General features: G+C 39.6%; 5 protein-coding genes and 2 long non-coding RNA genes across 9 annotated transcripts in view; 2 read left to right on the forward strand and 5 right to left on the reverse strand.

Annotated features, from left to right (window-relative positions):
* LOC102295819 overlaps positions 1–4,435 on the forward strand; it is a 5,069-nt gene extending 634 nt beyond the window's left edge. The window contains exons 2-3 of the long non-coding RNA XR_315403.2: positions 622–752; positions 2,103–4,435. This is a non-coding gene — a long non-coding RNA (uncharacterized LOC102295819). The remainder of the gene's footprint in view (positions 1–621; positions 753–2,102) is intronic.
* On the reverse strand, positions 4,325–11,373 carry LOC102296018 (heterogeneous nuclear ribonucleoprotein A/B-like). Its single transcript, NM_001286329.1, is given in 9 exon segments — positions 4,325–5,162; positions 5,991–6,081; positions 7,497–7,643; positions 7,853–7,958; positions 8,327–8,458; positions 8,972–9,130; positions 9,334–9,502; positions 9,642–9,832; positions 11,321–11,373. Coding segments are annotated over 7 exon segments (951 nt in total). The 5' UTR covers positions 9,809–9,832; positions 11,321–11,373; the 3' UTR covers positions 4,325–5,162; positions 5,991–6,010.
* A 6,130-nt stretch (positions 11,374–17,503) lies between these two features.
* On the reverse strand, positions 17,504–21,717 carry btg4 (B-cell translocation gene 4). Its single transcript, XM_005915981.3, has 4 exons — positions 21,254–21,717; positions 19,566–19,703; positions 18,302–18,575; positions 17,504–17,989 (listed from the first exon to the last, which is right to left on the reverse strand). Exons 1-4 carry the CDS (start codon positions 21,424–21,426, stop codon positions 17,786–17,788), a joined length of 789 nt encoding a protein of 262 aa, XP_005916043.1. The 5' UTR covers positions 21,427–21,717; the 3' UTR covers positions 17,504–17,785.
* Positions 21,718–23,982: 2,265 nt separating this feature from the next.
* Positions 23,983–43,845, reverse strand: slc25a14 (solute carrier family 25 member 14). 3 transcript variants are annotated; one of them, XM_014330703.2, is made up of 9 exons: positions 43,775–43,845; positions 42,970–43,074; positions 41,495–41,633; positions 38,410–38,504; positions 32,358–32,443; positions 32,033–32,128; positions 31,650–31,774; positions 31,351–31,564; positions 23,983–28,404 (listed from the first exon to the last, which is right to left on the reverse strand). In XM_014330703.2, exons 2-9 carry the CDS (start codon positions 43,031–43,033, stop codon positions 28,363–28,365), a joined length of 861 nt encoding a protein of 286 aa, XP_014186189.1. In that variant the 5' UTR covers positions 43,034–43,074; positions 43,775–43,845; the 3' UTR covers positions 23,983–28,362. The 3 variants fall into 3 exon arrangements, with proteins under 3 accessions (XP_014186189.1, XP_005916044.2, XP_042074218.1); XM_005915982.3 differs by having other exon boundaries at positions 43,669–43,831; XM_042218284.1 differs by lacking the exon at positions 43,775–43,845 and having other exon boundaries at positions 42,970–43,279.
* Positions 43,846–44,174: 329 nt separating this feature from the next.
* Positions 44,175–50,087, reverse strand: LOC102297244. Its single transcript, XR_315404.3, has 3 exons — positions 49,912–50,087; positions 49,423–49,539; positions 44,175–45,910 (listed from the first exon to the last, which is right to left on the reverse strand). It is a non-coding gene; the product is annotated as an uncharacterized LOC102297244 (long non-coding RNA).
* Positions 50,088–56,436: 6,349 nt separating this feature from the next.
* Positions 56,437–59,835, forward strand: LOC102296941 (glucose-dependent insulinotropic receptor). The gene is made up of 2 exons (XM_005915983.2): positions 56,437–57,041; positions 58,937–59,835. The coding sequence occupies exons 1-2, from the start codon at positions 56,537–56,539 to the stop codon at positions 59,620–59,622; spliced, it is 1,191 nt and encodes a 396-aa protein (XP_005916045.2). The 5' UTR covers positions 56,437–56,536; the 3' UTR covers positions 59,623–59,835.
* Positions 59,836–63,317: 3,482 nt separating this feature from the next.
* LOC102297441 (dual specificity protein kinase CLK4-like) overlaps positions 63,318–65,832 on the reverse strand; it is a 9,808-nt gene continuing 7,293 nt past the window's right edge. Inside the window, exons 11-13 of the mRNA XM_014330675.2 lie at positions 65,711–65,790; positions 64,628–64,703; positions 63,318–64,547 (exon numbers count right to left, since the gene is read on the reverse strand). Of these exons, the coding sequence (XP_014186161.1) occupies positions 64,410–64,547; positions 64,628–64,703; positions 65,711–65,790 (294 nt within the window). The 3' untranslated portion in view covers positions 63,318–64,409. The remainder of the gene's footprint in view (positions 64,548–64,627; positions 64,704–65,710; positions 65,791–65,832) is intronic.

Raw genomic sequence — 65,832 nt, forward strand, 5'->3', positions numbered from 1 at the left:
CTGAAAAATTCCAATGTCTTTATCCAATGTTTGATATCAACTCAACTTTGATTGAGTTGCATACATGTATTGAATAATAAACAAATATACCGAGGCTTACAGGATTGCAAACACAGACCAATGTTGCAGGTTAGTTGGTCTGAAGGGAACATTTGAGTCCAAAACTTTTAAAGTGTTTTTTCTTTGCGACCACTGTGAATGAATTTTAAGGATTATATTGACTAAAAAGCGTAAAGCAGAAGAAAAATAACCCCTGAATTAACTGCAAAGTAAAAACTGCAAAGTACAGAGAACCTCTGCTTTCAGTGACAGTGCAGATCCAGCCAGTGTCCATAGGTCGCTTAGCAGAGAGTCCGGAGGTGACACTGTCAGTGTGGAGTTAGCTATTATTGCCAATATTGACAGAACTGTGGTGATGCTCCCAAAGTGACAGCATGTGCTTGTTGATCATTATACCATATATCATTTAATATTATATTTGATTATGACATTAAATATCTACTGAAGGTACAGGAATTTGTATCAGTCGTGCTTAAAAAGTGGTTCTTTGCTGGCATCAAGCCTTAAATCTTGTTTTCAGTTAATCTTTAAGTTCTAATCTTTTGGTTTTTTTCTTCCAAGACTTTTTCCACCAGAGGTCCTGGGGGTCCATCTTTTAGCTTGCACACCCTGTACCCTCCTCCGCCTGGGCGGTGTGGCTGCTGTCAGCATCTCCAGGGCAGATCCATCCAGCTTCAGTAGCCTCCAGTAAGGTGAGCTTCACAACTTCAAGTAAAGTTCCCCACATTCTAGGAAAGGCTGCTTCAATGTGCCATTGTTATTGTCATGGTCTCACTTGCAGCTGCTCTTACAGACGTCTGCCTCCACCTCTTGGAGAATTAATGAAAACAAACTGCTTCAGCAGCAGCTGCATTAAAGCTATAAGATGCAACCTAGATAAGAGCCAGACAAGTTCAGATAAAAACATGTTTAACTGGGTCGAGTTGGCAGACAGAGATGCTCTGAGCCGTGCTAGTTTGGTACAAGAACCGTTTTTTAAAATTTGCTTGCTCAGCAGACACTAATATGAAATCGTGTTCACAGCAGATAAACCTGCTGAACTCCAAAAGTAAAGACCAGGGACCAAATATCAGTGCAATCAGTGCAAACAGCAAGGAAGGAAGAAGCCCTGGACACAATCCAGGTTACAGACCAGCCACTGTCAATGTAACACTGGCTTTTCTTTATCAGCAATACAAAACAGTCTCTCCAAGGTGGCCGAGTTCAGCAGCAAACCAGAGCTTTTACCCCACATAATATCTGCTCAACAGGGGGAAAGGGATCCATATGGCTTTTAAGTTCAAGCACCACAATGCATTTTAATGTTTCTAACTACAAATGTTCTTTTTGATTGAAGAGAAATTTCAGCTAAGATTCATCTGAATGCTGCACAAGTAGAAAAGTTGTGCTACCACCAGCACCCTTTTTTTTTTTTTACCTCCAGATTAATACCTACATCCCTTTTGTGATGTTAAAGTGAGACGGAGTAAAAAGTATCTGCAGTTTCCTTCAGCACCAACAAAGATTCTTTCAGCCAATCACTTTGAAAATATTTGTCTAATCACAGCTTTAGTTTAGTTTTTATTAGTTTAGTTTTCCAAGTTCACAAAATTGCTTCAGTTTGTTTTTAATGTTTTTCAAGTCTAGTTTTTATTTTTATTTAAGTTTACTGAAATGTTTTTTCACATCTAGTTTTAGTTTACTTTTAGTTAATTACAAAAACCTTACTGGACACTTAATGGCAGTGTTATAAAATAGCTTGTGAATTGTGGAGTGTCAGATTTCTGACACTATTGCTAATATTTGGACATATCTATATTGGACGTAAATAGAGGTGATAAATATGACTTTTGTTGTTTAATGTGGGGTTGTTGTTTTTTTGTCTTTTTCAGTCTCCCATGTGTTCACTCCATAATTATCATGCAGTGTGAACATAATTCAAAGAAAGTTACGAATAAACTGAAAGAATGCTGAGGTCACACTTGGCTGAGAGTCAGTGTTTATGTCTTTGTGGAAGAGGCTACTCATAATGTTTTGGTGCATCTATACCTTCTGTATTACAGCAATAGAGGTGGCGACTTGTAACAACAGAAGGATGGTAGGCCGCAGTAAGCCAGCACCTTCTGACCGGGACACTAAGTCGGCCATGCCCGGGCCGCCGCTGTCATACTGCTCCGAGATGCTGCACAGCCAGGCTGACTCCTTCCTCATGGCAGCCCGACTCGTCCGCAGAGGATGGCCCAATGAAGGGACCAAAACAAACAGGCAGCTTTCACAATCTGATGGTTCAGCACGTCAACCCATTTTCACCAGTTCAGAGGGGCATAAGACTCTAGTCAGGGTTAGGATTTGCCGTAAGGACCCCATGAGAAGTTGGACTCTTGATATGAGCAGTGGGGAGACATCCCTGGATGGAAAGACAGGCTTTGAAAAAGATGATAAAGCCAAAGAGACATTGGAAGGTGCAGCCTCACCAAACAGACCAGAAGAAAGACAGACAGGTGTAGTCTATGTTTGGAAGTCTAGTTGTCGCATCACATGCAGACAGACCAGAAGATTTAAGGCCCCGGTGCTACCAGCCATTGCTGAAGTTGAAGTTTAAAAGAAGACCTGTAATTGAATCTACAGGTGTATGAAGTACAGGGTTAATGGTGATTGTAAACTTGAATTAAAAAGTGCTAAAGTACCTGTGAGTTTATTTTCGCTTCACATAAGTAATTTCATTTGCCATCAGTTCAGGAGTTTTACAGATGAAAACCTTTGTTTTTGTTCTTCATTCAACTGAAATTATCCACAATCAAGATGCTCTTAAAACACCAGAGTAAGTCTAAAATGGACTTTCCACTGTTGACATTGTCTGTAAAAGTTACACGACTATACATCTCGCAAAATCCGAACACTGAAGACAAAATCGACCAGAAAAGGATTTTTCTTTAAAATAAACTATAATAATATACAAGTACATCAGCTCCCTGACTGGCAACTCCCGATATACCAGCAGACTAGTGAAACAGAAGGTTAGCTAATAATCTCTGGTGATTTAAGCTACATTAGCTAATGTTTTGAACGCCATTTAGAGAACAAAGATAATTCCAGAAAATAAACTAAGATACGGTGTTATTAACACTATTAATTAGTGTTAATAACACTAATTAATTAAGGGTGCTCTGATGAAAGGGTCTAAACTCGCCTGTGACTGAGAAACACGCTATGGTGTGAGCTGAGTTTAACAGCAGCGCCATCTAGTGGCTTTTAGTGGAAACAGCAACTTCATTAACAATACTTCCCAAAAGGATAGGATTTGATTTTAGTAAACTGTGCTTATTTTACGGTTTCATTTTAGGTATTTAAGCAAAGATGAGAAAAATAAAGTCGATAGCACTAGGTGTTGCCCAGCTGTCTCCAATAAAAATGTGGTTATTATTCTATCTACAATTATTACCTGCAAGACGCTCATTATGGCTCATTTTTTTCAGGTATAACAAAGAATGAACACGGGAAAAACAAACAGACAAAAGATACCAGCTTTGGGGGAAAGGAGTTATCAACTGAAGTGCAAAAAGCACCACCCTGCCTTTGCCATCGTTGTTTAGTTGCAGCTCAAGGAAGACGTCATTTTACCGTAGTGTACTTGCACTCTAGTCTCTTCATTCAGGCTTCAAAGAGAACGTCAGGTATTACTTTTCTTACCTGGAGTCCACAAAACGTGGCAGTTTTTCCTTCAACTTCAGCCACATCTGAGCGATCATTGGGACAGGCCTGATTTTTTTTTTTTTTTTTTGTTAAACGCATTTATTTTGTTTGCGCACAGCCACATTTCAGTTCAAAGCCCCAACACCAAACTACAGAGACAACTGCAGAAACGCAAGGTCACCACTCCCCAGGCAAGACGATAATTCAGATTATAATTACTCCCAGATTGACGAGTGTGCATCCTTCATCATCATCACAGAATGCCACCTAATGCACCAAGCATCAATAGTGATGAATTTTTAAAAAAAACAAAACACATGAAGCATCTACGTGCACATAATGGTGCGGACAGAGGTCCAGGTGACATCCAGGGAACACAGACGCTTGGATTCGGGATTCCCTGGAATTGGCATGCTGAGGTCAAACTGGGATCACTCACAAATGACTGAAAAATAAAAACCGCAGGGGCTCAATTGTAGTTCAGTAGGAAACTTCCTTTTCCTTTTTGGACAGTTTCTATTGAAACAGTTTTATCTAATGACTTGGACCATTAACAGTAACATTAAGAATTAAAAATACAAAGATCATTACAAACCAGAATGTTTATTACTAATAAATGCCAGAGACACTGGCTGAGACGACGACACTGGCCCTCAAGTCCGTCAAGAAAAGAAGAAGAAAAAAAAAAAAAAGAAAAAAAAGACATTTAACTTCAGAAACGGTCATTTCTAAAACCAACGGCGTATGAAGAACACGATCTAAAGTGACAAAACATTTCCCCTCCCAGCACATCCCACACACCCCGCAGGCTTCCAGATGTTGGGTTCAAACAGCCTGGAACAGTCTTTTAACCTGTGTTTTACAACTGATGAAATCTGGCAAGTTAAAAATCCTTCTCAGGTACACTGGAATCCATGTAAGGAGGGACAAAGAGGAAAGAAAGAGGGGGGAGGGGGGAAAAAAGAATTCCATAATCAACATTATCCTTGACATTTGAACTTTAATCCTAAACCCACTCAATGTTTCATATTCCTCCCCAAAACCTGGAAGCATCAGAACAAAATTTACTGAAAACTGTATTTATTTGTCAAAAAAGCTCCTTTACAGCGCCAAGATTTTCAACCTGTAAAGCCATCAAACATGTAAAATACAACCCTTACAATACAATAGAATCAAAACAGGTACCAAAAAGTACAGTAAAAATTACACTTCCGGTGGAAATGTGGAAGGGGACGAGGAAACAAAACAAAAACACGAGGGAAAAATAAAAACTAAAACTGATAGGGTTTAAAAAACAAAAACAAAAAAAGAAAAGAAAAAAAGTTACATTTCTGGTGTTTTCTGTACAAATGGTCTTCTGTCATAAAAGAGGTCGAGTCTGGCCCAGTGTGTGTCCGTCCAGCCGTCGGTCTCACTGGATCACTGGAGTCCTGAGGGGTGACACACATTAATGACACAGCTGGAACAAACCATTCAAAGTCTAATCTTTTCAAAGGGAAATTAAACTTTTAAAAAGACAGCTTTCTATGAGTATTTTAACTTGAAAACTTCAATCTGTTCTCCACTTACAGCAGCTATTAGTAGCTCAGTGCCAAGTGAAACATCTAAGTGCTCTCTCTATTTCACTTTCAACAGCAGAGATGCTCCTGGCAACCAATTTACTCAAGTACAAATAGTTAGACTCTGACCCAAACAGATGCAGGAACTAACACGAGTCTGAGGCTACAGGAGGACGTCCACATGTTCGCCAGTTTACTGTGATCAAATACTCAGCTGAGACTGCGCCAACTGTAAATGTGTCCTCCAGGTGTTCAAATGGAGTTGCATTAAAAAGAAACCAAAAATAAAAACAAAAGAGCAACTAGTCATCAGTTATGTCTGCAGGCATCTGTGTCCAGCAGTAAAACAATCCTGAACAATGATATTTATGCTAACTGCAGTCAGTCAGCAGCAGGTGGCTGCCTAACATCTAACATTTTGGGGACCTGTGTTCTATTATTAAAACACAATATTTAATCCAACTGCCTGGCATTTCTGGTGACGATTGGAAAGGAATGTTTTCCCATTTGGTGAAAGCCAGGACTGACCCCACAGCTATGTTTGGGACAGTGACAGGTCAAATCAAAGGGGAACTCATGCGAACTTGAAATTACAACAGCAAGGTGTGAGTGGGGGTCTAATCAGTCTATCCACTGTTTAAACTGGAATACGTAGCACTAAGACACAGTCGCACATGTTGCGTTGTAGCAATGTCATACCTTGCACTGCCAAGTGACCATCAGTATGGCTTGTAGTTGGCCTGGTGTCCCCCCCGCCTTGGGGTTTTTCCATAGCTGGCATTGCCCTGGTCTGTGAAGGAGACGCAGTATTAAAGCAAGAGCTCAACATCTGACAGATGATGTTTGAGTGTTAAGTAAAGAGCAGGACAGGAACCCAGTTCTCCGGCTCCCCAAACTACACTCTAGAGGCTTGAGAAGAAAACACGGCACTCAATGACGTCTTAAACACTAAAGATGGGTGGCAGGAACGAGGCAAACTCCAAGAGTCAAACCAGGAAACACGAGCCAGATGTGTTTTGGCAAATTTTAGGTTGTTAACTCTTTAGAGCCGGTCAGAGCGGGCACGCTCTGTTTTGCATAACTATTTTTAAATCCCGGTAGCTCTGCAACCACGTAAGCTAGCGCAATAATTTTTTTTGCATATGAAACCAGAGGAGATGTACTTACATCTTATGCCATCAGCTTGTCCTAGGTCACAGTTTCCTCCCACATATAGCTTTGCAAAAACTGCATAAAAAGCACTTGCAGCAACAAAAACATAATATTCCAGAAACACGCTTTGCCGATCCGATCAGCTGTTCATAACACTTCCTATGTTGGAATAGACGTCAGCACGAACTTTTGCATGTCCGCCACTACCTGCCCGAAACCGGAAGTGACGTCATTTTCGCAGAAATGTGGGGGGGGGTTTACCATCAGGGCCACAGGGCCTATACTGTTTTTAAAAGTTATCTTTGACTTTATGACTTTCTGTGTCGTTTCTGGGATGCTTAGGACTCATATTGCACCGATGGAAATAGTTTATTTTGCTGCACATGCTGCTTTTTTGCAAATTTGCAGTATAATATTCATTTTCGTTTTTCCTGCAGTGTATAAAAATTGGGGTATTTCAAAAATAAAACTATGAAGACACTCAAAATAAATTTCCTGTGGTAGGAAACTATTTTGTGCAACTTTTTTGTATTTACAGTTTTGAGGGATAAGCCTCTTAAATTTCTCTAACTAGAAATATGTTAAAAAAGCAAAAACGATTTTCAATTTTTTTGTAGTTTATTGCACTTTTTTGCAATTTATGTAATTACTATGCACTTAATGAATACATATTATTAAAATCTTGAAATGCTCCCAAAAATGGCACCACACCATGTAAAAATATAATATAAGCTCTGGCAGACTTGGTTCTATGGTAGGTCTTAAAGGGTTAATGCAGCACCAACTTTATGCATCTACAGAAATATAACTGAGGGAAAAATGAACATCTTAAACGTTATGTTAGCAAGTTTATCAGAGCAAGTGGAACAGCTCAAAGGTCTAGAAGTACTGGCATGGCTACATCAAGCAGTTTACTCTTGTACTGTGGCTGTAGTGGGGGCGGGGTAAGGGGAAACAATCACACAATCAGTACTGACGCGTACACCTCAGGTTTGGGCTTCGATGTGTTAACTGTTACTCCAAGTTACAACTCATCTGCATGTTTGCACTTACTGTAATCGTATCCAGGACCATATCCGTAGTAACCAGAAGAGTAGTCATAGTTGCTGTAGTTGCCATATCCACCATAGCCATAGCCTTGGTTGCCATATCCTTGGTTCCAGTAGTTTCCATAGCCCTGGTTCCAGCCCTGGCTCTGACCTGAAACACAAAGTGCACATGAGTTTGGTCTAAACTTCAATATCATCCAACTCGAGAAGTACACGAGAAGTTCCAAATTACATATTAATACCCATTACCACTAAAACGTGCTGTCAACAGTGACCTAGCCTCTTAGCATTTACCCGATCATACAGATTCAAAACAAACAAGAAAATCCAGAAAGGAAGAGGGTGATCATCGTCATTTACCTCCACGGCCCCTGCCTCCTCGGCCTCCTCCATAGCCACCTCCACGCACTGTTCCGTACTGCTGCTGCTGGTACACCTCCTTTGGCTGAGCAATTTTCAGCTCACACTAAAAGAGATATACATACTGAAAAATCCACTCTCTCCTTTATGTGGTCTTTAAAACAAAACTAACGTTAAAACCGCCTTGCAATATTTACAAAAACATTTGCAATTAAAGAGTGACCCACTTCCCATGTGTATACAGAGAAAACTCAAAGTTGTAAATTTCAAAAACATCTCAAGCATTAACTCAGGGTTTAACTACCGACTTGGTCAAACATCAGTTTGCAACAAGTTAATCTGTAGTGGCTTAATCTTTGTCACTCTTCACCAAAACAGATCACAGGTGAGGCTGCACTGTCCACCAGGTAGCTGATTAGAAGAATTTAAGCTGATTTCCAGCTGTACATCAGCACTTCTGGAATAACTGCTTACCCGGCCACCCTGGATGTTGTGGTATTTCTTCTCCAGACACTTCTTTACGCTGGTTTCCTCTTTGTATGTGATGAAGATGAATCCCCTCCTTTTCTTTGATTTGGGGTCAATTGGGAGCTCAATGGTTTCGATCTGAAAAAAAAAAAGATGATCGGAGAAAAGATTTTGATCAGAAACAACAAATACGGTGCATGTAGTATGGCAATCTCAGGAGTAAATTATCTCTGCTTTAAAAATGTCGGCCACATCATTTAGTCAAACTTCAAACACACAAACAAGTGCCAGAATATCTGTTATTATTTATCCTTAACAGGATGACTTCCTCAAATTAATCTACAACTTTGTTGTTTACTGGCCAGTGGTGATGTACATGTGGTTAATTTATGGCTTAGACCAGTTTAGCTGGTAAGAACAGGATTAAAACTGTAAATAATGTGTTGAATTGCATGAGTATACAAAGTTGGGCAAGTCAGTGGCTCTCAAACATATCCACAGAGTTTGTACAGGAGAATAAAAATAATACTGCCATCTACCCAAGTTTAACTCTGGAAACACTTAACCAAGAAGACTCAACATACAAGAGAGATGTAGTGGTTGCTGCATTCTAACCGCAGATATTTAAAATACATTTTATTTGAAACCAACCTCTCCAAAGGCGCCGAAGTATTCCCTGATGGTTTCCTCAGTTGCTTCTGGGTTCAAACCCCCAACAAAGATCTTCTTGACGGGATCCTTCTTCATAGCCATCGCCCTCTTAGGGTCGATATTGCGTCCATCCAGTCTGTGTTCCTTCTGCTCGAGTACCTGTGGATACAGATATATTACCATTAACAGACAATAACAGCACAGAGATTAGAGTCATCATCACAGAGATGACTAATAATGCAGACAAGGCAGTGTGGCTGATTAGCATATGATTCATTTATATTACTAAGAGCCGTTCTCCCATAAAAGCTTCTGGAGCCCGTTCGGGATGAAATTATGCTCAGTTACGAGGGGGGGGTCACCTTATCCACGCTGGCAGAGTCTTTGAAGAGAACGAAACCAAAGCCTCGGGATCGGCCAGTGTTTGAGTCCATCTTGATGGTGCAGTCTGACACCTCACCGAACTTACTGAAGTAATCCTTCAGGTCCTTTTTACTCGTATCCCAGCTGAGGCCACCCACGAACATTTTCCTGTAAAATTAAATGGAGAAATGTTAGCAATGTCTACATTTACAAGGTTTCACAGTTTATTTTCCCAAGGCTCATCATGCCATCACGAGATCCTCGCACACATCACATGTGGCCAACCACAGTCCAACCAGACACTCACCCAGCATCCTCCTCTCCTTTGCTAGCGTCGATCTTTCCGCCATCTGTGTTGTTGTCCTGCTCCTCGTCCCCGGCCATCTGCTCCAGCTCAGCTCCATTCTGCTCCTCCTCTCCCTCGTTGCCGTTCTGCTCTGATGTCTCCATGAGCAGGTTGTCAGCGTCTGCCATTCTGACGGTGGGATCTTCAAATGACTGAGATGGGACAAGACAAAGTTTGAGAGATTGGAGAAGTAGGTAGCAGACTACATTAAACCAACATTTATCAATTCACGCACAACACTAACTGGAAGCGGTATTGTTTTCTTTACGTTTTTGATGCTTTATAAATACTCTTCAACAAGGACAAGAAACCTTTTGTTCATATCACTACCTGATCCCATCTTTGCTCTCACTTGCTAATTTGTTCAAATAAGACTGATTAAAATTCAGCCACACTTATGCTGACTTTAAGTCGCTCTCACATTGGTTTTAAACTCACTCATACTTAAATGTACATTACATACTCTGCAACAGGCTGAACTTCTAAAATGCTGTTGATTTATTTACCAAAAGGATCCTCTATGATCTATTAACTGCAAAGTTTAACCAAAACAAAAAACGAGGCAGCACTTCCCATCTGAAAATACTGACGTTTAAACTACAGAATGGCTTTTATTAGCGTATAATAAATGTATGGTTTTAGTCCTATATTATTAGTTGATCTTCTGTGATCAACTAATCGTGTGTAGTATTTTAAACATTTGTTACTTTACATCTTAATTTCTAGTCATTTTTAGGATCCTACATTTTAAAATGTATAGTTTTAAAGGTCCTTTGTTAAAATAGTTAAACATAACCAATAGCATCATAACAAAACAACAGAATAGGCACATGGCTTTAAAGACACCCGGGATAAAAACTAATTAACTCTAAACAGATACACACAAAGAGTGTACTCATTTAAATTCAAGTAGCAATAGAAACTATTTTTCCCCAGAGTTTGGAAATTACTGTATAAGGAGAGCCGATACACGGCCTAAAGATATTTCTATTCGTCCCTATTTTCAGAGAATATTGAGCATAAATCGGAATGCTAATAAAGAGCCGCATACATAATGCTAACTGAATGCTAATTTTAAGTTAAAGCGTTAGTCCGATCATTGCAATGGCGCCATATATCGGCAGGTTATTTATTATTTACACACCACCGACCATCATCAGTAATAAGACAGTTACACGCAGTTGTGCGTGCACCAGTGACCCCACAGCCGCGGTTGAAAGGAAAGAAAGAGCGTGAGTCTTCCATGTTGTCCAAACGTTTAAGCGGACCGCGCTTTGCTCCGTTACCGCTCGGGGCAGACAGCAGGCCGGGCTATCAGATGGGCAACCAACCAAACACAAAAACCGTTTAGATTATATAAAGTGCACTTAAAAACTGCCATTATGCACAACGGATGAGAATCATCAGGAGAACAAGAGACTCATAGCGTGCAAAAGCCGCGCTAACGCACATTAGCACGCTGCAGCTAACGAACTAGCCATGCTTACAAGCTAACAAGAAAACACCGCACACGAACAAAATGGTCGCCGCAGAAGAATCACGATGGAAATAAGCACGATATAAACCGGAACTCCTACAGTTACTATTTACTACTCTTATATTTGCTATTACCCAAAATAACAATAAAAACGTGTTCTTACTTTGACTGAAAATACCGGGGACGCCGAGTGGCTGTTCAAAATGGACACGCTCCAAATTCGCCGCTAACTCGTGGCAACATATATATGACCGGATGTGACCAAGAAACAACCACGTCGTAATGTCGACATGCGTGATTGGACGAAAGCGACCCTTTTGAAGTTAAAGGCGTTGGATCATTGGTTGACTGTTCGCCCGCTGTGACAAAAGCCACATTCAGTAGCCAAACGTCCTTCCTGCTTCCTGTGTTCTGCTTTCTTTTTAGAGTGGCGTCTCAAAAGAAACGTTTTAAACATGCTAGGCTTAAAAGCGTGAATAATACTAATGTGTGTTTCCGTATCTTCATTTTAGTCGGCTACAAATAGCTTCAAAAGTGAAACCGATGTTTGTACTGTAGCTTCGCTACATTGTTACGATCCTCTGCGACATCAGGGATTAAAGAAGACATTTTGTACTGTTCATATTTGTCACACTTACATGTTTCAGATCATCAAGAATATTTTAATATTAGACAAAGATAACCTACGAAAAAATAAAAATACCGTTTTTAAATGGTGATTTTACTTATTAATGGGAAAAATGCCCCTATGAGAATTAGTAATCGCCCCCTAAACCTAATAACTGGTTGTACAACCCATGGTAGCGAGAACTAATAAGTCTTTCACATTGCTGTGGAGGTTTTTTTTGCCAATTATTATTTGTAGAATTAATAATAATAATACATTTTATTTGAAAGCGCCTTTCAAAAACACTCAAGGTCACTGTACACCATAGGTGTCAAACTCTGGCCCGTGGGCCAAATTTGGCCGGCAACCTAATTACATTTGGCCCGCGAATCCATACCAAATTACTATTAGAGCTGGCCTACTGGTATTATACAGCTAATATATATATATTGTTTAGTATTAAGCTTTGCATGTTCCATATTCAGTTTTTCAGCAAAACGTGTTTGAGTCCATAAGAAAAGATTCATTCTTATATCTGGAGGAATAAATATATTTCAATAAATATTAACGTTAGCCCTGTTCCAGTTTTGAATTTTGGCCCACTGTGTATTTGAGTTTGACGCCCCTGCTGTCACAGTAGAATAAAAGCAACATGAAAAGCAATGCATTGACAGCAGCGGTCCCCAACCCCCGGGCCTCGGACCGGTACCGGTCCATGAGTCGTTTGGTACCGGGCCGCGAGAGTTGAGGCTCAGGTGTGAAATGTATAATTTTCAGGGTTTTTATCGGTTTTCAGCGTTATTTTGTTATCGTTTTTATCGTTTACTTTTCCGTCTTTTCACGTGTGTTATGAATAAATTTTCTTTTTTTCGGTACCGGTACTAGTTTTATTTTGTTGTATTTATCCGCAACACCTTAAAGGCCGGTCCGTGAAAATATTGTCGGGCATAAACCGGTCCGTGGCGCAAAAAAGGTTGGGGACCGCTGGTTTACAGAATTGTTTTAATGTAGTCAGATTGGAGGGTTTTTGAACCTGAAGGTCCTGTTTACGGTCATGCCAAAGCACCTGAATCTGGTTTAAGTCTGAACTTTGACTACACACTCTTTGTCTTCTTCTTCTTCTACTCCTTCATTTTTAGCCTTTTAGAGGTGGACTTGCTGGTGTGTTTTGGATCATTGTCCAAAAACACACCAGGGCATGAACTGATGGTTTGACATTCTCTGTCAGGTTTTTCAGAATCAGAATCATCTGTCTTTGGCCAAGTTTGTGCACACACCCACGCACGCACCACGCACGCACACGCACACACACACACATCCACACACACACACACTACACACACACACACATCACACACACACACACACATTAGAACTTAGAAATGTGCAAAGTTGCAACAACTGAAATGAGGTTTATGGCAACATCTTCCAGGTGCTGAAGCAGCAAAGTGACCCTAAACAATCACACTACTACCACAATGTTTGATTATTGGTATGATATTCTTTTTCTGAAATCTGTTCATTTTACACCAGATGTAACAGGTCTTAAACCTTCCAAAAAGTTCATCTTCTGTCTCCTCAATCCACAGAATGTTTTCCCAAACGTTTTGGGGATCATCAAGATGTTTTTGGCAAATGTGAGACGAGCCTTTGTGTTCTTTTGCAGTGGTTTCGTCTTGGAACTCTGCCATGGATAGCATTTTTGCCCCCAGTCTCTTTCTTATTGGTGAATGACGACCTGACCTTAACTGGGGGAAGTGAGGCCTTCAGTTCTTTAGAGGTTATTCTGGGTTCTTTTGTGACCTTCTCGATGACTCGTCGATGCTCTCTTGCAATAATTTTGGTGGACTGTCCGTCCACTTCCTGGGAAGGTTTTTTCATTTGTGGATCATGGCTGTTACTTATTGATGTGTTATACTAATGCAAATTTTAGCATTGATCCGTATACAAATATAGGTCTAATATTGCTGATGCCAATACTTTTACTCTATAAAGGCAGCATATGTAGAGTAGAGCAGTGTGTCATGATTTATGAGATGAATCATCATTAATTAGACACGTATGTGAGAATGCTGTTTGTAGATTACAGCTCAGCATTCAATACCATCGTTCCCTCGAAGCTGGACAGGAAACTGCAGGATCTAGGACTGAGCAGCTCCCTCTGCAGCTGGATCCTTAGCTTCCTGTCTGACAGACGCCAAGTGGTCAGACTGGGCAGCATCACCTCATCCCCCATCACACTGAACACTGGTGCTCCACAGGGGTGTGTACTGAGCCCACTCCTGTACTCACTCTACACCTACGACTGCACAACTCCAACATCATTGTGAAGTTTGCGGACGACACTACAGTGGTGGGTCTTATCACCAACCGTGATGAGATGGCTTACAGGGAGGAGATCAGCGCACTGACCCACTGGCGCCTCCGGGAACGGTGCCCAATCGAGGAGGGCAGGGATGGCTCAGTAGGTAGAGTGGTTGGGGGTTGGGTCAAATGCAGAGAAAAACAAATAATTTCCCCACGGGGATCAATAAAGTATACACTATTATTATATATACACACACGTAGAAAAACATATTTAGTATACACATTCAGTAATGCATACACTCTTATATTGCACATATATTTATTCATATAACTCTCAGATTTAGCCATTCTTATATTTTGCTTGTTCCTATGGTATTGTATTTTTGCACACCTCTGTTGCTTGTGAAGCTCGCACACAAGAATTTCACTCGCATGTCCTGTACCAGTGTACCTGCACATGTGATGTGACAATAAAAGTGATTTGATTTGATTTAATTAGCAAATTCTGAACAAATTTTAATGACTACTGTATCACTGTGAATTTCCCCCACAATAATTCATTAATACAACAAAACACACTTTTCAGCATTTGACGCATCCCACACAAAAAAGCTCATATACAGAGAAAAATAATAGTGAACAGGACTCAGGTCAACTTATTCTTGCAGAACCTCCACAACAGCCCCAGGTTCTCATGCAACACCACCCCTGTGTTAAAGAAAATCTTTCCATTCAGGAGTTGTAATCTGTAGGAAATTGAGGGAAAGTAGGTTTAAACTATAGTTACAGGCCAGAGAGTGATTCTTCATTTACACCAGAGCCAAATAATGTGGGGTAGAAACAAATGTACTTAAAACACAAGAGTGCTGGGGATTTGTAAAGACGGCAAAACGTGACAGTCCTGGTGGTCAGGGCGACTGGTTACTGCTTTACCGGGCAAGTTGAGGCACGTACAACATGGACACACACACACTCATACACACACACAGTAAAGGGTATCTGTGGAGACAGTTGTGTTTCAGCAGTGGTCACTTGTAAACAGAACGAGAACTGCAGCAACGACAGGTAAGAACGCAGCACATTTTAAACATGACTAAATTCTTTCTTTTTCTACTTTTTTTCAGTAAAAATATTTTCCAAGTTTACTTAATCCATCCAGTTGTGTCAAAGTAATGATTATGCACTAAATGTGTAACATGACTGACATGCCAGTTGAAGAGTTTGTTTTGGAAATGGAGGATGGAAAGGCCATCAGGCTCAAACCTCAACCCTTTTTGGATCTTCACCCAGCAATAATAATCTAATTAGAGCTTTATGTCCCTGTCTTCCTTTTCCCTGCAATGTGGATTTTCCAGATTTGTAGATGTGGATAAATAAAAAAAGTTAAAAATCCTTAACTGGAGTGGGTATTGTTATTTAATTTTAACTAAAATTACGTATTAGACTTTGTCTTTACATCAAATATTAACTTTTTAAGAAGTCATTGCTTTATAGAAACAGACTAAAACATGACACAACCTGTTTCTTGCACATACGCACACACAAAAAGTGGTTGTGGTGCTAAGGCCCATACGTTGTTACCAAAGACCAAGTATAAGAGTGAGAAAAGTTGTCTTAGACAGTGTGACTGCTTTTGTTGTTCTAGTAATGATCTCTTACTGCATGTGACTCATTCAAACTTTTTTTTCCACGGCAAAAATGTATTAGAAGGCATAGACGTGGCTTTGCAAAGTGGTGACTTCACTCTTTTACAGAAGTATAGGACTAGTTTATTGAGCTCCCTCCTGGAGTGTCTGAAGGTTGCCTGGTAACTGCTCAGAGCTAATCACATGAAAAAAAGGCTTTTTGCACTTCTGCTTGTCGGGATTTATAAAGTGCGTATGGAGTAAATGGTGGATTTTGGATGTTTTGATAAACAGATCCGGCACCTTCTGGTCGGAACAGGGTTACAGATTCCCTGTTTTTCCAGTCTGAGTAATCTGCTCCCTGTACCATTACATTTACTAAACATGAAAATGGCATTTGCTAATGCTTCAAGCTATTTTTGACACACACTATTACATTGTAAAACTGTGTTGTAATTTGTATGTACTCATTTGCCCTAAACAACATACTTAAGCTACTTCTGGCTGCTCCCTTGCCCAAAGGTTCGCGACAGTGGGGATCTCTGCAAGTTTGATTCAAATAGTTTTATGCCAGATATGCTTCATAATGAATAATGAAGACATTTTTGTCTTTGGCCGGAATTGAACCAGCAACGGTTCAATTGTAAAACATGTTAACCACCAGAACAACGTCCAGATAAACATAATCTGCTTTCTGGGATAACCACTGCACACCATTGGAGGATTAAAGAAAAAAAAATCCTGTCAGAGGGAGCATTGGTTATTATAAGAGCTTGAAAAAAAGGTGGCAGCTGGACTGCTTGAGATTGTGAAGACATTTCACTTTGTATCCAAAACACTTCTGTTCTAAAAATAAAAGGCAGACAGTCCCAGGTATTGGCAGCTCGTTGACCTGCTATTCATCATGCGAGTCATCACGTGAGCCAAGGTCTGGGGGGAAAAAAAACAAAAAAAAACCCCAAAAACGAGTCATTACCGTCACTGGGGGTTAAAGGTGAAACCACTGTGAGACTTTGCCCCATCCCACGATGTGCTTTATTGATGTTACCTGAAGCAAGGTGTGAGTGTTTTGTTTTTGTCTTTTTAGAAGTGGGAAAATCACATGTGGTTCCATTTAACTGACTGAACTAAAATACAAAGTTAGAAAATATAACAAAAATGATAAAAATCTCATAATATTACGCAGATTATATGAGATTGACATTGGATTCGTAAACTATATAACTATTTTCACTGTAGAGGATGTGCAAATGTTAAGGTTGTGCATCTATTGCACGCTCCGCTTAGTTGGATGGGTTGCAGAGAGAGATGGCCGAATTCAGGAATGATTTCCTGTGCCGTTCAGTAATGCAGATGGGCAATCTCGTAAGGTATATGCAAGAAAAGGGTCTCCTGCACTTCTGCTAAAAATATTGCAGGTGTGACACCAGGACCAGACACTGCACAAGGGCCTTCAATGAAGAGTAAAAATGAAACTGACAAAAGGCAAGCTAAAGGGGACAAAAAAATATACATTTTATTACAACTCAAGCATTTACTGCAAGATTACAAGTTTCTGATGGTCAGTGTGATTGGGGTGGCTGTATAGGCAGTGTCGTTAGCTGATTGTTCTTACACGCTAATCACTAACTACACTACCAGTACAACCACCACACACACCAGCGCAGCTGTATTTCCTTCCAGACTGACCTGCTTTACAGGTAAATATAGATTCAGTGTTTTTCAAAGAACTTTTGGATGTTTTATCTAAAAGTCCTAAATGTTAGGTTAACTAAAACTGTTTAAGAGAGGGAGAAAAAAAAAAAAAAAAAAAAACCCAAAACAACACATGTTATGGCCAGTAGAGCTGGCATGAATCTATTTATTTCTTTTCAATGACAGGTCAATGTTACTTTATTCACACTTTAATTTAAAAAAGACAATTAGAGTGAAGAATTATTTAAAATATCAATTTTCACATCTTAAAAACATACTTAAACAGCATTACTTTAAATCAGGTACAAATAAGCTTATCCTTTAAAAGATGTACAAAGTGTGTGGCCTAAATCCAACATCAGCAGGAACCAGATTCTGGTTTGTAGCTTTAAGGCTAGGATCGCGATTTGCTGACCCAGTGGTACTTGTCAACACGAGGCCCAGGGAAGGTGAACGTGGCTCGATAGGATCTGAAGCCTTTCTGGTTTGAGAAGTGGGCTCCAGCAGGAGCGCCATGAGGTGGGAACATGTCTCCTGGAAAGCCTTTCCGCTTCTCCCTCAGCCAGCTCTGAGGGGCACCTGGAGAGAACTCGCTGAACTGAAGACAGGTACAACAAAGTCATTTAGAAAACCTGAGATCTCTTAGAGAAGTTACTAAAAATACTTTGCAAAGCTCTAGCTTTAAAAATTTTATTCAGCAGAATTACATTTTTAGCAAAAAAAAAAAAAAAAGACTGCTCCTGAAGATGGCCAATCAACTTGCACTTTCAGGAAGCCTATTTTTTCAAGTCTCATGTTAATGAGCTTACAGAGAATGAATATGTTAAGATATAAAACGCTACCATCATCATAGTCATAAAACGAGCTTGGGAAGCTTTAAATTGTCCTGCATTTCATATATTGAACTCACCCTGTAAACACTGTTGGGGTTGCTAACAGTCGGAATGGTTTTGGGTTCACTGTTCATGGGTGGGATTTGAGGGCAGAGGGTTGAAAGGCTGCTGGTACTCGTGCTCATGCTGTTGTCTCCACCTCCATCTTCATCCTCATCTGATGAGCTTCCTGATGGGACCTCGAGACTCGCCCGTTCCACAGCTTCATGGATGCGGCGGGATAATTCCCCATCACCGCGCCGACAGTTGTCCACCACTGAGACGCAGAATGGACTGCTGTGTTCACCATACCTGCAGGGATTCAAAAGAAAATTAGAGAAACTGACTGCAAATTCAGGTTTCACGATTTCTTTGTACATGTACAATGACAATAAAGGGCTTTTCCATTATGAGGCCAGTATATGCACGAACCAGAAGTTCCACCTTAACACTGCTCTAAACATTCGTTCCCCCACCACTCCTCGTTCTAATGTTCTAGAAACCTGCCAGAGCTGTGACAACATCAACCCGACTCATGTGCTTCAAATATCTTTAGTTTAGTGGCAGGAAATCAGGACAAAAAAGCTCCAGCAAGGAAGCCAAATCAGCCCTTTTCAATCACAATCCATTCCTTCCCTTAGCAGCAATGATCAAGTACACAACTATGAATATATTAGTACATGCCCATGACAAACTTAATTACAAGTAATCCAATGCTAATCTGTAAAAATGAAATTACAACTATAGGTGTGGTAGATGCACAAGGTAAAATAGTTAACAAAAAACAGGTCATTTTATCTTCCTGCTAAATGGTTGTCAGCCAATGCAATGGTATATTGATATAGATAAGAACCTTCAGTTTGGCTGTTAACTCCTGGTGGTCTAGGAGAAGTTGAGATAAAGATTTTGTGTATTATAGAAAGACACACTCGTTTTATTGATTCAACATTAGGTTTTTAACTCGCTGAACCACTTGTTAGCTCTAGCTTTGGCATGAAGACACTGCTAACTAATCATATCACCACCTGTTTGAGCCATAAAAAAAAAGTTGATTAGACCAATTTATTTGCACTTTTCCTCAAGTCTTGTCATTGTGTGGATGATCAATAATTAGATTATAATTAAGCATTTACTTCAAACTCTGCTTTTAAACTCTGACATTAAAATAAATGGTTATTCATATCTTAATGCTATCACCATCTGGTTAGTAAGTTAGATGTGAAACCAAAAAGGACTGAGACTTTGAAACAATGTAACCTGCAGCGTCGCACAAATGCAAGGTGACTAATGATTAAAGCAAACCTGCAGGACACCTCTCCAGGGTCGACCCACACCGTCAGCTCCTGGGGCAGGCCCAGGTCCTCGTACCTCACCCCGCTCCGCTCACAGGCCTGCTCCAGCACCGGGTCCTGCAGCCGAACACGGTTCATACGCAGACACCTGAAAAACACCCGGCAGCTCAAAGCAAGTTTTTTTTGTTTTGTTTTTTTAAATAGTGTTGCAATTTCACATGGTCACCAAGATATCAAGTCCAGTAAAAATCCAATTAAAATATAGATGGAAGAGTAGTAGTTGGTGCCAGTTAAAGGTGGTTTAAAACCAGACAATTAGGAATGGCATCAGCACATTAGTTCTTTAAATGGTACAAAAACAAACTGAGGATCTCCCTTTCATGAATCCTAAAATTGTACGATTTCTGTATGTCCCGAATCAAATGAGAAAATACAGAATATAGAACTATAGAGTCGCCTGTAGTGTGCAATGCAAGCCCCATTTGTTTTAATTAGAGCACAAAAAGAGGGGGTGGGGGGTATTTCGCACCACAACACCTAATATTACAGGGTCTAGCACCACTCAAAGTGAGCAGTGGAACACAACTTTGTGCATTTACTCCAGTACTTTACTTAAGCACAGCTGCAATGCAAATGTATTTCTATTGTGCTCTATCTGCTCCCTGCACCACCGTAAGGAGTCTCGTACTTTGAGTCTTCAGACCTCTCCTTTGGTTGCTCAGATAAAGTGAGCAGATTCTAAGTCAAGCATTTTTCTGAGCAGCTGAGCAAAGCTTAAAATTAACCTGCCAACATTTAGATTGATATCCATTATATTCCTGTGAATAAACCTGAGAGCTGCAGTCCTGCTTCTTACTGAGAGTAAGAGTGGAGCATTACAAGTGTTTTTCCAGGTGTTTTGATCATTTACAAGGTTAAATAACTCAAGTATAACAGTTGGTATTTTAAGTAAAGAATCAATACTTTCAATTACAAAGTGGGTTCATAATATTTGTTGCATTTCTGAAGGCAGCAAGAGTTTCATAACTTTACAATTTTAAAGATTTGGATACTTTATAGCCCAGTACATTTAATACAATCAGCAGCTGCAACATTAAAGTGATATTCATTAAAAATAAAATCAGTAATTGTATCAAAATATACAAAATAACAAAGTTACTAAAGCAAACATTCATTAAGAATTTTGACTGAGAAACATTATTTCAGCAGTGAGACCTTTACCTAAGGATAGATACTTTACAAAACAGCTGTTCACTACAAAGAGGTTCTCAGGCTCCGACTCAGCCACTTCATTTTTATCTATACAGCACCAAATCACAACAACAGTCACCTCAAGGCAGCTTATGCTCAAAGTTAACATGCCTGCAATAACACTCTGGATGCAGTACATGTACATAAACCACCAGTCTGAAAAATAATACTTAAATCGTTTTATTTTTAAACATTTATTTCTGATCAAATAATCTGATTTCCTGTGGGTCCCCGACCAACTTGTCTTATAGTAAATCCATACAACTTAAGAGGGTGCCAAATGGATACACATTCAAGCTTTGAAACAAAGTTTTTCCTCTTAAATTTAATTGTTTTAATTTTTAATATTATGTTTGGTTAACTTTTCATTTTTAAAAAGGGAAGCAGGACCTTCAGCCATTTTGAAACAACCAAAAAAAAAAAAAAAATTGCTTTTGGATTACTGACCTGTAGGCCTGACCCCTGGCGGGTGCACTTGGGTGCCAGTGGTTCTTGTAGTTCTCAAAAAGAAGGGAGGTGAGGGAAGCAGCAAAGCGCTCTCTGCTGTCATTGTCCAGACATCCGTATCTCTTCACCAGCCGAGCCAAAAAGAACACAGCGGCAGCAATTTCCTCCTTCATGGCGACACACTTACCGAGCACAGCAAACTGAAACCGTAATTTAAAAAAATTATCTCTTCAGATAAAACGCATGTAAGGACCCTAGTACCACAGAAAATAAAAACGTCCAGAGCAAAGTGGAAACCAAACAATTCAAGCAAACATATTTGCTGCTGAAGCTCAACAGAGAACTCAGCTTGGATTGTAAGGCAGCTTCATCAAAGACACCAAAACACAAATATATCCACATGCATCTAGATGTGCAAACGCAGCAGCACCCTTCTCAGCAGTGAAACCTCACTCAAATCAAATTCTAAAAGAGTTTTTAATAAAACCACCGTTCAGCTGTGCGACCAGCTGCCACAGCTGATGCTGATTTACTTAATGACTCCTCTCAGGGTTAAAATGTAAACAATGCCCTCTCTGCACTTCTTCAATGTTAAAATGCCCCAAATTCAATGAAATGTGTGAACAGTTCTGTGCAGCAGGAACAGACTTCTACATTAAATCTGTCCATAAAGCCCAAGCAGAGAGAATATTTACATTTCTCAGCTCATCAGCACATAAGAAGAGAGGCATTTCTGATGATGGTGCAAGACTGAAAAAGTTGTTTTTACAACTTATATTTATTTTGTTGAGTCAGTTTCATTTAAAATCACTTTCACTTATTTATGGTGATACTGTTGTGCAAGACGGTTCTGGGGCCGTTCTCTGTGGAGCTTGGATGTTCTATACCTGCACGTGTTCTCCGTGGTTCCTCCCACAGTCCAGAGACATACATGTTTCTAGAGTGATTCTAGAAATATGCATGATGGACTAGCAGCCATCATAATCCTAGCAAGATATTTACCTCTGGAGTTGTTAGTCAGTGATTACATCGAGCCTATTTTGTATTTTAAATGTGACACTAATCATTCTTGTAATTGATTATTTACTTTCATACAATAAATATGTAGCTTGCAAGGAAAAAGAACAATACATATATTTTTGTTATTCATTTGTTTGGCGTTCACGAACAGCCTATTTTGTCACCTGACTATATACGGTGATATGATGAAGATGAAAGGAATAACGTGATAAATTAACACGTCTGCCATGTCATGTCTTTTCATACATGAGCGAAGCAATTGTGCCACAGGCCTGGCAAAAACCATTACAGTGCACAGAAAGCCAGAGGCAGGGAACACAGCTGTGAGATACCAATGTAAGTTTTCCCAAACAGTTTATCAGACAGGTCCAAGGTTGTTGCCTCAATTTTGGGAAAATGAGTGAAACAAACACAGATCCTTTTTTTGTACACGCAAGTGAAACCTTCCTCTAAGTAGGCCTGGAAATTATTCTCTTGATAAACTGATCAATCGGTCAACTATCCTATTAACAAGGAAATCTGGCTTTTTTTTTTTCAGGTTTCAACATGACAAATAGTCATGCAATCTACTTCAAACACACATTTTTGCTTTTCTTTTTAACCTCACTAATAAAACAGGGATTGTCTCCTTGTTAGTTTTTTTCTGCTTCACTTACCCCATCCCTCATCCAGTCCTTGAACCTTGATGATGTATCACTGGGGACCTAAGTAAGCTTCACAGTTTAGTCTTTTCCATGTTGCTGATCCTTTGATATTGCTCTCTTGCTCGCTATATAAATATCTCTTCTCATATGTGCAAAAGTTTTAGGAAGGTGTGAAAAAATGCTGTGAACAAAGAAAGCTTTAAGAAATATAAATGATTGTTTATTGGCCCCAAATGTATTCTGCAGTAGGATGACAACTCCAAACAAACACCCAAAGCCATTAAGAACTATCTTCAGCATAAAGAAGAACAAGAAGTACTGGAAGCGATGGTACGGCCCCCACAGAGCCCTGATCACATCATCGAGTGTGTCTGGGATTACATGAAGAGACAGAAGGATGCAAGGAAGCCTACATCCACAGAAGATCTGTGTTTAGTTTTCCAAGATGTTTGTAACAATCTACCAAACAAGTTTCTTCAAAAACTGTGTGCAAGTGTACCTAGAAGAATGCAAAGGGTGGTCACACCAAATAAAGATTTGATGTAGATTTCTCTTTTGTTCCTTCACTGCATTTTATTGATTAATGAAAATAAATGATTAACACTTCCATTTTTGAAAGCATTCTTTGTCTACAGCATTTTTCCCTCACCTGCCTAAAACTTTAAATATCTAAAAAAATCTCTCTATATAATTTTTAACTCTTAGATGTGGTATTAATGTGACAGCACATAACTTTTCTCCCCCAAGAGAACAAATGATATTTACCAATACTAATAAAAAGTTACTGTTATTTACTTATATCATCTACTTTTACATACATTTTTATTCATCATAAAATTTTTTTAAAAATCCATGAAATAGATTTTATCAACTGACAAACACACAAAATTAATAATCACAGCTTATATTTTAATAATAAGTGAACAGTGAGTTTATATTCTGTCAAAAAAAAGAAAGGAAAAAAGAAAGATGTCTTTATACAGCAATGATACAAGCTAATCACAAATAAAAGTGCAAATGATCAGTGGGAGTGAAGAGAACACTTACAAAATAAAGATTTTCTTCTGCTTTCAGACTTTAAAAGAAGACGAAAATTTGGCAGTTACAAAGTTTCATAATTAAGTTACTTTAAACAGTAAAATGATGAAATTTAAGTGTGTCCGGACCCATCAGGACAAGAAACATTGCCTTTAATAGATGAAATCCAACCTTCAATTACATGTTTTCATGAAGTATGACTAAACAATAAAAACAATACACTACGTGTCCAGAAAAACCCATTTCCCCTGCATCACAAAGATCATTGATGCCAAATGCTCAAAATTTAACACTAAATTATTGGCCGTTAAGTCAGTGTAACAGTGTTTTAGTTTTGTTAATAAGAGTAAAAATAAATAACAACATGGCACACACCGGTGGGAAAAATTACTAGGCCCGAAAATGTGAAATAATGTGGTTGACACATAGCACCTGAACAGTTTAAATAAAATCACCCAAACAAATAAAATAAACATGTCTTGACTTCAGGTTAACTGAAGACAGTCGAATAAATAGACAAATCTACAGATTGTCACATAAGATCAGCCAAAAAAAAAAAAAATTGAAATGTCATCTTCAAACATAAAATGACCCTGTACAATCATGATTCTAAATATTTGACAATCAGAAAAGAAGAGAAACCTTTGGACATTTAAAAGCTGAACAGTTCACAGAACATTACAGTGAATTTCCAGCTCCGTGGTTTTACCGTTGGACTGTACTACAGTGGATTTACACAGTTCTCAATTTCAAATGATCCCATTTATCTTAGACTGGACACTTGCTCAGCCCCTCAATTCATCCTGTGTCTGAATCAAACCCTCTAAATTGGCTGTCCCTGACACACACGCAGCATGTGGGTGGGGCCTCTGTGGTCACAGCCACAGCCCTGTACATAAGATGACCATATTTGGGGTATCCACCCTGATTGACATCATTCATTTAAATTTGAGGAGAACACCCCCCCCCCGCGCCCACCCAAAAAAAAAAAAAAAAAAAAGACTTGAAACTTGCCATTTAGAGCAATCTGAAGCCTGGGGTTTTGAATTACAGGGATTATTTCTATGTTGCTGATATTATGAGCATTCATCATCTGAACTGTAGACATATCACAGGGGAAACTGGAAAGCAGAAAAACAGGTTGAGCAGTAAGTGAATTACCCCACTGTGACATACATTCGTGGAAACATGAAATATGAGAGCGAATGTCAGTCAGCACTCCTGGTTTTACAGAACATTAGAAGGAGTGAGATGAAAACGTGTTCTGTAAATTTAAATGAACAGACCTTCAACTGTTGTTCAGTTCAGCTCTGTTCATAAATAAGTACACGACAGAAAGCCTCATCATTTACCTGTCTGAGTATCACAATCACATTTACATTCACAACAATGTGCAAAAAGTAGCCGTTATACTCAGATTTAATAAATAATTATGTTTTTGTGTACCATCCTTTACCCAAGTTAACAGCTTGAAAAGGTTTGTCCAAAGAGAATTAAAGTTAAAGTTCTTCAGTCCAAATGACAATTTGGTTTTCCAGTAATTTCATCATTTAAAAAAAAAAAAATTAGTTTACATGTATCATGTTGCATGAATCGAAGACAATTGTATATTAACTAAATGTTCAATATTATCCACATTTACATGGATACATCTGAAAATGCTGTTTGCACATCAAAGGTTTCCATCCAAGAAAAGCATTATAAACATATACTGCAGCATATGTTTAAAGTACTTCAGTATATTAATGGAAGTTATTGAGGAGGAAACAAAACAATTTAATTTAACAAACAAAACAAAAACCCAAGTTTGAAATCAGGCAGGTCTACACTTTTTCCTTCTGCCTAGAATTCCCTGCTGATATTTTTTAATAAAAGAAATTATTAAACAGACTTAGAACTGCAGCATTGTTACTCAAGTGTGGACTGAAGCCAAAACTGAAGACACATCTTTGTTTTCAGATGTACCCATGTTATGAAAAACATCCCTGTGTAGCTGCATCTCCACCTGAGTCTTTAACCCACTCCGTGGATTAAACCTTGTACTCAGATTACCAGTGTGCAGACAAAAAATAAAACTGAAGTGCAAAAAATCAGTACTCCGTACACTCAGTGCAGTGATGAGCTGTCAGAACAGGACTGGAAGAATATAATTACAGAATATCATCTCTAACAGGTGATTGATGTACAGTGTAAGGCTGTAACAGCACAACGCTCCCAGGACTCCAGGAAAACCTATTTTAAAGTGACCTCTGAAAGCAGCACGTCACACTTAGACGTACAAAGACGCAAAGTGAAACGGCTCACTACAAACTCTGGAGCACAAACTGGAAAAGAAATTAAATGCTACAGCAGTTTGAGGACAGGTAAAACCTACCAACTCCTCCTCGGAAAACTTTATTCACCATTAGTCACTTTAAAAACTGTGCACAGGACGACAGCATTTACACTGGAAGACTGTCTGTTTTACTTAGGATTTTAAAGTCAGGCTCAATTAAGGAGAACTCGGTGGGTACCATGTGCCCCGTTTGTTTGATTAGCATCATTAGAGTACACAAAGGCCCAGGCTTAAGCAGGGCACTTAAACAGCTGCCTTTATGAAAATTGTGTTACGCAGTTAACAAATTGTTCCAATTAAACTACAAGATGCATAAAATTATGATCCTAATGCTCCTATGGAAGAGTGCTGCCCAAAGGTGTTTGAAAGAGACAAGCAAGCATGATAGAGAAGAGTTGAGATGCTGAGACAAAGTAAAGCGCTCTCAGGGCCAGATTATTAAGCACATGTAATTAAAGGGCAGGAAAGGAGGACTACTGTACGTAGTGCAAAAGCAGCCTAAAAAAAACAAACAAACAAAAAAACAAAACCCAGACATTTCTGCAGCTGCAATGATTCAGTACCAGTGGACACCGTGTGCGTCTTTTAATCAAAACTAGAGGAGACTGGGTGATGCAATTACAAGAAGAAACGGATTCACAAAATCCAATCAGGGTTTTTTTTAGCATTTGAGAGAAAGATGGCACAGCTATGTGGATGAGTATGACCAACGTGGTGCTGGTTTATGAAATATTAGTCAAATATAACCTAAAGAGCACGGCTGCCTATAACAGTGCTGTTAAAGGATTTTGATAAATTAAGCAAAAAAAAAAAACTGAATTTGACCAGCACCCAGACACAAAATGAGGAAAGAAAATGTTTATTTTAAATAAAATTTAAACAAGCAGTTAAAAATAAATGTAAATATGTCTGGTCTGTTTTACATGGGTGGAGTTCAGAGAATGTGATTTACAAATGTGCACATGTCACCGAGTAATCTACATCAACTACAGTGACTTATTACAAAGACCAAGTGCAAGTTCGGGACGGGACGCAATTTGGCACAGGAACTGAGGTTAAAAGAGGAACGATAAGGCCTTGTATGTACAGGAACATGCCTCAGGTAAAATACATCCACCTCTGAGTGTGAATGTGTCTGTACATACATTTACACTATGTACTGATTGTTCTCTTGTTTGTGTGGCAGCAAGCTCTCTGCCCACCACCGACTACATCCTAATACTGATTCAGATGGATGTGAACAGAACTGAAAAAAATAAACAAAACAACCTTTTTGTTAAGGATTGGCTGCTGCTTTGAATCAAGTACTTCTTAATAAGAGCTGATGTGCTATTTACTCTTCACAGGCTCAGATGGTTCAGATTTCTGACTGTAAAACAACAAAACAGAACAAATGAATAACAAAAACCTTTAGATGAACAAAAAGCTCACTGGAAGAGCCATCATCTCTCTGTAACAGTGTCAACTCTGTTGTAACTTCATCTCTCTTATTACTGTGACTACCAGTAACAGTCACTTTGTCACGTGTACCACTCATTCGCACCATTCCTCTATTCAGCAGTTAAAATGAGATTTTCTGAGCAAATTTCATGCGCCATCTTTCCCCTAAAACAAAGCTTTCTACACATTCTTTTTAAAATCTAACGCCCTTTTTCCTCCGTACGTGCGTCAGCTGTGTCTAAGAATCCTGAGCAAATAATTAGAAATTTTCACTCTGTCCTCGGAAAGCCCAAGTTTAAAAATCCCGTCATGCAATCCACACTAATCTATTTCTCATCAGCTGAGAAAAACAAAACAAAACACATTGTCCTCTAAGCTTTCCCTCTTTTGCTAGAACTACGCATTTAGCTGCCTGAGGAGTGTGAAATGGTGAGCGAAATCATTAACCACAGCAGTCTTTAAAACAGAATCAGTAACAATAAAAAAACAAAAAAAACAACCTTGAAATGAAACTGGTTTTCGTTCAAAGGGAGTGTGAATATAGATTTGCCAAATCGTCTGGTGCCATGCTCATGCCCCACTTATCTCTGACACAGTCCAACCGACCCACACAGTCGCACTACCGGCTCTTGTTAAAATGGGAGCTTCTTCAGCTGCTCAAAGGTGATGAAGAACTGAGAAGTATGTTAAGGAAACAGACAGTGGATTGGCAGATACAAATACTTCAATGCATTTACCTTGCAAAAAAAGTTGGTATTCAAATTGTACCAATGAAAACACTGACAGAGAGCATCATTGCCAGCACTACGATGGTTCATGGGGTAGGCTGAACAAACTCACCAAGTCCATTACTTGATTGCCATACAAGTCAATTTAATTTGTACTGTGCAAAAGTCTCAAGCCTCCTTTAATTTCTTTATATTTTTCGTTCAAGGAGCCAGACTTTCTTTAAAAGTACAGCCAGTGGCCAGCCGTTAAAAAAAAAAAAAAAAGAAGTTATTTAGCAATACAAAACAAACAAAAAGAAACATACTTCACTCATAAATATAAACTGATTAGTGTGTAATTATGTTCTCTAAGAAATTGATGCATTCTCATAAATGCATAAAATGAATCCAATAAAAATACATAGGAGTGGGCACTGGTTTTGAACAGTGGCTGAGATGGACATCATCCTTCTGCTTAATGGTGTAATGGAATGCAAAGGTCGAGAAGAGGAGAACTCATAGGCATTTATGTGACATGGAGGCAGTGAAATTAATTAAGTTGAGGATAAAATAAGCTTTCTATACATTTGAACCTTGAATACAGGAGGAGCGATGCGGTTTTCGTCCTGGTCGTGGAGCACTGGACCAGCTCTTTATCCTCTCGAGGATACTCGAGGGCGCATGGGAGTTTGCCCAACCAGTCTACATGTGTTTTGTGGACTTGGAGAAGGCATTCGACCGTGTCCCTCGGGGGGTCCTGTGGAGGGTGCTCTGGCAGTATGGGGTGTCTGGCCCATTGCTATGGGCCATTCAGTCCTTATACGACCGTTGCAAGAGCTTGGTCCGCATAGCCGGCAATAAGTCTGACTCGTTCCTGGTGGGTGATGGGCTCCGCCAGGGCTGCCCTTTGTCACCGATTCTGTTCATAATTTTTATGGACAGAATTTCTAGGTGTAGCCAAGTGGCGGAAGGCTTTCACTTCAGTGGTCTCAGGATCTCATCTCTGCTTTTTGCAGAGGATGTGGTTCTGTTGGCTTCATCAGGTGATGGCATCCAGCTCGCCTTGTAACGGTTTGCAGCCAAGTGTGAAGTTGTGGGAATGAGAATCAGCACCTCCAAATCTGAGGCCATGGTCCTCAGCCGGAAAAGGGTGGAGTGACCACTCCGGGTCAGGGTCTCGTCCCTGACCTGGAGGGGTCTTGTTCACAAGTGACGGGAGAAGGGAGCGGGAGATCGACAGACGGATTGGTGTAGCGGTTGCAATGATGCGGACACTGTACCGGTCTGTTGTGGTGAAGAGAGAGCTGAGTGTAAAAGCGAGCCCCCGGCCTCGGGCTCGGTCACTCAGGCACAGCTGGCTGCCGGCGGAGCTCACGGGCGCGTCACTGCAACTCCCCCTGGCTTCTGCTCCGCAGCTGCTGAGTGAGCCCTCATCTGGGACTCTCCTCAGCTCTTTCTGGGACAGTGGCGCGGCTGCCCCTCTGTTGGTCTTCCTTGGTCTCTTGTGTTCTGGGGGCCTCTGGATGTCTGGAGTTTTGATCTCCTCCATACCTGCTTCATGCCCTGGAGGACGGGGCTGTGGCCCCCCCACACCCTCTAGCAGATCATTACATGAAGGAACCTTTTAAAAACAAGCGCGTCCATGCTCACAGGTGTACACACGGGTGATCACACCCACAAACTACACCCTTTTTGGCTCCTACCTCAAAGCACACTGTGTTCTGTTGATCTTATGTGCTGCACAATAATGTTTAATATTTAGTATTTACTGTCATATTCCCATATATCATTGTGATGTTGTTTATTCTATTACTCTTGTTCTCTTCTGCTTGTTTTCTTTTTTCTTTCTCAGCAGGTGATCCAGGTGATTGATATATGCATTTTTTTTTCTCTGCCCATTCTGTTGGTTTTTGTCTTTTGCCCTTCTCCCCCGTCCCTCTTCTCAGCTGTTTCTCTTTCCCTCTTTCTTTCTCCCCTTCTTTCCCCCAGTCAAGTCTGTCCCGTATTCAGCAAGTGAAAATAAAATAAACAATAAAAGGTGAATCAAATGGACCATTATGGCAAGGCTGGGATGGTCAATTTGGTAAAGTAAATCCGTTGGGCATCTTTCTTTGCCTTTAGACAATAATTCTGATGGCAAAAGAGCCAAACGGGACAGGCAAAAAAAAAAAAAAAGCGAAGCTCTCAATTTACCGGTCGATCTACGTCCCTACCCTCACCTATGGTCATGAGCTGTGGGTAGTGACCGAAAGAACGAGATCGCGGATACAAGCGGCGGAAATGGGCTTCCTCCGAAGGGTGGCTGGCCTCTCCCTTAGAGATAGGGTGAGAAGTTCGGCCATTTGGGAGGGGCTCAGAGTAGAGCCACTGCTCCTCCACATCGAAAGGAGCCAGTTGAGGTGGTTCGGGTATCTGAAAAGGATGCCTCCTGGGCGAGGTTTTCCAGGCATGTCCCACCGGGAAGAGGCCCCGGGGCAGACCCAGGTCATGCTGGAGAGATATCTCTCGGCTGGCCTGGGAACGCCTGGGTGTTCTCCCAGATAAGCTGGAGGAGGTGACTATGGAGAGGGAGGTCTGGGCTTCTCTGCTTGGGCTGCTGCCCTCACGACCCGGCCCCGGATAAGCGGAAGAAAATGGATTGATGGATGGACAAAATAAGAAGTGGCAGGCCTAAAAACTGGAAGTCATGTCCACTGGGATTTATAACTACCCTGGTATACCATAACACCATGATATAGCCCGAGTCTAATAGGGATGGCCAAATGCTAAATTTTAAAGTACTAGCAGTTTTTTTCCATATTATATATCTAGATTTACTATTTCTGATCCTATTCCAGGTCTTTTATGGAATTAATTATTTTTCTAAGAACTAGAAATGATCCAAGTTCAAGTTTTGTTTTCTTTAAAGGATACAATGATGTTCCAAGGTCCCAGTCGTAGCCAGTTAGGCCAAAATCCCTTGTAAAGAGCAAAGAAGCCTTCATTCCTCCACGTCTGCATCAGTCCATCCAATGTTCCTTTGTAAATGGGGTTTCCAGACAAAACTCGCTGGTTCATCATTCGAGTTCTGACCACATCTACAGGATTGGAGGCCAGTGCCCCCGCCAAGCCACATGCAAAACTTGAACTGCAGAAAAACACAGAATGCAGATTAACTACAGCTGTTGCCACTGCACAGCTAAAGACAGACTTTAAGAATAGTTTAAACTTACATGAAATGTGCTAAAATAGTGTCTCCCATGAGGCCGGAACGAAGGAGGTGCTTCTTTGTTATGTCATAGACAGGAAGTTCCACTCCGACAACAATAGCTGCTCGCTGTGCTGTGGGGATGACACCCTGAAGACGTGAAGGATGGAGAAAATGAATCAGACCGTAACACACTTACAGTGCAACTCAGTGAACAGAATGAAGCAAGATGGGTGCCTATTTTCCTTGGGGGCATAGAAAAGTTGCTTTTAGGCTTTGTGATAAACTGTGGATAGATTGGACCAGATTAACTTGTAAAGAAATCACGTGAAGAGCTAGACCAGACCTTACTGTAACTTATGGTCAAAAACACCTTGACCTAGCTATACAGTGAAATGCAGCACTCACTCTCCACAGCCCTCTGGTGCCCTCTGTCTGGTAGATGTTGATGAAGTTGGACATCATGCTGCCTTGGAGCAGGCTGCCCTGTGCCTGCATTCTGATCTAAAACAAATGGAAACACAAAACAGTTGCTAAACTTTTGGCTCATGGATTAGGTTTAAAAACAGAAAAAGGTTCACCTATAAAGTTACTAGTATTATGTTTCATGAGTGAGTATTTCTCAGCATATCAGTGTCACAACTGCTGTTTAATAAATAATAAAGCAGTGCTTTGATATTGACAGCACACACATTCCAATATCCTAGGGCTTACTGCCAACATTAGTAGTCACCTTGAGAACATCTGTAGGGTTGGCCAAAGAGGACGACAGGACTCCAGACACGACACCGCAGAAGACGTTGATGACCATCGTCTCATCTGTCACAAAATTACACAAATTGAGTCAAGACGGAGCCAAAACCAACCAGCAAACTAGCAAATACTAGATCATCCTATAATTAACTATGAATTGATGTCTAAAGGGTTATTTCTAGAGATAACGTAAATTTTATGAACACTTAATTCTTGCTTTGTGTATCAGTTTTGGTACACTATTGCATCTTCTCTGGGTCTAAACATCAGTGTAATTATTTAGAACAGCAACCGAGACAACTCGGCACAATTATTATTATTTCTTCTTAATGTCTGTAGATTACAGAACAAAGTGTTAATTTTGCAAGGATCCAGTTACTGTATAGTGTATACAGTTTAAAATATAAATACAATTTCTTTAATGCAAACTAACTTAAAGTGTTGACTTTTTGTGACAAAAAACCCCCCAAAAAACCCCCCCCCAAAAAAACCCCACATATTGGCATTATTTTAGGGCCTGTTTTGAAACATCTGTTGAGGAAGAAAAGTTCAATTGTTTTTGCACCTTGTACTTTCAACATCTCACATCAACGTCTGATCACAATGAGAAAAATCGACATATCAAAGAATCAACCCTTTTAAATATCTTACATCCTTAAAAAATGACAAATCAAGAGTAGAGCTCAACTGATATATCAGTCTCTCTCATTTCAGCATTAGTGTAAATGTTGATGTTGTTGTTCACACTTTTTTACATTTCTTATAATGCTGAAAATAATCCTCATGAAAATGTATAAATGGTATTATCACAGTTCAGTGTTTACAGCTGTTTCTAGACAGATTTGAGAGTTTTCTTGCAGTCCAACAGTACTAGCCATTAAAGTCTGAGCATGCGCTAAAAAAAAAAAAACTAAACCCAAAGTTGCCAAAAATAAATTTAAATTAAAAAAAGGAAATGGCCTGAAAACAACAACATAAAGCAGAATGGAGTAGGCAACGCGGCTAAGCAGACAATGCATAGTCAAGTGACACCTTAATGGCAAGTTGCTAACTAACTTGTAAGATCTTTTGCTAGTAGGTGAGAACCTACCCAACCTCTGACTATTTTTCTCTTTAAATGCATACTACAGAATATTGTGTATCAACAGTAGCAAATGATACACTGGAATGATTTGAACTCCACAGAAATCATTATTAGCCCCAAAAAGAAACATTAGCCGTTAGCCTGTCTCTTAACTAGAGCCTGTCTGAAATGAAGTTCTCTTAATTTTGAGTAAAAGCTACAAAATTAGGATAGCTATTTCTGGAAGGTGGAAAGGTTAAAAATATGCTAAAAGGCACCAAGTTGAAATTACAGATTCCTATTCAGAGCTCTTATCAAGCACACAGTACTTCACAGTCAGTTTTAAGAGAAGAGAGAAGGAGAAAATCAAAGGCTTATCTAATTTTCTCATATTTTCTATAATCTACATTGTGCATACTGGCTTAAAAACATTCAGATGGTTGATCTCATTTGTAGTAACCAAATGTGGTGTCTACACTGGATCAAGGAATAGAAATCTGACATTAGCAGTACAACAGTGTAATCGCTGTGTTGCTTATTAAGGACAGAAATGTACACATTTCCCTGTGATTTGTGGTCTCAAATAAGGTCAGTGCAAGTACAAGCTGGCAAGTGTGCTGACAAATGCCATCTAAATTCAATTTTATTATATTTTATACTGACTTTTGTTATTTAGCATCAAACCACAACTATTGCCAAGGTGGCTGGGATGGTGCCTCCCTCCCCTCCCACTTATGTCTTTGGATGACAGTTACTTAAACTAAATTAGGCAGGTGCATAAATTTGGACACCCCAACAGAAAAATTACATCAATATTTAGTAGATCCTCCTTTTACAGAAATAACACCTCCAAACACTTCTTATAGCTTCCAATGAGAGTCTGGATTCTGGTTGAAGGTATTTTGGACCTTTTGTCTTTACAAAACATCTCCAGTTCAGTCGGGTTTGATGGTTTCAGAGCATGGACAGCCCGCTTTAAGTCCCACCATAGATTTTCAATAATATTCAGGTCTGGGGACTGAGATGGCCATTCCAGAACATTGTACTTGTTCCTCCTGCATTTGTCTCCCATACAGCATCTCCTTGTGCAAAGTGCGCTGAATAGTTGAACGATGGACAGTGACACCATCTGCAGGAAGATGATGTTGTAGGTCTTTGGAGCTGGTGTGTGGGTTGACTATGACCGTTCTCACCATCCTTTCCCTCTGCTTATCTAAGATTTTCCTTGACCTGTCACTTCCAGCCTTAATTACAATTGTGGTCTTCCATTTCCTCACTATGTTCTTCACAGTGGAAACTGACAGCTGAAATCTCCGAGATAGTTTTTTGTATACGTCCCCTAAACCATGATGTTGAACAATCTCTTTGAGAGTTGTTTTGAGGCTCCCATGTAGCCACTCTCAAGAGAAGATGCAAAGAGGAGAAAAACTTGCAATTGGCCACCCTAAATACCCTTTCTCGTGACTGGATTTACCTGTGTATGTAGGTCAAGGGTCAATGAGCTTACCAAACAAATTTTATGTTTCAATAATTAGTGCTAAAGGTATTCAAATCAATCAAACAAGGGTGCCCAAATTTATGCACCTGCCTAATTTAGTTTAAGTAACTATTGCACACTTTCTGTAAATCCTATAAACTTCATTTCACTTCTCAAATATCATTGTGTTTGTCTGCTATAAGATATATTTAAATGAAATTGCTGATCCAAACAACCAATGATTTATGAAGGAAAAACGTGAAAATTATCAGGGGTGCCCAAACTTTTGCATACCACAGTATATAAAAAGGAAGCCAATTTCAGTCTCAAACAACATCACTTTCCTTTTCTGGTAAAAAAAAAAAAAAAAAATTATGCAATTTTGTGCTGTGCACACTTTATATCAAATATATGTTTGACAAATGGATAAAAGCTTATCAGAGTGTCAGTATCAAAACAGCCTCTTTCATAGTTTCCTGCCTTTTCCATCCCCACTCATCTTTCTGTCCCTTCCTTCCTTCCTTACTGGACGTACTTTGCCTGTTGTTTAGCTTGCAAATTACTGCCGGGATGGTAACTCACTCACTTCCATATGGGTCAACATAGGTGTGGTATTGTCGCTCTATTCAGAGGAAATATGTTGGAAAAAAGAAATGTCCAACTTAACCTGGGTAAAATGTTGGGACCTTAGTGTGTTTGCATTTTCCCTTACATTGTTTACTTTATCAAGGCTGATTTTGATTTTTAACAAATAAAGGACATCCGCTCAGCTAAGGTGAATGTATTTTATTCATTTCCAGGGGCAAATTATCATATAACTGCTTTACTTTCAACCATTTCCAACAAACATACAAACATCATTAACCTCTTTTCATCCACTTAATCTCAAACAAGTGACAACACAACACCCAATATTTTGCAATCCAAACAAAGAAGAAAAGATTTGCAAGGGTTTTTTTCATGTTTGATGCACAAAACTAGCATTGATTGCAAACAGAAAGATAAAGAATGAGCATGAAAAAATGAAAAGCAAGAGAAGCACGGTCATGCACAATCAATTTTTGGTTCACCTGCCATGGAGACTTTTATAGTTATGAAACTGCACCAGCCCCAGATTTTTCAAAGGCCAAGAGCATTTTAGAAGCCGAATTTTGTGTTAATTATTCCACACTACAATGTTAAATGACTCTGATATTCTGCTATTTGGTTTGCTGTCCTAGAAATATGACTTGCATAGTAATAAAAAAAAAAAAAAAAAAAAAAAAATACTGGCTTTAAGTCAAATTGAGGTAAATCAGTGCACTGCAGCTTTGGTTATGCTCCATTCCTTTTCAATGTCAGTATATCTTAATGATCAACTCAACACTTGGCAAGAAAGAAGAAATGGCTGTTGTGTCTCAGGGAGCCGTTAGAGAAGGACAGTTATTGATATTCACTCTGGACTGTTTAACTGAGCTTCAAAATTCGCCTTAAAGATCATGGCAGGCTTGTAAAGCGCTCGCTTTGTGTAGCAGAGTTTTTACCATTTAAAAAATAAATAAATAAATAAACAGCAATATTAATCTTTTCCCCTTTCTCCTGTCTAATTCCATCATGCTTCTAGTGCTAACACCACAAACCTCTGTTACATCCGTGCCCGCACCACTAAATTAGATATTGTCAGACAGTGAATACTAGCGAAGAAGACGACGACGAAGAAGAAGGATCGTCAATAATAATGATGCTGTTGCTGGGAAAAAAATGATCAAACATCTTAATGAGTGTAGTTGTAACACATTATCTTTGCCTTACTTGGTTCCCTGTTGCTGTGCATATGCAGAGCTGCCTACATTTTAACTGTGCTGATAAAGTCCAGCACAGAACCTGCGTGAGCAGAAAATAAGCAAAGGGAGTCTGTTTAAAAACAGTTTTTCTGGAGCATCTCTATTTCAACCTCATCTATGTTTGGCCTTTACCTTTGTGACAGATCCCTTTCCTCTCCTGTACTATATAAGCCAATAACATAGTATGTTTAAACCATTTGGAGTTCATTTTGTAAGCTTACTGATCCTCAAGATGCAATGCAATATTACTTCAAGTATTCCAACGGTGATTTGATTCCAGTTAGAAACACAAATCCCCTTTGGAGGGGTGTCAGAAAGGGCATCGGGCTCAAAACTCTGCCAGATCAAACCATGAGCTACTTGTTATGGTGAATCCTTGTAGAAAAGGAGCAGCCGAAATATCCATTTAGTCATCATTACTGGGTATGCTGAATGGAAGATGGTCCTTTAAAAAACAAAACAAAAAAAAACAACAACAACAAAAAAGAAAACCCTTTACAGCAGGGGTGGGTAACATAAGAAGGGGGAACTGTTGTGGAGGGCTGCACCATAAACAGAACCCAGTTCAGCTTTTTAGCCTCCACAACAATCCCAGATTTAGACTTTTTGTTTTTATTTCACTTTATTTTCAGTTAGTTTACTTGTCTGTGTTCAGTTTTTAATCATTTGAAAATGTTTAGTTTTAGTTTTCTATTGTTTCAGTGGTAGTTTTAGACTTTCTCATTAGTACAGTTTGGAGGGTGTTTAGATATTTGGAGAAATTTAGAAAAAAAAAAAAAATCACAACAGACATCACAATACAAATGCACCTCTGTGTAAAGCAGGGGTAGGCAACTCCAGGCCTCAAGGGCCAGTGCCCTGCAGGTTTTAGATATCACACTGGGTCAACACACCTGAATCACATGATTAGTTCTTACCAGGCCTCTGGAGAACTACAAGACATGGTGAGGAGTTAATTTAGCCATTTGAATCAGCTGTGTTGGATCAAGGACACATCTAAAACCTGCAGGACACCGGCCCTCAAGGACTGGAGTTGCCTATCAGTGCTGTAAAGAGATGACCAAAGTGCCACATAACTGCTTGGGTTTTCTTTTTTTATTCCCCTCCCAAAAAGTCAAAGTTCTATTTATTGCACAGCCCAGTGTCTTTATATTAACACATTAACTAAAATGCTTTACATAGTTTTTCCATTTCATATGTTAAAGGGGTCAAAGATATGACTCTGAATAGCAGCATCAGTTAACCAGCTAAAATGCAAATGTAAGAAAATGACTCTCTGTCCGTTCTGTTTTTATTATGGAAGATCCAAGACAGCTTAAAAAGCATTTGCTTACTGTAATCTCTGGTTTTGGCTGAGCCCAAACTAAAATCTTACAAATCAAATGCATGTTAAAGGACATTGTATCAGTTTACTGTGAGGACAGAATAATTGTTATTCTAAATTTTATGCCGTATTAAAACACCTACATGGTTGGCCAGTTGTCTGGTTTAGCTGATTAGAGTAAATGTGAGAATACTATCAAGTTTTCAGCTGGGTTCTGTGTAACTAACTAATGAAACCCTGTGAATTAAAGACAGTCTAAAATTTGCCTTTTAAGGAGAACTTAGTAAAAGGACACAAAAACAAAAAAAAAAAAAAGATATTAGAGTTAGAAATAGTGGTACCAACCTTCTGGCTGACTGACAAATAGCCTCTTCAGAGAATTGTAGGTTCCTATCTTGATTGTCCCGTAAGAAGCCTGTCTCAAAAGAGCCGGGGAAATTCTGTGAGGGGAAGATTTAAAAAAAAAATGTTTGATTCAAGTCAGTTCCTAAAGCGAGTATATATATCAAGAACTTACTTGCGTGGCTATGAATGCAAGTCAATACCATTTCGGCCTTAAGGATTGTGAAATTCTAGCTATTGTCTGTTACACAGAAAGTGGATTTTAGAAAGTGCTCTGAAAACACCTGAATGCTCTAAAAACAAAGAGAAGCTTGTTTTTAAATCTTTTTCAGAATGGATTGCATTACTTTCCCCACGGGGCTGTCAGCTGAATTCAGCTCAGCCGCCCGCAAAGTGTAGCAGCTCTGCGTTCAGTCTTTATTACTGCATATTGTAGAGCACATCAAGGCTCCAGACTAATGTTCAATTATTTTCCCTCCCCACATCAGTAAATGTAAAAGAGTATTCACAGTGTCTTATCATGTTCAAATAATCAGCCTTTACTTGTCATGAAGTTGTTGCTGTGGCACATTCTAAACTATTTGTTCTGATGATTGCAAACAGTTAAGAAAAACCACATGGTGAACAACCATCCAGCTTTTCTCCTTCAGAAGGTGAGTACCAAAGGGCTGAAGATGAGTGTGGCTGATAAATGAGAAGCGAATGAGTCCCACACTTTCCCACACTTTTTGCTTTTCTCAGACTGCAACATCCTCAACTTGTGTCTTATTCCACCCACGAGAAATGTGAGCAGAGGAGTGGAGGCAATATGAATTTAACAGAATGAGAACATATTTGCCTCTGCGCCTCAGTTAAAGAGGGCATGTGGTGCAGCTTCATCATAAATTGGTTTGTTACTGCCCACCTACTGATGTATGCTTCGATCTCAGATGTAACAGCGCTCATGACGTCTTACCATTTAGGACTTAGTTAAATTGAGAAGGGTGCAACATGACCAAATGTGAAATCATACACACAAGAGCAAAAAGTCTGATTAGCAGCTTCCCCTGTATGCCTGTTCTCTATGCTCTCCACACGAATTTTAAGAATTCAAACATTTTTCAGTATGGTGGAAAAAGACCGATTTCCTGGTCACTGGCAGGAGGATAGAGGACAGAAGAGACAAGGAGGAATAATTTAGAGAACTCAGAGGACTTTAGGCTTTACTTGGGCAGCCAACCCAAGTATATTATTAATTCTTCCCGCCTTGTGGTTTCCCTAACAGCTCGCCAGCTAGCTACTCTGGCAATCCATGATATTACTGACCTTCCACCAGCTCCAATCCAAGATAGTGGAGTTGGAGTTCATCCACAGGGTGAGAGACAGCTGATTGCATTGTTCAGGTATTTATGGCCACAAAGTACTTCACAAATATTTCCACTGGAGAATTTATTAACTGTGTTATTCAATAACTCATTTAAGAAAATGTGTGCAAAGAAAGGAGTCACAAATGTGAACACAGGGTTGCTTAATTATGTGTTTTTTTGGTCAGTAAGACTATAGATATTCATCACGATCACTCAAAAGGAAGGGATTTATTAAATAAGAAAAGAGTTGTTTAACTAGATTTCCTATGAACCCGGACCTCGTGCATGTGTACAAATGGCAAATAAAATATTTTATCTTCATCTTTCTTTAACTTTTATTATACCTTACCTAACAAAAGCTAAATAAACTAAACCAAACATACTGCAGCATGGCAGGGATTTTTATTAAGGGGTAAAAATCAAGGAAAGAGATGTGTTGAAGGCCAAAAGAGAAAATTATTTTAAAGTAGAAGCAGCACAAATATTGTTTAGGCTGAAATTCAAATTCATTTATTGCATAGCCCTGTGAACAGACCCCTTGCAGCTCATATAGTTATATTTTTTTGCATATCATATATTTTTACTATATTTCTCATATGCTGTCTTTATACATTTATTATTCCTTTAAATGATCACTTATTCTATTTCTCTATTTTATATGAGCATTTTTTGCATCTGTTGTGGACAGCAAAGGAAAAATTTAGTTGTACAGGGAAACATGTTGGGAAATATTTTGTTATATGCAGATATTTTGTGCATATGACAATAACACTTTGAAACTTTAATGTGAGAAACACTGACAGTGGTGAGTTTATTTTTAACCAGTGGAGTGCATTCATATTTACTGAGGTTCATATCCCGACCAACCTAAGCTGCAGACCACTCTAACCATACGTGACCCGACTCCCTTCTACCCCCCCTTCCACAAAATATCATGAAGCTAAAATAGAATACTAAACTGCTTTAACAGAGCAGCCAGCAGCAGCCTGCGTCACCCATATATGATATCAGAAGTGAGTAGCAAGTAAGACTATTTGACTGCACAATGAGAGAAAAGAAAATGAGATCTCCCTGTCTTCTAGGAACAATAATTTACCTGGGACTGTATGCACACTCCCTGGAAATAAGAGCTGGTAGGACTGAAATTCTAAGGAAATCTTTATTCAAATAACCCCCACTTAAACTTACAGCGGAGTCTTATTTCAAAGTGCATTAGCTCTCAGTAAAGCTCAAATGAAAAACACTGGCGAGGGGGGCAGTCACTTCTCTGCAGCACAAGCAATGTAGACAGGGAGATAGCAGAATTATTTATAACATTAGAGAAAATATTAAATACAAATGGACTTTCCTACATATAAGAAATGATGGAGCCAATCAATGAGGTTTTGGCATTCCACCAAAGAGATATAAACCAGATTTTTTAACATTGTTGCTACAGAGTTAAATTTATTAAGACTTTTCTGTACATCAAATGGCCCAGAAAATACAGGAAATGCTAAGACATCCGTTAGGTAAAGCAACACAGGCTCTTTGCCAGCACTGCTTATGTGCACAGTCAGCCTACAAAGGCTCAGCTGAGTCAGAAAACAAAAACGTATTAAGCAAAGACAGGAATTTTTAATCTTGATCAAGCAATAGCATTCATGTAAACTAGAGAGATGCATCACGGAAAACCTTTCTACAGTGAAACTATGACATGTTATGCAGATCAAATGAGTGGCCTAAAAGATAATATTCCATACCCAGAGTAGAGCGCCCGAATGCCCTCCTCCTTCCCGATCCTGAACAGAGCATGGAACATGCCTCTGTAGCGCACCTCTGTGTACTGAGACTGACCTTGGACCTGTAGTCTGGTCTTAGTAAGGTCAATGGGAAATGTGCCTGAGAATGAAAAATAGGGATTAAAAACACATTTTATGTGGTTTATTATTTTATTTTATTTATTTTATTATTTTAAAAAGACTCAGAATACAGAAACAAATGTATATCATGTAGCTCTATGTTCATATCATATACAGTAAACATCAAACATGTTAAAAAAGAAATCCTCTACTGAAGTCAATAGATGAGTTCTACAAGAGGAAAGATAGTGGTAGAAGCATAACTTCCAGAAAGTTTATTTTTGGCGTTTAAAAAAAAACAAACAAAAACAAACAAACAAACAAAAAAAGATTAGTCTGAAATGAACGCCTCAAAATTACATATTGATTATGACAAAACTATTATTAACAGTTACTTTAATCAGCACTCAAACCACAGATTATTCAACAGAATTAAACATTTACTTATTGTTTATATTAAAAAGAAGCATGTATTTTTTAGTTGCAGAACTTCTCATTCAGTTGCAAAAAAATAAACAAACAGGTCCATGTAAAATGGACTAACCCTGCCAGAACCGAGCAGAGAGTAAATCTGAACTTTTATGGAGACACTTGAGTGAAAGAATATGATGGGCTGAAAGCCAAAGTGTTGTTAAAATTTAAGTTTGAATGCCTCCATGGCTCTTGCTACTGGTTACTTGCTCTTAGAATGTCATTGTGTTATTAGTTTTACAACCTAATTCTAAGCAACATGTATTTAAACACAGGAAATGTATTTTTCTTCATTCTTTAAGACTCTAAATAGAGCAACAGATGAAATGTTTTAATTTTGTCTCATGTTCTCTGGGGGAAAAAAAAAATAGAATAGCCCTTTATTGTCACTGTACATGTACAATGAAATTGGAGGTGCTCCACACCAACTGTACCGGAACAAAATATATAAATAGTAGACAATAGGATTAAATAGCAAAGAGTAGCTGATGAAGAGTGATTTAAATGGGCTTTTGCATGGAGCAAAAAAATCTAAATATGATTTTGAATGTGATGATTGTGTGAGAGACACAAACTGAGGCTAAACACCAGACTTTTGTCAGCACTCAACAATCTGGACTGAACTTTGTGAATGCCACACACCTGCGATTGCAGAATGGGGAACACAATTATCACCAAATGGCTTTGACATTTTCTCTGCTACATGCACCATTTCCCTTTTTGGAGCCAGTGTTATCTGTAGTGATGCATTTTCCTACAATACTGGCGGTTAACCATTTGCATACAACGCGCTCTACTCGTGTTACATTAAAGCATATACCCCCGACTCCCAAAAATATATATACAAAAAAACCCCAAAAATACACCTGATGGTCAATGTGTGGATATTGCGGCGCACCACGTACCGAATTCTGCGACAATCGAGGCCATCCCTCCGTAGATAAACGGCTTCCAGTTCAAGTTGGCCATCTCCGTGGTGGCGGCTGCTGCTTCCACCTGCTGCAGCCCCGCTAAAAATAGAAGAAGACCACCCAGACAGAGGTCAACGCAGTGCTGCCACCTCAGACAATACAACATGTCGACAAACATTGAGGTAAAAGAGGATGCTACAGATCAACGAAGTGCCTCAGCATCAGCATCCCAGCATACTGCGCCGGAAAGAGACGCCCCGCAGTATCGAACGCGGTGAGGAGAGCCGTCATATTTGTTGTGACCCTACTATTGGCTTATAATAAAGTCAATAACATTTTCGGCGTCTTGATTGGCTGGGGTGCAAGAGGCGGGCACGGAATGCGTTACCGATAGCAACAGTGCCAAGAGAAATAAATGAAGTTATTTATTATTACTACTGGTCATAGAATCACAAAGAAGCTATTTTATTAATGAAATCTAAATCATATGATGAGATATACAGTTTTAATCATTTTATAAAATGGTCTTTTTTTTTTCTTTTTTTTTTACACAGATGATCGCCCACCTGCTTCCAGCGTTCCGCCTCGAAACAGATGGCTGCTGCTAGGCTAAATGCTACTTCTAAAAAAATACTAGCCGGTCTGTTAGCAAATTTACCAACTGGCAACCAGTTACTGTCAAACTGAACGTACCTGTGCTGTAGATAAAGTCCGCGACCTTCTATGCAGCTTGGTTTCCCATGTGTCAGAGAATAACTATGCATTGACTTTAATAAAATGCCGGCGGAAAACTTCTCACCTTTCGTTAGCTTCCCATTTACGCTAGCGCCAACTGTGGCAGAATTTGTAAAAACAGGATTTCCGTTAACACTTTCAAAATAAAACGCCTTTTGTCTAACTAAAGTAATCAAGCAATGTAATTTATGTCGTTACGGTTAAAGCAGTGTTTACACAAATAAAACATAAATAAACAAAGTAATGCTAAATGTAATTTCAGGTGGCTAAAAATGAAAACAGTGATCTTAAAATAAAGTTTCATGGAATAAACAATTTTAAACTAGTGATTTAGCTAGGCTACTGATGGTTTACTGTTGTTGCACTTATTTCTAAATGTTTATTGGGTGTTCATCTATACAAATATATAATTAACCACCACAGCTGATAGATCTTCAGGAAAGCTGAATTTGTTTTATTGGAGTTGTACTGTGGAACAGGTCTTCCCCTGAACGGTGTGAAACACGCAGTCATACAAAAGTAAGAAAAGTACATAGTTTTCTAATATCTTTTCAGGTAGCACATTAAATTAAAATCCATCCACAGCATTCAAACTGTGATATATTTAATCACACCCTAGCGTTTCCATCATCATATTTCTTTAATGAACCCTTACTCCTTTATCTTTGTGCTCTCAGTTGTATGGCAACGCATATTCGGCATTTTTTTTTCTTGCGTGTTTGCAACAGATGAGAAACTCCATTCTCAATAAAACATAAAATCGGCAACTTGAAACAACCCAAGTTTTTATTTTTTTCCGATTTCTTAATGAAATTGATTTTACATACGATGCAAAGTTTTCTTTCTTATTTTATTATGATTTCCTGTTGGATTCTTTCACACCTAACTGCTCTAATGCTAAAGTGTTTGTTTTCTTCTTCTTCTGGCTGCTCCAGAAGAAGCAGCTTGAGGTTGACATATCAGATCACCTGCCAAAAATCACCCCTGACAGTCATCTACGCCCACCTCCTCGACTCTGCCTGTGCTCTCTTCCTCACCTCTCTTGTGCATTGTCTAATGGCTGTTGGTTTGCATGGTTGACCCGTTGTATTTAAACTTACCCATGCAACCTAACTACCTTCATTACCTGCAAGTGTTACAAAATAAATTCACTCCCATTACTTTAGCATTAAAAAAAAAAGTACCCACCCCCCTCAAACTGCATCTGTTTGGTGCTTTAAGCACCTGAGAGTTGCTCATCAGGTAGCTGCACAGCATGAAAACATACTTCCATCAGGGACACAAATAAAAATGCTGTGCACAAATGACATTACCTTTCAAAATATGACACCTGAAATTTTTCATATGATGAAATGTTGAGCTACAGTTTCACTTATGTAATAGGAGTAAAGGGCATAAGGGCAACATGGTTCAGCTAACATGTCTAAGGCTTATGTTTCTTGTACAACCGTGGCACATATTTGCAATGAATGAGCAAAGTGTTACTGCAGTGTTTAAGCTTTAGTAGTTAGTCCAGGTTGCATTCAATGGGTTTTGATTATGATCTACTGTCTTGTTTTTATCATTCTCTTTCCTTTTCAGGAGCATCATGCTCCTCTGTTTCTTGTGGATTTTCCTGCATTTTGAACCTGTGAAGACAGCACTTACATCACAGGATACAGTAGAAACAGAACACAAAAACAGCTCTTTGGTAGTTATTAGCAGAGGGAAGAAAGTTTGCGCTTGCATTTCAAACATTACAACTCACAGAGCCTCCCGGAATTTAAATCAGCAAATTTTCGGCTACCCAGCTTTTTTTATGTAAATAAAAAAAACTGCAGTAAACCCCTTAAACGCTTTTAAAAGAGGACTGCTGGTGTCCTTTCCACATCACTCACATGTCAAACAGCAAATATCCACAATGCTAAACTTCATCAGTAGAAAAATAGACATTGGCTAGGTATTCTTCTCCTCTACATTTAAAATATAGTTGGAAAATATCAATAATAAACAAAAACGGGCAGTTGGGAAACTGAGTGGATGGAAACTCTGCAGTCCGAAAGTTTAGGGATGCATTTCCTCTGTTTCTTCTTCTAGAGGGCATTCTTGATGAAATCCAGCCTTACTTGTTCAGGCACAGGAAGTGGTGTGGAATCACAGAGTGGTGCGCAGCAGCCGAATGGCTCGCTGGTAAAGCTGTTGGACAACTGACACCAGATTCCTAAAGGAGAAAAGACTGAGTTTGAAAAAAAAAAAAAACAGGATGGAGAGAGAATCGCTCCAAAATTTAGTCTAGATTCACTTCTTTAACACTACGTCGTACATACTGGTGACCTGTGCTGCTCTTTCAGATCTACCATCTGAACATCTGTGTGATTTTTAAATAGATATACAAATTGTCATGACCAGTGACCACTGATCAGTAGTCACGAGTACCATTCACAGAGAGTTGGCTGCAATCACACCATTGTAGGATGGTGAAAGATGTACCCTTTGGCCCCCTCCTCGATTCAGAGATGGTCTTTCCCTTTTCACGTAAATGGCCTCCTTGACTCCGCTCAAACCAGCGTTCCTCCCTGTCCAGGATGTGTACATCCTCACCACTGAAAGAGTGTCCACTGCCCTGTAGATGTAAATAGACTGCAGAGTCCTGGCCTGACGAGGTAGCTCTTCTGTGTTCTGCTATCCGCTTAGCCAGAGGTTGTTTGGTTTCCTCGATGTATAAAACACGGTTTACAATTTGCATATTAATTATCATGACACTGACCTCACAGTGCATTGCTAGTCAGTGGGCTGGTTTCAGTCATTATGCAAATAAGGTTGGAAACCTGCAGTCAGCAGAGACTGAAGAAGTCACTTGGATGAGTGACGAAACGTTTTCCTACTGAAACCGTCCAGATCAACAGAATCAACCTTTTGTGATTTCCTTACCTGGATGATTGAGCATAGTTGTTAACAAAATTCTAACGATACCATCTGAATGTCACAGATATTTAGACTCATCAGACCAGGCAACATTTTTCATCTTCTGCTGCTTCAAGATTCAAAGTGTTGTGCCTTTCGGGATGCTTTACAAACCTTTGTTGTGATGAGTAGTTATTCACGTTACTGTTGCCTCCCAATCAGCTTGTAGCAGTCTGGCCTTTTCCTCTAATGTCTGATATCAACAAGGCATTTACCCCTGCTTTTTCAGACCATTCTCTGTAAAGTCTAGACACGGTTTTGAGTTAAAATCCCAGTGGATCAGTAGTTTCTGAAATAGTCTGACAGCAGCAACCATATCATTCACCTTCAGAGTGACTTAAATCACCTTTTGTCTCCATTTTACTGTGCGCAGAATGCTGCTACTATGTGATTGGGCGATCACATATTTGCAGTGATGAGCAGTGAGTAAACAGTGAGTGTATGTTTTATGGATACTCACTGATGCAATCCTGCGGACCACCAAGCGTCTTTGTCTTTCCTTTGCCTTATTCCCCCCCTTCCTCTAGCAGTCCAGCATGAAGGCAGTTTATAGCTTAAGCAACTATTTTATTCAGACCCACAGTGGAGTGAAGATTACTTATTTACTTTTTTGTGTGTTTCTTTAGAGATTAGTCTGGATTAGAAACTGAGCCTACAGCTTAGCTGCTTCTAGCACAGGCTATAAAGGGTGAATCAAAGATTAAGCAAAATCCTTTGACATAATGATTAATATGTAAAGCTTGAACCTTAATTGCATTCCTCTTCCTCATTTCCTGTCATTTAGCTACTGTCTGGTTGTTGTAAAGCCATAAACATGATTAAAAACAGTGTTTAAAAATATACATATGAGGTTACTCCGCTGTTTTTCATCTATATCAGGGGTCAGCAACCTTTAACACCCAAAGAGCCATTTGGACCCGATTTCCACGCAAAAGAAAACACTGGGAGCCGCAAATACTTTTTGACATCTAAAATGAAGATAACACTGTATATATTGTTTTTTTACCTTTATGCTTTGTGTAAACAATTAAGGTGTGTTGCTTAAATCCATGAAGTACAGAGAAAATTACATTTTATTTATGTAATTAACACATTTTGAACTCTTAAAGAAATCTAACAAAAGGAAAGACACCCAGCTGAACTAAAATGATCCATGTAGGAAACAAAAACTGTTGTGAGCCGCCACCCTTATATCGCCTTTGGGCTTTTGGAGCCTTGACTTGACTTTTAAAAAAATGATTGGGAATAATTAGCACAGACGTTAAGGCGCCTTGTCGCCTTAACGTCTGTGTTATCTATGCTGTTGTGTTGGTATGTATTGGGCTGTGCGCTTTAACACCGGCTGTATATATACCGGCTGTAAATATGCTCTCTCTGTATAGAGAGAGCATATTTCTCCTGTTTTGGCTTCCCTTCATTGGCTTCCTGTTAAATCCAGAATTGAATTCAAAATCCTGCTCCTCACATACAAGGTCTTAAATAATCAGGCCCCATCTTATCTTAATGACCTTGTAGTACCATATCACCCTATTAGAGCACTTCGCTCTCGCTCTGCAGGCCTACTTGTTGTTCCTAGAGTATTTAAAAGTAGAATGGGAGGCAGAGCCTTCAGTTTTCAGGCCCCTCTTCTGTGGAACCAGCTTCAGTTTGGATTCGGGAGACAGACACTATCTCTACTTTCAAGATTAGGCTTAAAACTTTCCTTTTTGCTAAAGCATATAGTTAGGGCTGGACCAGGTGACCCTGAATCCTCCCTTAGTTATGCTGCAATAGACGTAGGCTGGGGGATTCCCATGATGCATTGAGTTTTTCCTTTCCAGTCACCTTTCTCACTCACTATGTGATTAAAGACCTCTCTGCATTGAATCATATCTGTTATTAACCTCTGTCTCTCTTCCACAGCATGTCTTTATCCTGTCTTCCTTCTCTCACCCCAACCGGTCGCAGCAGATGGCCGCCCCTCCCTGAGCCTGGTTCTGCCGGAGGTTTCTTCCTGTTAAAAGGGAGTTTTTCCTTCCCACTGTCGCCAAAGTGCTTGCTCATAGGGGGTCATATGATTGTTGGGTTTTTCTCTGTATCTATGAAGCGCCTTGAGGCGACTTTTGTTGTGATTTGGCGCTATATAAATAAAATTGAATTGAATAAGCTACAGCCGGCTGTGTGCGTACAGCAACCGTGTGTGAAAAGTGGTCAATAAAGAGATGCTGAAAAGCATGTTCATGCAAACATCGTCGGGTCTGCCGTGGTATGTTTACAATGGGACTTCTGCTCCTGAACCTCTGCGCACAGCGTCTGCAAATCGGGGCTGTACGAAGTCACTTTCATCTTTACGCAGGACTGTAAGCTGTCGTCTGTGAGGCGTGAGCGGTGTTTGTTTTTTTAACATAGTTCACGGTGGAGAACAGCTGCTGACATAATGTGGATCCGAAGATCCATAACTGGCCTACCTGGGGTTGAAAGTCTCGATAAATGCACGGCGTTTCGGTGGGTATATCGGCTTCCGCAAGTGTGACGCTTATTTTGAGCGGTCAAAAAAAATAATAGAATATAATTTTATATTTATATTTCAATATCACAATAATCTTCCAATTTAGAAGTACAAGTTAAAAAAGTATTAACATAAATAAAATACACTTCGGCTACTTACTTAAAAAAAAATAATTTATTTTCCCAAACCACGCAGAGCCGCACTAAAAGGACTAAAGAGCTGCATGCGGCTCCAGAGCCACAGGTTGCCGACCCCTGATCTATATGAAAACGCAGTCTTACCGAGCTCCGGCAGAGAAGCAGTTGTTGCGGTTTGGATGGAGGCAGAAGAGCGAGGCCACGCAGTAAACACAGCACAACAACATGGACAGCAGGCGCCTCTTTAAAGACATCTTCAGTCTGGCAAAACACAGAAGCAACAGGTAACACTTGAAAACTTGGCATTCTCCTCCAATATGCTGTTTACACACGGGGTTAAAAATTGCAACAAAAAAAGTAACATTATTATTATTATTACATTATAAAGTGTTTCTTCTTTAGAGACTAAGCTTGTAAAACCTGTTCAAATATCTAATCTTGAATGCTACATTCTATAATTCATTCACATATTAAATGATGGAGGGAGTGTGAAAAAATATATGTGACAAATGTTATATCATGAGCTGAATGCAGGAATTCAAAGTCTACTGAAGGTCACACTGTTGTGTATTAGCCCAAAATCCCCTGTCCTCCGTCATCCTGACAGCATCACTTACACAACACCATCCTAACCTTAAGAGTTGTTCTCAGAAGAAATCTTTACTGACAGACTGATATTCCAAAATTTAGAAAATCCTTGCTTTGGTTGAAAACAAAAAAAACTCTGAAACTCCTTCAAATCAAACCCCAGATGGAGAAAATCCCTCGCTGTGACTGTAGGAGTATAAACACAATCAGAGCTCCCTGGGCGGGAGGGCTGCTGGGCACTGGGCACAATTACTGCTGACCCACGCTTTGTTTTGAACGGTCCTGAAAGGTCTAGCAGGAGTGAATAACATTCTCACATTGTGTGTGTGTTGGAGCTATTTTAGAGTGTTGAGAGGGAGGGTTGCATGTGATAAAAGAGAGATTCTTTCCCCTCAGGTTGCTGTGGACTAAGCTAGTTGAACCTGTGTCCTGCTGGTGTGGGCTCACAGACGAGGTGTGACAGCAATCAGGCTGGACTGACATATTCAAATCAGGTTTTGCAGAGTACATATAAATAGTTTTACAGGACTCCTGTCCTGATCCCTCTGTTAGCTTCATTTGTCATGTATAACATGAGACTGTTCACACTGGACATATGGAAGTTGTAAGATGATGATTTTAGAATCACTGATTTGTCGGCCTTGGAAGTATCAACAGAGGCTTTTGAGGATAACAAAACAGTATAGACCCAGTGATTGTGTCACATTAGGAACTCTGCACTGCTATTGGTTCTCTGTTCTGATCCTGCAGGAGGTTTGCAACTGTGTCTACAGGCTCTTATGTCTGTCACATGTACTTAGTGTAAATATGCGCTCATCTGTGAAGAGAACAAGGTGCCAGTGGCACACCTGCCAGTTCTGGTGTTCTCTGGTTGATGCCAGACAAGCTGCTCACAGACCAGTATGATGCAAAGGTCCCGCTAAAGGATGCTGGGACCACAAGCCAAGCTTATGCAGTTAGTTTCCTACAGTTTGGTTAGAAACATTCCCATGAGTAGCCCACTGCCGGTCATTTTGTAGGCCTCTGACAGTGTGCCTATGTTCTTCCTTGCACATAAGAGCAGATATGGGTCTAGGCCTAGCCTTGTTGCCTTGTGTATTTATTGTTTGAGTCTCCCCTTTCTCTTTGTTTTTACTGTGTATGCCCTTGTTTTCTCTTCCTTGATCCCACAATTTAATTCTTTCTTGCCCCATTCCCATCTTTTTCTTAGACTTTGTTTATTTTCTCTTTTGTCATCAATAACGTGCCTTTTTTCATTAAAACTGTCTGAAACTCATTGCCTGCTATACAATGACGAGGCCACTAGCAAAAAGCAAAATTAGAAAGAAAAAAAAAATCACTAGGAATAAGAAAAGAGCAATGGTCTTTGGTCACTGCTTGTGAAACCATTCCCCCTTTTGGGGGTTGGCTTCTTGTTGCTTCTGTGGCACACCTGTCATTAATTTCATTTACATTAAAAGCAGGTGAAGTGGATTCATACTGGTTTATGCTCCCTAGCTGGACAGATCCCTTTATCCCTGAAGCTTAACCAAACATTAATTTTCATCTTCCTGGATATGAATGTCAGCATGCAAATGTAACATGCAATAGATAAAACAGGAGCTTCAATAAAGAGGCCACAACAGATTGTAGGTTAACTGATTATAATTAATAAAATGTATATTAAACACTTAACTTTAAAACAGTAAGAGAAATGTTTCTTATTTCTTAATAGTTATCAAAGTCCTTTGTTTTCCAGCCCTCCAATAAACCAAACTAATAATCTGCAGAATGAAACCCAGCAGCAGTCTTCACACCTGCTGGCAATCAACCTACTTCTCAGTTTGTGCCTCTTATCTGATTGGCTGTTGCCTCCTGTCCGGTTCCCAGTTTTCCCAAGTCACAGCAACATTTTCCTGTTAGCAGAAAACACAGGGTACTCGTCAGTATAAAAGGAATTTGCTTAGTTTTGCAAAAACCATAAACAAAATCTGACTTAAAAAGTCTTTGGTGCTAAAGTTGTAAAAAATTGCAAGAAAAAGTAATAAAAATAGTTTGAGGTGTTACAAGACAGGCTGAATGTAAAACTCTGTACTAAAAATTTCATTGCAATCTATCCAACAGTCACCTTGTTGTAGTCTAGACCGAAGGGGTGGATGGATCAGTTGATGTAAATATTTCATTGCATGCACGGTACCCCCCCTTCATCCCACACCCCAAAAACATGCATGGCCCTTGGTGGACAAACAAAGAAGCAAATACTTGCATACTAGCAAATACTGCACAGTTGTGAAAAATAAACTATGGAGTCACTTTTTTTATTTTGATGTTTTCCCTCTCGAAAAAACTCTGTTGAGTAAGGTAAAAGCTCAAGTGGGGTGCTGTTTCTGGTGGCTGATAATATGTCAGTAATTGTTTTTTTGTTTTGGGTTTTTTTGCGTAAGGAGACAAGATTTATTCCATCCATATATTCTGGCACTGTCAGGGTTGGTTGAAGGAGGACTCAAATGCATGACTTTCTGAATGGAAAAATCGTGTTTACCATGAAAAGAAACTATGAAACAGTGCTAATAATCCACAGTGCATGCGTTCCTAATCTGGATGCCATGATTCTTCTCCTTGATACGTGGTGATGCTTTGTCCTCCTTGGTGCCTATGTACAACAGTGTGCTGCTCCCACCACACATTTCCGCAATCTACCTAGAAACAAGAGATGCCGCAGTGAGTACAGTCCCATCCACCGGCTGACAAAAAACACTCTAACCATTCCAACAGGAGATGAAAACACAGTGATATGAGTTTGAGAACTAACTGCATAACAATCCCAACTGCCACTCCACTGTTCTCTTAAGTAGGCCTCCTTGATTAGGCAGATCGTCAACAGGTGAGTGATTAATCCCAGGTGTGGCTGGCTCAAAGGCAGGAAACTCTACAGGCCTGGCGTTGCAGCAAAACTAACACACCACAACACACACACACAAACGTGTACACAGGGAAATGAGGGACCAGGAGCATATCACACCAACAAACACATGAACCTGACACATGACCAAAAATGACACATGAGCCCCTGACACACACGGAGATGCAGAGGCACATTGGCGACATAGATTATCCACTTCATTCCAATCAAGAAAACACTGATGCCCATCTTCTTTTTGTTTTTCAAGAACCTTTCAAATTTATTCTCTTCTATTAGGTAATAATATGTTCTGCATATTCGCTGAGACAGAGCGAAACGTAAAGCACAAGCAATGTATGAACAAAAGTGAGTGAATGCAGCTTAGTAAGGCATTTATGGAGACAGATAGGGGAGAAGAAGAAGAGGTAAAACCTGAACGTAACATGGAACAGGCTGTGCTAGTTTATCATCATGACACTGTGACTTGTCTAGTTTTTTGTTAAACATTATTTGTTTCTCAATAGTTTGAGTAATTCCTCTTAGGTTTGACCTCACAGGGAAAACAGAAAATGTATGTATAAATCTATGACTCTTTGAATCTTGGGAACAAAAGTACCATAAGATCACCCCATAAGGAGGAGATTGGGCTGAATGAATGTGAAAATAAATTTGCCTAACTTAACATTTAAGTTGCACTAATACATTTTCAATAAACAAAATGACTAATGAATGTAATTTGGACATATCATTGTACACTAAACCTTTCTATCCAGTCTTTCTATATATCTAAAAGCTCCTGCAAATTCTGATGCTAACTGCAAGTCTGCAGCTGAGTCACTTACACCTCTCGTCTCCAGAACTTTTAATGCGTACAGTGCCTGCTTTCAAAATCACTGCAATGTGAAAAATGAAGCATTATTTAATGAAAACTCTCATCAGCACATCTGAAAATATAGACTTATAATATATACTATATATATATAACTATTATATATATATATATATATATATATTATATATATTATATATATATATATATATATTAATGTATTCATATATGTGGTTACACTGAACTCAGCTGCAAACTTAAAAGTGATAACTTCTACACTTCTACACTCAAAAATATGATTCTGCACTCTCAATAAACATGCAGCAATAACTTTGATTAAACACAGCTGAAATATATAAAATCTAACGTTAATATATTTAAAAAATAATAATAATCATTAAGGAAATGTGCCTTTTTGGCAGTACTTTATTAAAAACATGAAGCCTGTTACACATTAAGCATGGGTAACAGGTAAACAGACTATGAAGCTAATCATTACCATATTTTGATAAGATTTGATCGCATTATAGTGATATTTTTCTTCAGCTGGATATAGCTGCCATTTGCAGGTTTTAGAAGCTGGTGTGATGCCAGGTACTGTTTGAAGTGTGTGCAGAGAGAAAGCATCATTAGTCTGATCTATTTGTGTGTGAATCCTAGTGGAAAATTGTCCCATCAAGCCAGATGTCTCTCCTGGGGACTCTGGAGCCAAAATAGGATGCTAGCCAGCAGGGTTGGAGTTCAACTAAGCCCATTCAGCACTGCACATTAGCTGCTTCTGCTTTTAATGTTACCGCGTCACAGGTAATGATCAACAGAAAGAACAACAGCTTAATTCTTAACACAAAAGTCTGAAAATGTGTCTCTTTTCAGCTCCGCTGTCACACGTCCCCGTGTTATTGCACTTCTGGACACTCAAACAATAAACCTGCAGTCCACAGGGCAAAATTTGCTTGGATACATGTGGTGATAATATGCTATCACAGTACTCTGAAAGGTAATATAATGTATGCTGCTGGCTTTTTTATGGAGGAGCAAACTGGATGAATCAACATAATCCAAACCATTGTTTTGCTTACATTTTAACTGAAAAGTAAATATCTACTTTATGTGGTTTGTTTTGTTTTATTAATATTGCTCACAGTTAATTTCCACATGTGCATCCTTTTACTCTCTGTAACACTATCACCAAAAGGGAAAAACACCCCAGGTGCTCAGCAAAACAACACATTCATTTATTAAAATAGGAAAGATATTTACCATTTTATGTGGTAGAAAGTTTCATTATAAATATGTTAGGAATATTAGCATTTTTACATACCTGTGATATCTATAGCTACAGTTAAATTGTTCAAATTTATGGGAACTTTTAAGGGTCTGTTTTAGGTGGAAGCTCGTTTCCTCTGCCAAAAAAACCCCAACCTTGTTTTTGTTTTTTGCACCTCATTTTTTCCCCTCAATATTGTCAAAATTACCTACACTGATTTACAGATGTTAAGCCCAAAATTTGTCTGGTAGATGCCCCAATAAATGTTTTCTTTTCCACCCATGAAAAGTTTCCATACTTTAAGATTTTGTTTCTGAAAAAGCGCTGTAGTAAAATAATAGTTATTTGATGTAACTCCAGTTCCGGCATGTGCTACAAAATGTAGCTGTTTGCTGTCACCAGAGGGCAGTGCCAAAAATATGTGCAACAACCAGTAATGTGTGTTCCTCTTGTTCATGTTTGGAAGTCATAGGCAGAGAACATCTGTATGAAACCAAGTCTTAGAAACTCTCTGCTTTTGGCAAGTGATTGAGCATTTAATTTAATTCCATTAATGTTTGTCCGGCTACAGGCCGTTGTATTAGTTATTTAGGTTGGCACCAAGTCTGGCTCCACTCCTCCAATAACCACAAGTAATAGTGAGCAATAGTACTAATACCCGAGCCAACAAATTTACAGAAGTACAGAAGTTTTAAACCTTAGCTTAGCTTTGACAAATGTGCTTCACAAGTAGCGATAAGGTGGGAAAGCACAGTTACTAGGATGTGTGTTTTTCCTTTAGTTGTTTTTTGCTATAAATAGTGATATATATAGTTTAAAGTTGAGTTAAAAGACTGTATTACACAGCCTCTTCTTACATGTTTCTCACAGTCGCAGAACTAAAAAGCTAAATCTTATTTGGTGGTTTACTATTATTAGTTACTCACCCACTGTAAATGATTTATGTCTTCCCTAAAAGGAAGCTTTAGTGCTAACCTGCCCTAGTTAAAAAAACAACCCTCTCGATTAAAGATGATAAATACAATAAAGTGATTATGAAAGTAGGAATCTTCCGGCATGGAAGAGAGAGAATGAGAGAAGAGGGGAAAGCTGGGACAAGGTTCAACCACAAAGAGGCAACAGCAGCAGCGGATGAGCAGTGAAGGGGATATATGTGCTCTCTACGATGGTGTGTGTGTGTGTCTGCAGACTGTGTGTGAGAGGGGAGGGGATAAGAGAGACCTGCTGATATTGTTGCATTTCTGTCCTCCTTCCATTAGTTGAAGGGATTTTAAGGATACAGCCGAGTTTGCCGAGATCCAATGGATGCTTTTCAGAACAAGCTAACTCTCTTAAAGTTCTTTACTGCAAGCTAGATTCATTTAATGGGGAATTGTTGAGAAGATTCTTCTGTTTGCGGTGATTGAACGCACGCTTCTTCAGTTTAGTCACATTTTTAGCCACTGGACTGAGTACTGTGATATCTGATGTTTCATTTGGTACGTTAAACAGCCTAAAAAAAAGTTCAAAACTTGTTTTTAAGGATCTTTGCGAATTTTTTTTTTTTTTTGCTAGATTCACGTTTTGTGTTTTGACGTACAATGACTGTAAGAGTTAAATCTCTGATTGTGATCACAACAATATTGGCCCATTGCAGCTATACACTGGCTTTGTGAATTTAACCGGACAAGCATACGTCTTAGCGCCTTTTAGGATGACTCCTGACAACATAGGCTCCAACCAACCCACAGTGACCTCCTTTGGCCACTCCCCTTGGGTGATGGGTATGATGCTCAGCGTCGCCTCTTCCCTCATCATCTCCACAAACCTGCTCGTGGCAGCTGCTTTACTTAAGCTACTCCTCAAGAAGTGTAGCCAGAGCTGGTGCTTTGTCCTCAACTTGGCACTCGCTGACAGTCTGGTTGGCGTAGCCATCACTGGCCTGGCCACAGAAGACCTCAGCAGGAATGTCAGTCTCGCTGATCGTCCCTCAAACACTACGCCTTCCACTGGCCAGGACAAGACCCGCTGCCTGCTGCGAATGGCATTTGTGATATCACCCTGCATAGCATCCATCATGTCCATGTTTCTCATCTCACTGGACCGCTATGCTGCCATCAAGATACCCCTGCGATACTCGCTGCTGTCTGGGAAGGGGACGGCAGCTGGAGCCTTGCTGGTTCTGTGGATCATTTCACTCACCATGGGATTCATGCCAGGTGAGAAACAGAAATGATCAATCAGTGTGTTGAAATATGCAGAGGACTGTGCTTTTATGTAATCTAAAGGCATATGTAAGAAGGGGCTATACAAGGTTTAGACTCTGGATTTGACCTAAGAGTTCAAATGCTCCTCTTTGAAATTTCTACCTGGAAAAGATTTAGTCACTGCTCCAAAACTGTAAGTTCAAATTATATACCACTGGGCTTTACGGATGAGAAACACAAATCTCATTTTACTTTGTATTCACCTCGAGAGTCCTCGAGGAAGGCTTTTTCAGGATGTTGCAGATCACATTGAGATTGCCTGTGTGTACTTTTGAGTGTGGCTTCCTTTTGACCGATAAGTTTCTATCATATGAGTATTCAGGGTGTTTTACTCCCGTAATGAGAGGCCTACAAGCATGCACGGTAAAATTTGAACAGCTGCAGTCCAGTGAGACAGATCATGTAACTCCATTGTTTCATTCCTCTCCAATGGCAAATCTAATAAGTGGCCTCTTGCAAGTGTTCCATTCATCTAAACTGCAAAAGCAACAAAAACTGATGTCACTGCTTAATATGAAACTCTCAGTCCAAGCTTTTGTTTCTGCATGTTCTCCTCGTGTCTTCTTCTTCTTCGGGCCTTTATGGTCGCCACAGTGGATCATCTCTCTGAATGTCCTCCATCACTACATCCATGAGCCTCCTCTGTAGCCTCCTCCTCCTTTCCTCCTGCACCACTGACCTTTCCTTACCACCTTCTCTTCCCAGAATTTCTCCTTAGCAGTCCTTTGCACTTCCTGATTCATTAACTCCTCCATCCATCATCCACTCTTTCATTCATCAGAAACGAGCCTTCTATTTTCTCAACACACTCTCTTTACTTGTTAGCAAGTTTATCTCTATTCTTAACCACATTAACCTGTTACACGTCCTTTGCAGCTTGATGAATCTCTCCAGAGAATCAATGGAAGCCATTTTTTTCCTTCCTTGAGGTCAAGTCTCAACTCATTTAAGCCTTTTACTTTCTTTTTTCCACCACTCTCTTTGCTTCTAATTCACCTGGTCTCCTGCACACACAACAGCACCAGAGGCAGTTATTAATCCAAGTCCTGACCGATTTGTGGAAATCTTATTCTGAATGATTTGCATGCTTGATTTGACCAAGATCTTATGCCCGATGCTCTTCCTGACACAACCCTCCACATTTACCCTGGCATGGGATCGGCACTGGGATTACACTGGCTTGTGACCTGGTTGTTTGTTCTCCTGGTGCGGTGCTAAGTACCTAATTTTTTAGTATGAGCCCTTAAATACTGTTTTTTTACCCATCTTTTAACACTGCTAGTGTTGTTTTGAACAGATAGCTTAAGGAATACCAATTAGATGAATGCCTAATTAAGGCCCTGGCTGGTGCGGACCTGCATGTAAGGGTTTGTACTGGCCAGATCAATCAACCTGATGCAAATACACAAAGTTAATGTGATGCAAAACCCTACCAAAGGCTTTTACATTCTATTGCATTACATTCAGCCGGCCTACGTTTGGAGGTAATGCACCAAGAAATGCAATTATGTGCTGTTAAAGGGAGAAAAAAAAGACTCAACAAATGTAGGCAATGCAGGGTTGAAGTATTTTTATAGAGGATACTTTTTCATAGAAAAAGTGCAGACTCATTGTACTGCACATATATTTTTCCCTTCAAAACAGTCACTATTTTCTTGGAGCCAGTGTAGTGTTGTCTCCAGGGTCAAGATACGCTGCAATACTATAAAAAGAAAGGAAATGAGTTATTACAGTCACCTTGTTATTTCTAAAATGTATGAAGTTTTTGCATTGTTTGATTTGTAATCTGAGCATATCAATATATAAAGAATATATTAAAAAAACACCTCATGTCCTCTTGTCCTCAGTTATGGTGCGGCAGCTGCAGGTGGAATCAAGCTATGATGGCTTCTGTGCCTTCTTCTCTGTGATTCACAATGTGGCCATCGTCATTTTCCTCAGCGTCGTCTTTTTCCCAGTGCTCGCCATCTTCATCTACATCTACCTGGATATCCTGAAGATCGCCAGCAACCACCAGAAGCAGATCTGCCGTGTCAGGCAAGCAAGCTCCTGGAACGGTGACCACCACAGGCAACACAGCCAGCATCAGCCTCACCATTCATATCTGAGGATCAGTTACTGGAGTCACGTCAAGGCCCTGAGGACGGTGGCGGTGCTCGTGGGCTGCTTCTTAGTCCTCTGGTGCCCCTTCTTTGTGGTGTCCATAGTGCACATTCTTTGTAAAAGCTGTGCTCTCAAAGCTGTGATTGAGAATCATATATGGCTGCTGGGACTCTCCAACTCACTAATCAACCCTATAGTGTATGCCATTTGGCAAAGGGAAGTGCGGCTGCAGTTGGTAGCCATGTTTTCCTGCATTGCAGGCAGCTCATTGGCAGCCAGAGCAACTGTCACAGAGAGAGGCGACCCACAACCAAATGTGCAGACTCAAGCCTCTGCTTCTAGAAGGGACACACTAAACCCTGCACTCTTGCAACCAATCACCAATGATGAAGCTCATGCAGGACCACAAACGGCCACAACAAGTCTGTGAAATAAACTGGGAAACTCGAGATATAGTACAAAAACACATGTGAATGATTCTCTGAGGGATAACGCATTGATTAATAGGCTTTGTAACCCCTGAAGTACATTATTATTATTATTATTATTATTATCACTAAATATGATGCTTTTTTTAAGTACCATATTTGCACCTCAGGCTTCAATGTGATTTCACCCAATTCCTTCAAGCCTGACTACAAACAGGCCACGGAGCTAATAAAGTTCAAGTCAAAACTTTTGCTTTCTTTGTTTGTCTAATTTAATTATTTGAATTATGCTATAGTTCTGATGCATATTTGATCTGCTTAATCTGTATAATATTTTGGCAGGGAAAAAAATAACAAATATCATCTGACAGTCAAGGGGAAATCAGGTTTATTATGTCATCTGTTTTAGCCATATATTTATTAGTTATGATAAATTATGAAAAACCAGGGTAATTCCTGAAATATTTAGGAGTGAGGCCAGTACTTCTCTTTGGTACTCCCTGTGCTGAATGACTGTAGGAGGGAGAAATGTGAGCACAACAACATTTATGTATAACTTGGATATTTATTCCGTTGCTCCATGTGAAACGAGGGGTCAGAGGTCAGTGATAGCAGGGGGCAGGAAGTTCAGTGCTTCAGTTCACAGACTTTGACGTGCACTCCTGATAAGTCTGGAGGGGTTCAGACCAGTCCCAAGATTAGAATGACTAGAATTACCGAATATTTACGCCCTTTATGCCCACTTACTGCAAGCCTGATATTCCACAGAGACTCACAGAGGACATTGTCTGTGTACAGCCTGGGGAAATCCCACAAGGACATGGGATGAGAAGCCTGTTAGAAAGTCAGTATACAAGTCTCTGGAATCTCCTGGCTCTCTATAAATGACTTTGATGTCACACCGTGGTTTGTGGAGCCATGTTTTTACTTTGATCATTTCTGCCAACATCCATGTCAGTTTCTTTAGCCAGAAGTGTTCATATTTAGATGACGGGGTGGAGTGCTAAGTTATCAGACTAACTGATAATTTGTCAAAATGCTGATAAAATACTGGAATTTCACTCACAAACTCTGGAGCACATCACAGTGGTCTGGTTAGGTCCTGGGTTCAAATCCACCATGTAGCTGGGGCCAATCTGTTTCGAGTTTGCATGCTTTCCTGTGCCTTAATAAGCTTCTTGAATTGGATGGGCAAAAGAAGGTGGATGGATGGTAAATGGCCTGTATTTGTATAGCGCTTTTCTAGTCCCTAAGGACCCCAAAGCGCTTTACACAACCTGTCATCCACCCATTCACACACACATTCACAAAGCTACATTGTAGCCACAGCCACCCTGGGGCGCACTGACAGAGGCGAAATGGATGGAACTGCAGCACAGAAAACTACAGAGCAGACCTTAGTATTACACAAACAGTTGTCCCACAGGTAGGTCCTGGCAGGAGGGACAGGTGTGCAGTAGCTAGCACTACCACCTCACAGCAAGAAGGTCCTGTTCTCCCTATATCGGTGTGGGTTCTTGTGGTGTACTCAGGCTTCCTTCCATCAACTGGCCCTTGATGTAAATGTGATTATGAATGGTTGTATGTCTCTGTTAGTTGGCCCTGTGATACAACCAAGGTCAAGAGGTCGACCAGTGATACAGTGTTTACACTTTACCTTTCACACAAAGCAGCTGTACCAAAAGGACATTAGCTTTTTACATCAAAACTTCACTACAGAGCTTGGGATAACACAACAGTGTTGTGTAGTGGGGCTCAGGTGATCGATCCCAGTCTGTATGTCTCGGGCAAGATACTAACCACACGTTGCTCTCCGATGCATCCATCGGAGTATGAATATGTGTGGATGTTAGATAGGAAGCACTTAGAAACAGCGTAGAAAAAAGTTCTTGGGTGAATGTACAAGTTGAATGTACAGCACAAAAGCGCTATATAAGAACAGGTCCATTTACAACCAGAACATGTAGCAGTCTTCAGTTACAGTGACCACACAGTCAGTTAATGAGCTGAAGTGCTGCCACTGTTATTACACAAGTAGTGCAGTTAGCTCTTAAGTGATTATTAAACTGGCAACATTCACAAGAGTCTGAAGAATTCTCATCTTTTTAGAACCTAAATACTCTTAGTCGCTATAAAATCCTTTTAACCATCATTTTGATAATTTTACTGACAAAATCTTCAACTGGATAAAGATGGAAATTTCCAGATTTATCACAGGAAAAAACAAAATTGACAACCTTATCTTGCACTTAAAATTACAGCCTATGGCTTTAGATATGCAGCGTCTCTTTGGTGAAAAGTAAACTGAAGTCATACGGATCATAAACAACATGCAGCTGCATGTCTGGAAACAGGTGGAACTGATAACGTTATCAATTCTCTCGGACACATTTTGTTTTCATCCTGTTTTATTACATCCATGTAATTTCAGCTGATGACTCTCAGATAGCCGATGAGCCGGCTGTTTTTCGGAGTAGCAGCTATTGCACATGTAACATTTCATACCTGGATAACTGTTCAGTCATGGAGACTTCCTCGTCTACTTAAATCTTGAAATTACCGTCCACTTTACATGTCAGCAGTCTGTATCAACAAGGCAGTTACACCAGCAAATGTCAGAGATTTCAGCATGAGCTTAGATAGCTGACATTTACTTTAGACTGATAGGCTGCAGCATCTACATTAAGCATAATAAGCTCAGCTAAAAATCGGAACAAATATTTGTCATTACATCATGCTGCTCTGTGCCAGCATGGTCACTCAGATTACTTTTGCCGTAGAGATCACTCATTATAGTTACAGTGAATGTTAAAAATGGTCATTGGTGGCTGACTCTGAGAGACTCTGTCAACGTCCTTTTTTAGTAGCTCTAAGGCCCAAATCTCAACTACCACAAACTTTAGTTCACCCTCCTTCTGTTCAAAACATATAAAATTCCCACTTTTTTAAGTTTTTGTTCTTTACATACCGAGTGTGTTTTTCAAATGCGAATTTATCATGTTACGTACTTACACACCCAAACATGAACTTCTTGATGAAATAGGAATCTCCACATTCTTCCTTTTTTGTTTAGACATTATGACCAACTTCTAAGATAAGATAAGATAAGATAAGATAACCTTTATTAGTCCCACACGTGGGAAATTTGTTTTGACACAGCAGAAAGTGGACAGTGCAAAAGTTATATAGCAAAAATTAGAATACAATACAAATAATATGCTGTACACAACTGTACAGAATAGAATGGAATAAAATAACATACTATATACAGTAGAATAAAATAGAATATACAATAGGATAAAAATAGAATACAAATTCTATATACAACTGAGTAAAAATACTCTTTCTATATTATTATTATATTATTTATATTAATATACCTCGATGACTTTATTTTTTGTCTTTTGAGGATGAAGTTGTTGCAAAAATGCAATCCTTTCAGTGTGTATACACACTGTAGTATGCAAGTTTGCATCTGAAAAACTCTGGAAAAACAACATTTTGTGTTGTTTTTTCTTTAGACATTAACATGATTTCACATGAGCAGAAAGTACTTTTACAAAAAGAATACTAATTAATCATATAAAACAGCAATTCTATACTGGGGACCTCTCCGGGGTTTACACAGATATTCTCCGCCCATTCCTGCAACCCTGAATGGGATCAGCAATCAGGGACAGAATAAATTTCGGACACATCAAATCTGAAATCTTTATTACAAACAGCTGACAAAAAAAAAAATAATCGAAAACATGGAATTAAGCACTGTGTGGATTATAGCATCATGGTGGGATTATTTCAAACAGGAATGCTCTTTGAATCTATAAATACAGCTGAAAATTCAATTCAGAATTAAAAACCAAGCAATCAAATAATCTGCACTCTTTAGTTAGAGCCTGAGGTAGATGTTTAGTGCGTCTTTGTATGTTTGTGTGTGTGTGTGTGTGTGTGTACATGTTTAAAGATCTTTGTGAGGACAGAAAATTGGCATGCCACTATACTTGTGAGGACGAACAGTCACTTATGGAGACAAAATGCCTGTTCACACGAGTTTGAAGGTATTTTTGAGGCTCAAAATGTGGTTAAAGTGTCAGGGTTACTATTAGGTCATGGTTCGGTTTAGGCTACGGGTTATAGTATGGTATTCATTTTTGATGGTAAGGCTAGGGAAAGCATTATGCCAATGAGAGGTCCTCACCACAGATGGACAGTAACGTGTTACTGTCCATCTGTGGATTACTGTCCAAAGTAATCCGATTACTTTTTTAAAGTAACGGGTAAAGTAAGGGATTACTATTGCAAAAAAGTAATGAGATTACTGTTACTTTCCCGTAAGCACACTGCATTACTGCATTACTAAACTGTCGTGATTTTGTTTGTTAGAGTGTCACATGACAATGATCTACGAGCGACATCTGTGGCAGCAACAGACGTGTGTAGATCAACAATGGATAATATGGAGTGCAGGAGAGAGTTTGACCATGCTGCATTTAAAGCATGGACGTACTTACATTACTTTAAGTTTTATTCCGTAAAAAGTGACAAAAACATTAGCGTCTGCTGTACAGTCTGTGTGGGAAGAAAGCTACTTTCCACAGCAAAAACTTGAACTTCAAATCTGAGCAAGCACCGAGCACGCTGCCACGGGAATGTGAAATTCACAGAGAAACCCCCGGATCCTCCCACTGACGTGACACTGGTCCTCACTAAGATATGAAAACATGTGTGCATGTGTGTGTGTGTGCGTGTGTGTGTATGCATGCATTAGCTAGCTGCACTGCTGCTGCTTCTACGTCCTCAGTGGGCTGAAGAACGGGTGCCACAGTGCCTCCTCAAGGGTAATCCGTCTGGACACATCATATTCCAACATGCAGCTGAGCAGATCGAACAACTGCCTCTCCTCCTCGTTCTGCGTCTGCATGTACAGCTGAGGGACAGAAATAATCAGATTTCCTACAGCTACCAGTCCCAGCTCACAGCTGAAGCTGACTGGTTGATGTGAGGTACCTTGAGAGGTCGACAGTGTTTCCTGATGTATTCATCGTCCCAGTTAAGACACTCGCTGTGCACACAATGCTTCTTCCTACACAGATTACATGCACAGTGTTTATATTCAGTTGCAGACAAAAACACTCTGTCAACACACACAACACACTACTTCAAATTACACCTGGAGCTGAGGAGAGCATATTCACAAAAGAGATCATGGATAAGCTCTATATCACCATTTGGAGACCCTTGCTGCTATATTTGATTTTCCTGCAGATGCACAATCTTTTTAATCAAAGTGTTATTTTATATATTTTTTGTTCTTTGTGCACAGTTCCTTGGACAGTTCTTTAGAAAAATGCTGCATATAAGAGTTGTTTATTGGCACATGCACAGTGTCTGTTTGCACAAATGTAATGCAGCATTTCTGCCATGTTTAATATGATTTCTTTTGGATTTCACTGAAAGTGTCTCTGTCATCATCTGCATCTGTGGGTGCAAATATGCATTCATTTACAGACTATGGGGAAATTCAGCTGAACTTTGTGCTATATGAAAAGTTACATTCAGAGTATTCACCTCAGTGTTCAGATGTATGTAATGAAGTGCTCTTTCAGTATGCAGTGCAGGCTGAGTGCAGGAGTGCCAGTTAAGGCACTCCTGCACTTAACTGGGACTCAATTAGGGATGCTTTTATGCAGCCTCCATGGGTACGAACGACCTATGAGACCCTGAGAATGGTGCAGAAAACCCTTTGGGAAGGATCTTTGTAGGGGCAATGCATAATTAGACTGCTCTATGAGCCCTTTTGTCTAGTCATGGTTTCATGCCATGTTCTCAAATGTCCTTAGTTATCATTTGTTGCTCTTCTCTATTCGCTCTCCTATTATTAGTTCTGTGTTTTCTCTTGTAAGTTGTAAGTATGACTTTTCAACAACCACAGTCCTCCAGCTTCTTGATTTCATTTGTCTTTGACATCAAAATACAAGAACAATTGATTCACACGTGTGTGTGTGTGTGTGTGTGTGTGTGTGTGTGTGTGTGTGTGTGTGTGTGTGTGTGTGTGTGTGTGTGTGTGTGTGTAGCTATTTGTGTAGCTACCTGGTCTGTTTGAGCAGATGTGGAGGGACCGGTCCGAGGACTTTCTCCATCATGGCCAGATGTTCTTTACTGTCATGGGTCTGAAACAAAACCAGCAGTTATACTACTGTGTGTGTGTGTGC

This window comes from Haplochromis burtoni, unplaced genomic scaffold (assembly GCF_018398535.1).
Source record: "Haplochromis burtoni strain Fernald_Lab_line unplaced genomic scaffold, NCSU_Asbu1 Contig_17, whole genome shotgun sequence".
Taxonomy (NCBI): domain Eukaryota; kingdom Metazoa; phylum Chordata; class Actinopteri; order Cichliformes; family Cichlidae; genus Haplochromis; species Haplochromis burtoni.

What these genes read in the sequence shown, in the direction of transcription:
- slc25a14 (XM_042218284.1), bottom strand. Translation starts at nt 43,153, where the DNA reads ATGTTTGTCGACATGTTGTATTGTCTGAGGTGGCAGCACTGCGTTGAC. An exon ending in CTCGATTGTCGCAGAATTCG is followed by an intron (nt 41,634 to 42,969) that starts GTACGTGGTGCG and finishes TTTCATTCTCAG; the next exon opens with GCACATTTCCCATTGACCTT. An exon ending in GCACCAGAGGGCTGTGGAGA is followed by an intron (nt 31,775 to 32,032) that starts GTGAGTGCTGCA and finishes TCACGTCTTCAG; the next exon opens with GGTGTCATCCCCACAGCACA.
- btg4 (XM_005915981.3), bottom strand. Translation starts at nt 21,426, where the DNA reads ATGAAGGAGGAAATTGCTGCCGCTGTGTTCTTTTTGGCTCGGCTGGTG. An exon ending in GCCAGGGGTCAGGCCTACAG is followed by an intron (nt 19,704 to 21,253) that starts GTCAGTAATCCA and finishes GGTGTTTTTCAG; the next exon opens with GTGTCTGCGTATGAACCGTG. An exon ending in ACCCCAACAGTGTTTACAGG is followed by an intron (nt 17,990 to 18,301) that starts GTGAGTTCAATA and finishes ACCTGTCTTCAG; the next exon opens with TTCAGCGAGTTCTCTCCAGG.
- LOC102296941 (XM_005915983.2), top strand. Translation starts at nt 56,537, where the DNA reads ATGACTCCTGACAACATAGGCTCCAACCAACCCACAGTGACCTCCTTT. An exon ending in CACCATGGGATTCATGCCAG is followed by an intron (nt 57,042 to 58,936) that starts GTGAGAAACAGA and finishes TCTTGTCCTCAG; the next exon opens with TTATGGTGCGGCAGCTGCAG.